This window comes from Microtus pennsylvanicus, chromosome 1, assembly GCF_037038515.1.
Source record: "Microtus pennsylvanicus isolate mMicPen1 chromosome 1, mMicPen1.hap1, whole genome shotgun sequence".
Lineage (NCBI taxonomy): Eukaryota > Metazoa > Chordata > Mammalia > Rodentia > Cricetidae > Microtus > Microtus pennsylvanicus.
The window spans coordinates 222,443,923-222,508,159 of NC_134579.1; the positions used below are offsets into that span (position 1 = coordinate 222,443,923).

The 64,237-nt window shown below is 34.8% G+C and overlaps 8 protein-coding genes across 8 annotated transcripts; 2 read left to right on the forward strand and 6 right to left on the reverse strand.

Moving 5' to 3' along the window:
• The first annotated feature begins 378 nt into the window (after positions 1 to 378).
• On the forward strand, positions 379 to 1,323 carry LOC142834810 (olfactory receptor 5W2-like). The gene has a single exon (XM_075947724.1). It carries the CDS (start codon positions 388 to 390, stop codon positions 1,321 to 1,323), a length of 936 nt encoding a protein of 311 aa, XP_075803839.1. The 5' UTR covers positions 379 to 387.
• Positions 1,324 to 8,915: 7,592 nt separating this feature from the next.
• On the reverse strand, positions 8,916 to 9,848 carry LOC142842705 (olfactory receptor 5AP2-like). Its single transcript, XM_075959401.1, has one exon. It carries the CDS (start codon positions 9,846 to 9,848, stop codon positions 8,916 to 8,918), a length of 933 nt encoding a protein of 310 aa, XP_075815516.1.
• A 4,819-nt stretch (positions 9,849 to 14,667) lies between these two features.
• On the reverse strand, positions 14,668 to 15,630 carry LOC142834880 (olfactory receptor 5L1-like). Its single transcript, XM_075947837.1, has one exon. It carries the CDS (start codon positions 15,628 to 15,630, stop codon positions 14,668 to 14,670), a length of 963 nt encoding a protein of 320 aa, XP_075803952.1.
• A 7,396-nt stretch (positions 15,631 to 23,026) lies between these two features.
• On the reverse strand, positions 23,027 to 23,962 carry LOC142842706 (olfactory receptor 5L1-like). The gene has a single exon (XM_075959402.1). It carries the CDS (start codon positions 23,960 to 23,962, stop codon positions 23,027 to 23,029), a length of 936 nt encoding a protein of 311 aa, XP_075815517.1.
• Positions 23,963 to 31,483: 7,521 nt separating this feature from the next.
• On the reverse strand, positions 31,484 to 32,440 carry LOC142842707 (olfactory receptor 5D18-like). The gene has a single exon (XM_075959403.1). It carries the CDS (start codon positions 32,438 to 32,440, stop codon positions 31,484 to 31,486), a length of 957 nt encoding a protein of 318 aa, XP_075815518.1.
• Positions 32,441 to 40,693: 8,253 nt separating this feature from the next.
• On the forward strand, positions 40,694 to 41,659 carry LOC142834932 (olfactory receptor 5D18-like). Its single transcript, XM_075947979.1, has one exon. It carries the CDS (start codon positions 40,694 to 40,696, stop codon positions 41,657 to 41,659), a length of 966 nt encoding a protein of 321 aa, XP_075804094.1.
• A 4,505-nt stretch (positions 41,660 to 46,164) lies between these two features.
• Positions 46,165 to 47,106, reverse strand: LOC142842708 (olfactory receptor 5D18). The gene has a single exon (XM_075959404.1). It carries the CDS (start codon positions 47,104 to 47,106, stop codon positions 46,165 to 46,167), a length of 942 nt encoding a protein of 313 aa, XP_075815519.1.
• A 10,634-nt stretch (positions 47,107 to 57,740) lies between these two features.
• On the reverse strand, positions 57,741 to 58,685 carry LOC142842710 (olfactory receptor 5D14-like). Its single transcript, XM_075959407.1, has one exon. The coding sequence runs from the start codon at positions 58,683 to 58,685 to the stop codon at positions 57,741 to 57,743; it is 945 nt and encodes a 314-aa protein (XP_075815522.1).
• Between the last annotated feature and the right edge of the window lie 5,552 nt (positions 58,686 to 64,237).

The window sequence follows — 64,237 nt, forward strand, 5'->3', positions numbered from 1 at the left end:
AATCACTTACATGAACTATTTATTGATGAACAACTTACATAGACTTTTATAATAATGTTTCTATAAAATAATATTTGCCTATGTTGTTTACTGAGAAAACATACACCAGTTTAAAGAAAAAAAATATTGAGCCAGGTCGTTGTGCACATCTTTAATCCCAAGATTAAAGAGCCAGGGACATAAGGATCTCTGTGAGTTTAAGGTCATCATGGTCTGCAGAGCAAGTTCCAGGACAGTCAAAGCTATACATAAAAACCCTGTATTGAAAAAAAATATGTATTATATATAATGTATAATAAGAGTATATAACATAATAACAATATTTTAGAAATAAAACAATCCCTAATTTATCTTTTTATTTGAAAACAGCTCATCAAACAAAGAAGAATGGAGGTTGGGAACTGCTCAGCCACAGAGTTTCTTCTCTTGGGAATTACCAATAACCCTGTAATCAAGGTGATTTTATTTACTACTTTTCTAATTATTTATCTCATTATTCTCATTGAGAATCTCGGAATGATCACATTGATCAGAATGGAGCCCCAGCTTCACACACCAATGTACTTCTTCCTCAGCCACCTCTCTTTCTCTGACATCTGTTATTCTACTGCAGTTGGACCAAAAATGCTGCTGGGCCTTGTGGCCAAAAGCAATTCAATTCCATTTGTTGGTTGTGCTCTACAGTTTTTCATCTTCTGTATTTTTACAGATGCTGAGTGTGTGCTTCTGGCAGTGATGGCTTTTGATAGGTACAAAGCTATTAGTAACCCCTTGCTGTATGCAGTAGACATGTCCAGAAAGGTGTGCTATCAGCTCCTGGCTGTAGTTTATCTGGTTGGAATGGTAGATGCTTTGACACACACAACACTGACATTTCGCTTGTGTTTCTGTGGGTCCAGTGAGATCAACCATTTCTTCTGTGATGTCCCTCCTCTCCTATTACTATCTTGCTCAGGTACAGAGGTCAATGAACTAGTCATATTCACCCTATTTGGGTTTATTGAACTGAGCACCATCTCAGGAGTCCTTGTCTCTTACTGCTACATCATTTTATCAGTCTTGAAGATTCGCTCTGCTGAGGGGAGATTCAAAGCTTTCTCCACGTGTACTTCCCATCTGACTGTTGTTGCAATTTTCCAGGGAACAATGCTCTTTATGTATTTCAGGCCAAGTTCTGCCTATTCCCTGGATCAAGACAAAATGACCTCATTGTTTTATACTCTTGTGATCCCCATGCTCAATCCATTGATTTACAGCCTGAGGAACAAGGATGTAAAATCAAGTGTAAAAAAATACCTGCGAGGTAGCGTTGCCTTTAATTAAATAGATATTTCTCAATATGCATACATATTTTAATATAAATTTATAAGCAGATGATCTTGTTACTTTAAATTAGATATAATGAAAGATAAGCCTCATGTAACTATTTATAATTATTTATTGTTTATTATAATATATATTTTATAACTGCTATGTACAAACCTCATGTAGTTTTAAAAAAATACTCTGTATTTCACTACATCATATTTGTTTGTGTGTTTTTCTGTAAGAGATCAGTTTTGACAAGTATACCCCCTACCAGTGTAGAGGCATGGGGATTAGAAAAATAAGTAAGAACAATGAAGACATGAAGAATAATAAACAGAAGCATAGGATAATATAGGGAGGAAGTTACAGTGAACGCTGAAATTCACCTGTGTTTAATTTTGCATACACTCTTAAACCTCAATATGTAAAGCAGGAAGGAGGCAAAGCACCACGTTAACATGATGCAAAGGACAACTAGAACAATTACATTCTTCAAGCTTGAGACATCAAGTCATTAATTCTTGAGAAAGGCATTCTGTGGTTTAGGCAGTGAACCCACCCTAGACCAGGAGTCTGGAAGGCAGCCACTCTCAAGGTCAAACCTCTTAATCCAAAAGAAGGAGAAGCAGCTAGAATTAACTGACCTTTAGTTAGAGTGGAGTGGATTTACCTGTTTCGGTCTTCCTAAAGCAAAACATCAAGCAACCACACTTTAGGTCAGGGTGTGTAGGCACACTTGTTGTTAACAACTTTGAGCAGGTTGAAACTCTCTAAACTTCACACAAGGTGGGAAGAGGCTTGTATTTTTGGGCCTCCGCACTTTTCATTATACTATTTTAATTCTATGAATTTGAAAGGCAGGGAAGGTAAAGAAAGTTCTTTATATCTATATGCCCAATAAGAAAGGACTCTGAAATATGCACCTTAACCTCTGGAGATATCTAGGTAGGATGATGGAATTCAGATGCATAAGCTGGAATCAGAGATGCTGAGCTGGCCAGATAAGTAAAGGTATACAAGGTAGAAGTCAGAAATGGGGCAAGTAAGCAGCAGAGTGCCTATAACTTTCACTTCCTGGGACATACTGATGTTTTTGACAATTTTATGTCCTCTGATGAAAACATCTACTTAAATATTTATGTACTCATTACTCATATTTTATGCTTAATTTTTTGAATGGAAAAGGTTGAATAAACTTGACTTTGTAGTACAAATTAGTCTGAGTAAAGTCAACTATCCTATATAACTCAAAATGAGAGATTATTTCTATCATTGAACCACACAGAAATCATAAATATTCTAGGTAATTAATATGACAACTGTGATAGTTTGATTGTTATATAATGTGCATGTACCTCTTGACATTACATTGCAGCCCATAAATTTGTATACTATTGGGTCAACTAAAAATAAGACATTAAATAATTTAAAAAATTAAAAGCAAGAAGCACTGGTATTGTCTAACCAGGGCAAAACTCTCTCTACTCTGCCACTCATTCAGTTTGTCAATATCTTCCTCTCCCAGCTCTGATTAAAAACATATTCCTATAATAATTTTTTATAAATGACATTCTTCCTTACTGGATATTTTTCCCTTCTGTTAAATAGTGACCCATGACAAATTACATTGTGGAACTTTCCAGCTGTCTTATTTATTCTCAGCATGTCAATGACTTCTACTGACCTGTAATCCCACACTAATCTTGAAAATGCTTTTAAAAAGCTGAGTCTATAATAATGCCAAGGAACTACTTCTTTGAACAAAAACTATGTTATTTTAATACTGATCTGGTCCACAATGAAACTGATAATGACCTCCATGGAAATCTGCTTCTGAAAAAGCCTCACCAGCTATCCTTCCGATGACACTTAGTCTTTGTAACACCTATCACAGAAACTAAATAATACACCTTTCAGGGCAACAAAGTTAACATATGACAGCACTTCTGTGACTCTTCTAAAGATGTAGAACACTCAGCTATTACTTCAGCAACAATCCTGTCTGCATTTCATAATGTTCCTGCCATTATGGACTGATACTGTGAACTGTGAGCAAGCTGCCACAATAAAATGTTTCATTTATAAGAGTTTCTTTGATCATTGTGTTTCTTCACAGCAGCAATAAACACCAAGACACATGCCTTACTAAATGACTTTACTACGTAAATTTATGTTCAGCAAATTTTTATTGGTGGATTATAAAAAAACCAACTTGAAATTGTAAGACACTTGTACATATGTTAGGTTACCAAATTGGGAAACTGGAGAAGGGGAATGGTGAGTGACCAAGATGCACTATACTTATATATGAGATTAAAAAGCATTTAAAATTTGTCAGCCAGTGGAAATCCTATACTATATTCATGTCACTGAAATACACTTGTTCTACTGTAGATCAATCAGAGTTGTTCCCAGATTTCAGACACAATTTTTCCTGTGTTCATGTCTAGACAGATTAATGACTCTGATTTTTCTTGGTACCAGGAACATCCTTTGACCTTACTTGACAGTAATCATTGACTCAGTGACACACAAATATTTTTGAGAAGTGAGAAGTTTAAAAGTAGACATAGTCTATGACTAATATACCTAGAAGTATATTTTATAATTTCATAAGTTTATCTTTAGTTGGCATCTTAGTTCATTGTTTCTGATATCCTAAAATTTTACCCTAAATGTTTTACCACAGGATGAAAAAAGCATATTCTCTATTAAAATTCAAGTATCTTTCAGAAATTCCTCGAACCAATCAGTTTTAATCATATGTTCTTCCCATGCTCTGTCTTGATATGGGCATGTAACTGGCATGACATGGGATGAAAGCTTCTTAGAAAATGAGTTTAGAAGCCGTCAGAGTAGACTGCAGCCTGTAGAAGGATGTATCCCTAGAGGAAGGGAAGCATGGAAGAGGAGTTCAATAAAAATCAGAAGTGTCCCAGGATGACTACAAACAACCTACACACACACCAAACAATTAACAAAGCTCTAGGGTAACATGCTTTATTTGATTAACATGATTAGAAAATATAGGTAGTTACATCACATTGAACATTGCTCAATATTTCCTACAGGAATGCATTGAATATTTTAGTGTAACAATCATCATACCGAAATACAGTAGATAACTTTAAAACTATCATATAAGTCAGTTACAAAACCACATAACCTTAGAATTTTCTATTGTAAGTATGCTAGCCCTTTAGAGAGCTAAAGAAAACCTCCAAATCAGCAAAAACATAATAGCCAGAGAGTCAGCAGGGTTTCAGAGGAAACGTGAAATTGCCTAGAATATTATGTTACCTGAATTCTTTTATACCTTGAACATCCTTTCTTTTGCATACATCCTTTACATATAGGATTTGTAGCAAATGACACAGTAAGACTGACCAGGTGGAGCTAACATACGTAATAACTGAATATTTTTTCAAACTGTAAATCAAAACAGACAACTAAAATTAGCTTCACCACACCTATTTTGTACCCATACAGTGTGGCAATTGTTCATTTTTGATCCCATTTCAAAAACCAGTTTTTGATGGCTGTATTTTAGGGAGAATATTTTTTCATGCTTTCCTTTATAAATGTGTGGATATATATCAGCTTGGGTTTTTTATATGATTAAAATGTTTGCCTTTTTCTGAAGAATTTACTCTTGTTAATTAAATATAACAATTGGCAACACAAAGCAAGATACAGATAGATTTTTTTCTGTTGGGAATTAGTCATGGCTTTGGTCATGTTAAGCTGGTACCCTAATATTGAGCTATAAACCTGAACTAAAAAAAAAAAGCAACTTTTCTAAAAAAAAAAGTTTTTGTTTTTCAATTTCTCTACAAGTATGAAATTCAAGATGCTGAAACATACAATTAAAAAGTTTTATCTGTGAAAAACTAATTTGTAAGAATCTGAGACCAGGAACAGGAACAAGGTTAATGTTATTCATGGTGTATCAGTACAAGTTCTGAACCCTTAGGCAAACAGAGATTCTTCCATGAAGACTTCAATCATGTTTACATATTAACAGGACTCTACCATTTTTATTGATAATTTTATTTGCATTTCAGCAAAATGTTACATAAAGGAAAGGAAATTGTTTTTTAAGACCGATATGGATTCAAATCTGTATTTGATTATTTACATAGTAAGTTTTGGGTCATAGTCAATTCACATAGATTTCAACTCTTAAACAAGGAGTTAATGCAAACATTATATAATATAATAAGGGATAGTATTCATGAGCGTGTCTACTACCATACTAAAACAAATATGAGGAACTACATCCTTAGTGCATACAGAAGAGATGGCATTACTTTTATCATCATATCATGAAATGCAGACTTGAGTCTCAAACACTGTCCTCTTTAGAATTCATTTCTCCAGTTGGCCATAACCAACCCATGACTTCTAGCCTCAGACCTATGTGCAAATCTGTACAACATCCAATTATGGTTTTCCTTTTGCCACCTTCAGTCCGGCGTAGAGCTGTATATAGGAGTTCATGCGTCCATACAAACCATCTTATATCCTTCCTTAGTTGCTTCAACTACATTGTCGTCTAAGTCCCAGATGTCATATTCCAAAGCACACTTGAGTAAAGAAGCCTAAAGCAATGCATTTTACACTATCTTATAAAATCTTTGTCTGGAGGAAGGTTGGAATGCCGAATGATCTATCAGATACTTAAAAGCATATTTCCTCTTTGCTATTCAAGTTGAATTATTTACTGCATTCAATATTAAGGTACAAATCTTTCTTCAGGTTTTTTTTTTTTTTTGGTTTTTTCGAGACAGGGTTTCTCTGTGGTTTTGGAGCCTGTCCTGGAACTAGCTCTTGTAGACCAGGCTGGTCTCGAACTCACAGAGATCCGCCTGCCTCTGCCTCCCGAGTGCTGGGATTAAAGGCATGCGCCACCACCGCCCGGCCTTCTTTCTTCAGTTTTTAAAGCCAGTGTTGTAGTAATAAGGGCAGCGGTGGGGCTGCGTCCCAACACCCCAGCCGCCTGCTTGGCTAGCTTTTGCCCCGAAATAATTACACACAAACTGTATTCATTTAAACACTGCTTTGGATCATTTCTACCCAGCCTCTTCCCTCTCGCACCTGGATAGCCCATTTCTTATCATCTGTATAGCACCGGTCTTACCGGGAAGATTCTAGCCTAAGTCCATCCTAGGTCGGAGCTTCATAGCGTGCATCTTCCTGGGAGCTGGGAGCATGGCCTCTCTCTGAGGAGTCTGCTCCCGAAAGGAGAGCTGTTGAGTCTGAGCTCACTTCCTCTTCCTCCCAGCGTTTTGTTCTGTTTACTCCTCCCACCTATCTTCTAACCAATGAAATGGGCCAAGGCAGTTCCTTTATTAGCTAATGACCTTCCTCCATCACAGTGTTGGACAGGTCTTATTTCATTTCAGATATATATTCTTTATAAAATATTACATGCTGCATTGAATAAGTGCTGGTTTAGAATCAAAACTTACTATACATTTTTAGTATCATGAGCCTTTCCTTTGAATTCATCCTCTATATTTAATCTTAAGTTTGTCTTGTTTGTTTTCTGTTATTTCTGCAAGAGTTTTCCTATTTGTTCTGGAGAACAGGCAAATAAGTCATCACCTACCACTCATAGGTTCCATTTCTTGTCTGTGCCCTCATTACCAAAATCCCCCTTGACAATTTTACGACCATAATTAGAGATCAAGACATTTAATGCTCACTCAATCATTAAAAATATACATTTCAATCACTGGAAGAAATACATATGTTTTTTTACATATTGTATGCTCCTTTCTGAGGAGCCAACAACTTGTTTGGTAATATCTTACAAAATATAAGAGTAGAAATGTCCACTCTTAGCAGTTAAGTCAAAACAAGAGGAAAATTCACCTTTTTAAATATCAGAGTTATACAAACAAACTAAATCAGTGAATAGTGAACTGATATTTATTCCATTTAAAATGAAACCCCTCAGTTTTTACAGTAAGGAAGGCACTGTAATTGACATAATGTTATTAATAAGTGATTAGGAATGACTGACTCTGGGAGAACTACAGAACACAATAAAACTACAAAGCAGGTAGAAAAGGTAAACCATATGAGTATTCAAAAGAAGAATAAAATCACATCCATCATTCAATTAAAATTTAAAATACAAATTATCATTTTTGAATTAAAAGTGTATTCAAAAAAGTACAGTTTAATATTTGAATAATTAAAGAATTAGTTCTATTTGAATAAGTAAGCTACAGTGGGTACATGTTATTTGTGAGTCAGAATGAAAGAAAAAATACAAATCAAATTTATTTTTTATACTAATATAAACTTTTTGACACATGAAACACAATGCTCCAGTGGAAGATCACAGATATTATGAGTGAAAAATAAGAAACACACAAAGCTGACTGTATAGTGAAGTGGGATGGAACACAGAATTAAAGGAGAGAGTAAATCTAGTGCAAACACATTAGACCGCATTTTCAAAGAACTAATAGACAATGCAGTGACTATTGAAAATTTTAGCTATGTCACCCTTTTCATTTATGATTTTGTTAATTTGGATATTCTCTCTCTTCCTTTTGGTTAATTTGGATAAGGAATTGGTTATCTTTTGATTTTCTCAAAGAACCAACTTTTTTGTTTCGTTGATTCTTTATATTGTTCTCTTTGTTCCTATTTTATTGATTTCAGTCCTCATTTTTTATTAATTTGTTTTTTTTTATTTTTGATCATTTTATTACTATTATTTCCTGGCATCTACTCCTCCTGGGCGAGTTTGCTTCTTTTTGTCCTAGAGGTTTCATGTGTACTATTATTTCCCTAATAGTGTGATTTCTCCAACTCCTTTGTATAGTCATTGAACTGGCCTTTTCCTGTAATCATATTGGTGAATATCCCAATTGTCATCATAGAGCCTTCATCCAGTCATTGGTGGAACCAGATGCAGAGATCCGCAACCAAGCCCCAGGCCAAGCTCCAGGAATCCATTGAAAAAGTGGGAGCAGGGAATATATGAACAAGGGAGGACAAGATCATGAAGGGGAAATCTACAAAGAGAGCTCAACCAACTTCGTACAAACTCATGAACTCTAGACCAACATTTGTGGAGCCTCCATGAGACCAAATTAGGCCCTCTGCCTGTGAGAGATGTTGGTCTGAGGGCTCCCTGGCAGTAGGACCAGAATCTATCCCTGATGCCCGAGCTAGCTTTTTGGAGACCATTCCCTATGACAGGACCATGCTCAGCCCTAATGCAGAGTGGGGAGGCCAGGAGTGAGAGGAAGAACTGGGGTTGGAATGTAATAAAATTAAAAAATAAATAAATACATAAAAAGAAAAGAAAATAGTAGAGAGAAGACAGCATTAGTGTCATTGAAGTTAAGGGAAAAGTCAAGCTTACATGAAACAAATACTAAACATGGAAACTTTAAAAAAGTAAAGTGATAGAGATAAGTGGGATAAGGAAGATCCTAGTTTCAGAATTAGGTTCAGGACTTTCTGGTTGGAACCTCATTTTTTCATACAATTGTGGAATTAAAATATTCAATGATTTTTTTCCAAATATTAAAAAGAAAAATATGAAAGTAATTGCTAAAGTCGTGAGGTTTATTTTCATTTACCTAAGACAATAATTTTTTGCCAATAATTTTTCTAAAAGCAATTTTGACATCTTTGTTTCTGAGACTATATATCAGAGGGTTAAGCATGGGTATAATCAATGTATAGAACACAGAGGTCATTTTGTCAATATCCATTGAGTGCTCTGTACTAGGGCGTAAATAAATGAAAATCAGGGTCCCATGATAAATAGTGACCACTATCAGGTGAGAAGCACAAGTAGAGAACCCTTTCCTTCTTCCCTCTGCAGAACTTGTTTTAAGGATGGCTGCTATAATACACACATATGAGAGGAGAACTGCAAGGAGACAGATAGCTTCCACCAAACTTGCAAAGACGACTAAAATGATGTCATGTGTGTAGGTATCAAAGCAGGACAGGGAGAAGAGTGGAGAGATATCACAAAAGAAGTGGTTAATTTCTCTGGAGCAGAATGACAACTGGAAAGTATTAGTGGTGTGGATTATGGAACTCATAGTTCCACCCATGAATGCTCCAACTGCAAGCTGACCACACACCCTCTTCGACATAATTACAGTATAAAGCAAGGGGTTACAGATTGCAATATACCTGTCATAGGCCATGGCAGCCAAGAGGAAAGATTCAGTATCAACCAGAGAGCAGAAAAAATACAACTGTGTAGCACAGCCATTGTAAGAAATTGTCTTCGTGTCAGAAATCAGATCCACAAGTAACTTGGGGGCAATAACCGAAGAGTAGCATGCATCTATGAAGGACAGCATACAGAGGAAAAAGTACATGGGGATGTGTAAGTTAGAACTGGCGGTAATCAGTAAGATCATCCCAAGATTCCCCATTAGAGTAACAGAGTAGATGAAGAAAAATACAGCAAACAGAAGACTCTGGAGCTCTGGATGATCACTGAATCCCAGGAGAAAGAATTCAGTCTTCACAGTACTGTTCCCCAAACTCATTATTTGTAGGAATTTTGGTTTCTGTAGCCAAGATAGAATAGAAACTGAGAAAATAAATAAATTTCAAAATCAATAGCAGAGTTATTTGTAATCTAATTCAAGCTCATAGAGTAAGAATAACAGCATATTTATTTGATAATTTTGCAATCTTGATGTTATATGTTGAATTTATAATTTGTGTTAAAGTTTTCGTGTCTCATATTTATCCATCATGCTGGTTGTGGCTCTTAAGATAGGTGACACATTACCTTTAATTTTGTCAGCACTCTCTATCATCAGTGGCAAAAGGTTACTCTAAAAAGTGTTTAGTTTTATGACTATGAATAAATTTTTCTGTTTTCTTCTATCTCTCTCATCAATTGCTATAGTAAGGAACAATGTCTCAGTTCCAGAAGAATCTTTGCCAACAGAGGGTAGAAAGACTGTTTTTCACTTCGAGGTGTGTTTCCCACATAAAGAACAAATAAAGTCCTCAGAGTTGTTCACCTGCCATGAATAACAAAAAAAACAAAGACTAGGACTCATTCTTCAGCGATTCTCAGTTCTGTAGATTGGCACCAAGGAAATGCCCAACAAGAAAAACATCCACCATGGTTGAAGCATATCATCCATAATCTGAGAATGATGGCTCATTTCTTAATTTACACAAATGAAAGCTTGTTTCCTTCCCCAGCCTCTTCAAATTCTCAGTGGCAAGTTAGTAATTCTGAATGATTTTACAATGTGTTTAAATATAGAATCCAAATTATATAAAAAAAATTGATCATATTTTAAATTAGTTGCATTCAGCTCAGTCCTGCTCATAAAATATATTCAAGAATGTTGTCTTGTTTTTATTAGGTATTTCAAAAACTGAGGCATGTATATTTGTCTATCCCTCTGATTCATTTTCTCTCAGTGACTTGGTAAGGCTGCAGATCTGTATAGACCATAATGATACATAGGAAACCCATTAATGCGGATAGACAAAGTATTACTTAGTACTACTACATAAAAGAAAAGTTTGCATTTGGGTTTAAATAAATAGGCATTTCTATTTCTGTGATTTTGAATATTTCATTTGCAGTTTTATTTTCTTATATTCAACTTAAACATTATAGTAGTATTTGTCCACAGTACTATGTGGACATATAAAGTGTTTTCAAACCCACATTTTATATTCCAAACATTTAGTAAGTATTCATTGTCAACATACTAAAAACCAAAATAAGTTGATCTCTTTAGATATCAATATTGTCTTATTTTAACCCATGATCTATATGATTATGCAAAAATTTCTTATACAGGTTAAAATTTCAAGCTAAATAATTTCACGTAAAATTAGTAGTTGAAGTCAATTGGAGAAAGAAAATTTCATTTGGCTAGTAGCCAACTATTTTTTATATGTGTGTGTGTGTTATATGTTATATGCATATTTCTATTCCTAAAATATAAGTGGATTACTCACAAGAAGTGCCAAATCTCATGAAATGACAAAATGACAGTCCCTTCATTTATAACTATACAAGATTTCGACCTAACTAAACCTGAAGCAAGGACATTGGCTGAGACAGCAAGGGAAAGGCAAATTTACATAAAGTAACAAGTAACTGTGCTTGAATACAATGACTTGCCTGTATTTAGTCACTGTTTTTTATATTTGTCATTTGAAGAACAACCTCAAAAAGGAGGCTCAAAATTACACGCAAAATTAAATGTCATAGTGGTCTGAATAGTTATGAAAAATTGTTTTATTTGCTAATGGAACAGTTTACCAGAGACTACCACTTCTAATCAATGAATTATAGGTGACAGAAATTCAATTTTATTGGAAAGAATAATTTTGATAGTCTTGCAAGGTTGTTTCATGTTTCAAGATTTAATAATAAAATAAAAAGTAAACTTAAACCTGGAACAAAATTGAATAAAGGGAAATAAAATATTAAATATAGCCAAAGTACAAATGAGTCATAAAAGAAGAAAATAAAACATGTTCTAGAAAAATTGTAGACAAGAATAGGGTATTTCTAACAGAGACCAAGAAATCTGCATGTAATTACCCAGAGTTCCACATACTAAATTCTAACGCTTCTTTCACAGATTTTCTTTGGATGCTATGATGACTCCAGTGGGCTTCTTACATGTTTGTCTATAAGGAATGATATCATTAAGCTAACATAAGAGGAAACCAATTTTGTTGTTGTTGTTGTTTTTTTTTAACAAATTAAATTCACTTCAACAGAAATCTAAATCTCTGATCCTTTGTTTTTTACTGTTTGGAGGTTGGGTCTCACTATGCAGGCTTGGTTGGCCAGGAGCTCACTGCTAGACCAGGCAAGTCTCACCTCTAACTCACAGAGATCTACCTATTTTAGTCACCCAAGTATTAGGATTAAAGGTGTGTTCCACCATTCACTGCTGTGTTTAATTTATTAACAAATCCCTCACAATGATAAATGTGTTCTTATTTAGATGTCACCTCGGGGTCTAATAATATGGACAGATGTCTTAAGAATATCATGTTTTAAGTGTACTTGGATGTATTGCTGGCTTTTTGGTTTGAATAACTTCAATGGCTGCAGTTTTGTTCAAAATCATCAGCTTTCTAGATAGTGATTATGAGAACTGAACCACTACAATCCTATGTAGTATCAGTATCTGAGTATTTTCATTAGAGCACTTACCAGACAAACACCACTTCTTTCATTCACCTCCTTCCTCACTGTTATGAACCACAGTTCAGTTTCAACTAGAAAACATGTGTAATACTTAAACAAAAAGTATAAATCCATTGTTGAATTTGTTCATTTTGGACACACTTTCAGTGTGTTTTGAAAAAAACACCTCCTTATGATTCTTTGAAAAAGCAGGTGTGTTTTTAGGCCTTTAATTCCTATTGAGGTTCTAAGAGTCCATAAAATAGTATCTAAATTCTCATGAGAAAATAAGTGAGCAATTAAATAGTTTCACCAAGGAATTGATTAATCACAAATGGAGTGATGAAACAAATGATTGTCTTGGCAATTCCTCAAAGGTACTTTGGTTTCCAAATTGTGGACTATGCAGAAAGCTTAATTGTATTTATTAAGCCCCTGATTTAAATAACTCTAACAGTTTTTCTAATAGCACTCAAAATATTATGTGAAAAAAGTAGTGGAATGAATTGAAATACCGTATCTATTTATAGAAAATACATTAGTAAATATAATTGCAAGAAATCATTATTAACTTTCACAGTTTCCTTACTACGCTACTGCTGTATTAAGACTTCAAAAGTTCAGAGTCTTAACATTAATCATTGGAATTCTGGTAAACTATCAATCAAGTTCTAGTAAACAATGACTATTCTTATCAGAGTCACAAGTTCAAGATTTTAATTTTTCTTTTGGATGTCTTCTAAGTATATAGGTAGAAGTGCTTCTCACTGTGATAAAAACTTTTGTTTAATCTATACAACACACCCAATCTTTTTTGGTTTCTTAAACAAAGTCTAACTCTTATTCTAACATTTTATAGATAATAGGATTAATGTGTTTATATTTTTAATTGTGAGCCTAGCTTTAAAAACTAAGCCATTTCTCCAGCAAAGAGGTTAAGACCATGATGGGGACACCCTTTGAAACAGTTTACCTGAGTTCACCAACTCTAGCTGGAGAGGGAAGAAACTAGCATCATACCAAACTAGACCTTCTGAGTGTGGGTGACAGTTGTATACCTAGAGAAGACTGCAGAGCTACTGACAGTAACACCAGGATTTGTCCCTACTACTCGTACTGGCTTTTGGGGAACCCATTCTCTTTGGATGGATACCTTGTTCGGCCTACATTTAGTAGGGAGGGCTTTGGACCTCCCCAAAAGCAATGTGTATTACCCTCTCTGAGGAATGGATGAGGATTTGGGAGGGGTATGTGGAGTGAATAAAAGGAGAGGAGGGAATGGGAACTGGGATTGGTATGTAAAATGAAAAAAGACAGTTTATTTTCTTTTTAAAAATAAAATAATTATTTAAGAAATGTTTTACTTGGACAAGTAAACATGATGTGGATATCAATATAAATCATCCTGGACTATAGAAGTGAAACATGAATCAAGTCTGCCTGAAAGAATATTGATTATGTAGTTGTAAGAGAGGCAAAGGAATATTTTATTAAGGTCAACTACATACGCAAAGAACTAACAGAGGCTGGAAATGCACTTACAAGTCAAGTATATGCTTTGCTCTCACTAGATTCAAGATAATAGTAGGAAAAAGTCTGTGATAGGTCATAAATGCAGACATTGATGAGACAGGTCAATGACTTTAAAGCCCAATACAGAGAAACACAAAGGCCAAAAAAAAAAAACCCACAAAGGACTATAAACAAAAATGGACCCAAAACTTTTTGAGTTATGATAGGCAAATAATATTTCTTGAATTCTTGTAAATAAATGTTAAAATGAATATCAAAGAGTATAGGAAACACCAAAAGGCCTAATGTATATATGATATATGCTAGTATATAAAGTCCAGATACTTGTGTATAAGTTTGTTATTCATTGTAAAATATCAGGAAGTCATTTTTAAATGGATCACATATTCCTTAAATTATGCTGTAATAAAGGTTTACAATATTTAAAAAATAGTGCTTGTATCTTGTTATAACTCATATTGGCTTAAATGCTACAAATTAAAGAACAATCATAAATACAACCATTATAAACCCTCATTCCTACAAAAAGAGATTCAAAAGATATGTGGATGCTAAGAGTTATTAATTAACATCCTTGTGTAATAGTTATTTTTCTATGCTCCATATTCAACTAATATATTTGTCACTACATGGAACTTCAATATAGATCCTTAAGCTTTGTGAAATAAAAATTCCAGGAGAGAATTCTTTTTAGAAACTAACACTTTTCTGAGAGCTTCTTTCACATCCTTATTCCTCAGACTGTAGATTAGGGGATTCAGCATGGGAATGACCACAGTATAGAAAACTGTAGTTACTTTATCAACATCTACACTATTGCCAGAGCTTGGCTGACAATAAATAAAGAGAATTGTTCCATGGAAGACAATGATGACCGTGAGGTGCGAGGCACAGGTAGAAAAGGCTTTGCGTCTCCCCTCTGCAGAACGCATCTTCAGGATGGTGACAAGAATTAACAAATAGGAGATGAAGATAATTACAATGGTGAGAATCTCATTGAAGTTCACAATGACGAACAGGAATAACTCATTCTTAGTAACATCAGAGCAAGCAAGACTTAAGAGAGGAGGCAGATCACAGAAGAAGTGGTTGATCACATTTGACCTAAACGATGGGATGTCAAGGGCTAAGCAGAGGTGAATCAGAGAACAAACTGACGCATAGAGGTAGCAGCCAGACACCAGTACAATGCGGAGCCTTGGGGACATGATGACCATGTACAGTAGTGGGTTACAAATGGCCACGAAGCGGTCATAGGCCATCACAGCCAATAGAAAGACCTCAGTGACAGCAAAAGCACAAAATAAATAAAATTGCACCATGCATTCCAGGTAAGAAATAACTTTTTCCCTGTTAATGATGTTAGTGAACACCTTTGGCACAATGATGGAGGAGTAGCAGAAATCCACAAAGGACAGGTGGCTGAGGAAGAAGTACATGGGCGTGTGAAGTTGAGCGCTGACTTGAATCAGAACAGTCATGCCCAAGTTGGCTATGACTGTCACTCCGTAAATGAGAAGAAACACCAGAAACAGGAAGAATGTCAGCTCGGGCACATCGGAAAAGCCAAGGAGAATGAACTCTGCAACCGAGGTGCAGTTTTCCTCATCCATGACCGCCATATGCCAGTTTAGAAAAACCCTGTGCTACTTATGGGAAGGGAGAGAGAGAGAGAGAGAGAGAGAGAGAGAGAGAGAGAGAGAGAGAGAGAGAGAGAGAGAGAGAGATTTATGTTAACTGCAGAAAAAAATAGAGCATTAATGTCAAGAATATATGTTTAGAGTACAATCAAAACAGAGTAATTAACATTTCAAAATATTGGCTAGTTCAGATTCATACGAAAACACTTTTTAGTAAACCTCTTTCATACCTGTCATTATAAGCAATGGATGGCCATCTAAAATAGAAATAAACTGATATCTGAGGATGGCCGTACAATTTTTGCCTAAAATGCATTTAGTGCCATAATATGACATGTCATGGGACTTATCTAATCACAAAAAAAAACTTTATTAAACATCTGACTTTACTGGTTGTGGCCTATTTTGGCTATGCTATATACACAGTTATACTACTGTCACTCATTCTAAGAGTATGAAATTGGAAGCAAAATTACCTAAAATTATACTTGGTGACACTATAAAATTTCATCTGAAAATAATCCCTTGGAAAAATCCTGAAATTTTAATAATGTTAAAAATTAATATTAAAAATTTAAAAAGTAAATAATGAATTAAAAATATTTTTATTTTCAATTTGAACTACTTGGTTTGCTACACTCAAACTCTATAATGACTTATATGAGACAAACTTTTTTGAGAAAATGATTAAGAAGAATTACTAAAAATATTATTATGAAATAACAAAATCTAAATTATTCTGAAGATTGTAATCTCAGTGTTCTATAATGTAAAATCATATTAAAATTTTCAAAAATCAATTTACTAAATTTTTAGATTATAAATACAAAAAGACTGTCAAAAGGAAAGATAGTTAAATTATGGTTCATCATTACATAAACATTGAAAAATTAGCATGTATTTTACAAATTATATCTTACACATGTATAACTGTAAAAAATTATAGCATGCAAGGACATAAATGTAGGTATATACATGTACATATATACAATGTCATATATACATATGTTATATAATTATGACACGTATATGTACTAAAATATAATTATGTAAATTAACAAAGAAGTCAATGACAACCTCTCCAGATATCTTAAGTAAGTTTTAGGGTAAAGAGTCTGATTTAAAAGAGTGTAAATCTATGATAGTCAAAACACAATACATAGTTGAGGTTATTTTATTCTCTGACTTTCTGAAATTAAAAAAAAAAAATGGGAACCATGCATACTTTTTCAGTAATACAAGGAAAACTGAGGAAAATTCAAACAAAAACAAAAAGACTTGCATTTTCTTCTGTCTTGAACTAAGTTTAGTGAAATAGAAACCAAATAAGGTCATGTTGCCTTGATTTTTTTGTCAATTGGGAGAGAGGGGAGAGAGTGAAGCCTGGCTTGGATACATACCTTTAACCCCAGCACTTGGGAGACAGGGACAGGTGAATCTTTATGAGTACAGACCAGTCTGATCTACAAATCAAGTTCCAGAACAGTTGGGGCTACACCAAAACCTTTGTCTTAAAAAAAAATTAAATAAAATAAAAAAGAAAGGAAGGAAGGAAGGAAGGAAGGAAGGAAGGAAGGAAGGAAGCAAAGAAGAAAGGAAGAAATGTTAAATTGAGCAACAAAAAGCCCATAAGGCCTCAATCCACACAATGAACTAACTCTAGACAGCTGACTAAAACTGAAGCCGGAAAGGTGGTATTATATTATTATTATTATTATTTTATTATTATTATTATTATTATTTGGCTTTTACAATACAGGGTTTCTCTGTAGCTTTGGAGCCTAACCTAAAACTAGCTCTTGTAGTAGCCTAACCTTAAACTAGCTGGCCTCGAACTCACAATCATCTGCCTGCCTCTGCCTCCTGAGTGCTGGGTTTAGAGATGGGTGCCACGCTGCTTGACCTGGAAAACTTTTCTTGATAAGATTGAAAAATCTTAGAAATCAGGTTTGTGATGTTTTCTGCTGATAACATAAAGTTATTTTATTATAAAGTCAAACTAAATTGATCACAAAATACTTATCTGTTTCCAAGCAAACAAAGTTCACAAGACCTAACTGCATGACTAGTGTAGAGAGACAGTTCAGCACCCTGATTTGCATTGCCTATGGAATAAAGAAGCTCATCCTTTGCCCGAAGTTATAGATTTCATGAAGTAAGTTGGTAAAAACAAAAAAAAAAAAAAGAGAGAGAAACACACACACACACACACAAACAGAGAGAGAGAGAAAGAGACAGAGACATAAAGAAAAACAGACACGCTGAACATAGCAGACAATGAGGACTACTGAGAACTCAAGAACAATGGCAATGGGTTTTTGATCCTACTGCACGTACTGGCTTTGTGGGAGCCTAGACAGTTTGGATGCTCACCTTACTAAACCTGGAGGGAGGTGGATGGTCCTTGGACTTCCCACAGGACAGGGAACCCTGATTGCTCTTTGGGCTGACGAGGGAGGGGGACTTGATTGGGGGAGGGGGAGGGAAATGAGAGGCGGTGGCGGGGAGGAGGCAGAAATCTTAATAAATAAATAAATAAATAAATAAATAAATAAATAAATAAATAAATAAATAAATAAATAAAACAGAGACAGGAAAACAGAGAGCAAAGGCAAAAGGCTTTCTTACATTCTGTAGTCTGAAACTTTTCGTGCTCAAAACGTTTGCTATCAGTAGAATCGATTCTCATTTGTCATCAACTGTCTCTCCATAAAAACCAAGTTTCTTTCCCCTGTCGATTGTAAAGTTGAAGCATTCTCATGTGCAACTTGCACTAGAACACAAGAAAGGAAGACACATCTTAAAATGAAAATAGAAATAAGATGTATCCATTTCCAAATTCAGGTAACTAGAGCCTTCTGCTTTTGAACAAACCTGAGACATTTCTCACTAGCACGGGAGATTTTAAACATTTCTCATAAGCAGAGCATTTATTCTGTAAATTAAACTCCAGGGAAAAGGATCCATTATGTAAAGCAAAGACTAACTTCTGTGCCAAAACAGAGGTAATAAAGCTGAACTAAAGATGTATGTCCTGGAAGACTAAAACTTATTCTCTGTAGAACCACTCAGGTTTAGGGAGCTGTAGCACAGCGAAGGCAATAAAGTTAAAATAAGATAAAGTGTATGTAAAAAGAAAACATCATTTGAACTGAATTTTACCATTATAAAGATTAAATAACATTCCTTAACTGGAGATATTTTCAAATAAAGTGTTAAAATATTAATGAGTTGTTCTTGTGTCTAAGTCTATTAATCCTACTAATAAGCCCCTTACTTGTTTCCTAGATAAAAATTTCCTGGAAATTTCTGCAAATCTCATGAACAAAACACTGAAGTTTTCCATAGAAAGAAAATATTTAATTTTAATAACAACCCAAGGGACCTAAAGATTTATCTTTAAACAGTAAGCCTATCCAATGGATATTATTACTGGCAGTATTATCAAATCTATGTTTCCATATAAAGGATTTGCAATGTAATTTCAGAAGCCACAGAAATTCTTATAAAGACACTTGACAGAGACACTCTCTTGAATGCACCCACAGTTAGGTGTGGTTTATTCATTGTCTGAACAATAAATAAATTCCAACTCTACTTCATACTGATCATTAGACAATTCTTTTCTGCAGGTAAGTAAAGACTCCCAGCATTATCTGAGAGAAGATCACTGCAAAGGTATCTTAGGCAGCTACAGAGAGCAGTGTGACTCTTTGATTTCTGCCTCACTGCTGTGGCTAAGAATCAAAGCTCAGTGTTCTCACTATAAAACAAACTTGAATTGTATGCAAAACAGCTGGATTGCTCTGACTTGATATAAATAATGTATGTGTGCAATCAAAACATCATAATTCCCCCAAATATGTGTAACTATTATGGGTATATCAAACCAAAAATAAAATGCCTGTCACATACAAGCTGCATTAAATTAAATGGGCTCAGGATGTAATGTGTGTGTGTGTGTGTGTGTGTGTGTGTGTGTGTGTGTGTGTGTGCGTGCGTGTGTGAACTATAATTCACATTGCATGAGTATTTCTCATAAAGTTCTCCTTTATCATATTGTTAGGAAATATTTTAACACACAGCTGGGACCACATGCTGTTGAATAGAAGTGGATAATAATAATACACACTCAGATTCTTCTAAAATTTGTATAAATACTATTTCATTTAAACTTCATCATAGTCAACCAAAATATAGTGTAGTCTTTGTACTAACTAGACTTACAAAGGAAAAACAGTGAGAAATCATTGAGAAAAGCAAAATAATTTGCTAGAAATGGCAAAATTTTGGCTTCTGGAATCTCCATCTGCTTGACTCTATGGACAAAGGTATAAACTCAAAAAAATGTCACACTGTGTTATGACTTGTGGATGGAAAGCTGTATGTCATCAGATGTGACCATGCACATCTTCTGCTCTACCTGGGTGTTCTGGCTTTAAAATGTCAATTTAAGCCTCGATGCTGTACTGTTACATGGATATAATGCCTTTCAAGATGTCCATGTGCAAAACGTCATGTCAAGCAAAGTAACTTTTAACGCAAATGCATTCCAAAAACACATCTTAATGAGATTTTGGGATATCTACCAAGATGTTATATGGTGAATTATGTCCAGGTATAAATGCTGATGGCGATAACAAGGGATTTTTTTTAAAGTATCAGCATTGTTGTCAGGAATGTTTTAAACTTTAAACTCAATAAATAATTATGTGGATGCTAGCATTTATATTGGAAATGTTCATTTGATGATTACCTCATAAATATCTAATTAAAGTTTATAAGAGAACAGGAAATAGTAGCAGTAATTTGAATTGTGAATACAAAAAGCCTGAGAATTTTAGATGAAACTTGAATGGAACAATAATTACTGGCATCTTTGTATTTCTTAAGTTTCAAAAATTCAGAAATATGTATATAATGCCTTTTAAAAGCATATATCATACATAATATTAAAGGGCTTTATCAAATTATGTCATTTTATTATCTTATTAATAGGGTGAATGAGTTTTAAATCATTAAAAACCATTAGCATCCCATGAAAGGAGTATCATAGTGTCTGCACAGGAGCCTCACTTAAAGTAGTCAAAAGTATCATTGAAAGTCAATAGGTTGAATTTCCTTCTTTTAAAATTTCTTTAATTCCCTAAATGTCTGGTTGATATAAGACTATCATCTCATATTAGTCAGGATAAGGTGATTTTATAACATGGAATTGTACTAAAAATTTCTTCATAGTTTTCTGGCCAATTATATGCTTTGAATACATTATTTTAAGCTAACCCACAAAAATAAATATAAACATATCTAATATGAAACATTGCAGTTGAGTCTTTTATGCCTCCCTTCTGTCTTCTCCCGGGTTCTAAATTATACTTTGCATTTTGTTACCTAAGCAGGATAATTTGCCTCATGAAGTCTCATTGAAAAGATGAGGTATATTAATTAATGGTATTCTAGAGAAAGGAGAAGCTTTATCATATAATTTTCCTGTGTAGACTTTCTTTCTCTGTATCATATATTACTTAAGCATCTCATCAACAAAGGATAAACTTAGAGCAATGTTAGAGAAATAACTTTATGCTGTATGCCCAGACATAAGGAGAACAATGCACTCTTGTTGGGGTGCAAACAGGTAAATGTCTTTCCTGCATTCTTCACTTGAAACCACTAAGACGTTGACTGAATTTCATTTTGCTTGCTGAGGATATTTTCAATTCATTGGGCTGAAGTAGTGGTTGGAAAGTTCTACCAAGAGCATTCCCCAGGGGTTTTCCACAACATCAAGAAAAAATAATTTAACAACAGTTTTAAAAACAGCATTTATTATAGCACTATTCACAATAGAATAAACGTGGAAGTAGCATAGGTGTCCAGGAACTGAGGAAGGGATAAAAATGACAATCTATATGCAGTGGAATTCATGTAATAGTCCATTTGTAGGAAATCCATGTAATCATATTAAGAATATTATATCAATTTCAAAAAGATAAACAGTGTATGTTTTCTGTCCTATGTGTTTAGAAGCATTTATTTAGGTGTTTGTACAAACCTTCAGAAGTAAATGAATGAAAATGAATTTAATGGTAAATAAAATCAAAATGAAGACACCAACCTGGTTTCCCTAAACTCCAGTCTATTGCTTTAATAACATCATAGATACAAAGAGAAAGTTTTCTATCCACAACTGAAGGTACTTTACAAATTGGAATAAATGCTAAGGCACAATACAAAACTGTTAATGGTATAGACAGAACTGAAAATGAATGTGGCTGAGAAACATGAAAATTTGGGAAATGAAAGACATTGCATCATTATGAGAGGTGTGAGTTGAACTATGGGCCGTATATTGACTATGCATGACTATAGATAGACAATATCTGGATAAAGATACTGTCTTCAAGTTCAAAGCCACCAATGAAGTATCATGCTCCAGTGGGTAGTCTCAAACCCATGATCACATTGATGGCCCTGAGTGAACTTTGAGAGTCACAAAGGACAAGATAAAAATCATGGACATGGGAAAGAGATATGTAGCAAGAAGGGAGTATAAGGGCCAAAGAGCTTGCAGCAAATGGGTTGACAGTAATGAGAAAGCAATGTGTGTGTGTGTGTGTGTGTGTGTGTGTGTGTGTGTGTGTGATGTTTCTGTATATGCAATCAACAAAGAACAACTTTAATGAAATGGAAGCTATATGTGTATATAAGAATAGAGTAAGAACTGAGGTGACTTCAGTTATTTCACCAGCAGCAGTGTTAGCATGAGCACAGAATTAGATATAAAACAAGTAGAGACATTCTACTAAATTTCTCTACAATGACAGTATTTAATAGACATAATGAAAATGAGATGGAAGCATTTATTTTCTAGGAATTCAAGGTTTCTTATGCATGTTTTATGCCCTGTAAACAGAAGGTTGAGCTGACTCAGCAGTTACAATGGCTTTCTTATCTTTTAGATGTCCTGAGAACCATAATGAGGACATACATCATGTGTCTCAGAAGACTAAGATTATTTTGTTCTCTGTGGACACTACGCTCATATGCACAGATCACATACAGAGTCACACACATCAATAAAATTGAAAAAAAATTACTTGAATTATTCAATATTACAAAACTTTTTTCTTTATAAAACTGCATATTTTCCATTAGCTGCAAATTTTCCAATAGTCTAAAAGCAATTGTGGTATTTTTAAATGTTTGCTTGTAATTTAAGAGTCACAAAATGGAAAAAGAAAACCACAAAACAAAAAGAGTCACTCTGAAATGCCTTGTATCTGCAGTTTGTAGCAAAACCTTGTTTCATCTATTAATCTCTCTGCCAATATCTACCAGAGAATTCTGCACACTGACAATACAGTGTTCATTAGGAATATATCTTAGAGTTTACAACTTTTCTGAGAGCACCTTTCACGTCCTTGTTTCGCAGGCTGTAGATCAAGGGATTCAGCATAGGGATCACCACAGTGTAGAACACTGTGGCCACTTTATTGGCATCCCCACTGTTTTCTGAAGTGGATGGACAATAGATGGAAAGAATTGTTCCATGGAAGATGGTGATGGCTGTGAGATGGGAGGCACAGGTAGAGAAGGCTTTGTGCCTCCCCTCTGCAGAGCGCATTCTTAGGATGGTGATGAGAATAAACAAGTAGGAGGTGAAGATAATCACAATACTAAAGCTCTCATTGAAGGTGGCTACAACAAACAGCAGCACCTTATTAACAGTGACATCAGAGCAAGCCAGACTTAAGAGAGGAGGCAGATCACAGAAGAAGTGGTCGATGACATTTGAACTAAATGCCGGGATCTCAAGTGCTAAGCACAAGTGAATCAGAGAACACACTGATGCACAGAGGTAGCAGCCAGACACCAGTACCATGCGGAGCTTTGGGGACATGATGACCATGTAGAGTAGTGGATTACAAATGGCCACAAAGCGGTCATAGGCCATCACAGCCAGCAAGAAGACTTCGGTGACTACACACGTGCAAAACAGATAGAACTGGACCATACATGCTTGGAACGATATGGCTTTGTCCTTATTGAAGATGTTAGCCAGCATTTTAGGCACAATGATGGAGGAGTAGCAGAAATCCACAAAGGACAGGTGGCTGAGGAAGAAGTACATGGGGGTGTGCAGTTGAGAGCTGACCTGAATCAAAGCAGTCATGCCCAGGTTGGCCAAGACAGTGACACCATAAATGAGAAGAAACACCAGAGAGAGGACAGCACTCAACTCAGGGACATCTGAAAATCCCTGGAGAATGAATTGTGCCACAGAGGTGCAGTTTCCCTCAACCATGTGTTACATTTAAAAGTGGTTGGAGAAAAGAACTATATAATTCTTTATATGTGCTTTAAAATGTAGTTTAACCTCTCTCCTAGAAACAGATTCTGGATGTGGGGTTGTAGTAAATATCTGTAAAGATGTAAGAAAATGTTTATCTGTATTTAGCCTTGACTAAGGCCTTGATAATAGATATCCTTAAAGTCAAGAGTTTAATTCAGCAACCAAAGCAAAATTAGAATCTGTGCATTATACTTAATTATCTTATTAACTTTTTTGAAATTGTAATTATGACCTTAAATTAAAAAGAAATATTAATTATTACTTGTTAGTTCACTCATTTTTCTCTAAAATTTAGTTTCCATTCACCCAGAATTCTCATCAGCCAATCTTTTGGACACAAGGACCCTGGAAAATGAGGTCTACATTTGGAGCTAGCCTCCACTATCTCCAGAAAAATTTAAATAACTAATGTCATGAGTTATTGGCTTTCCTAAGCTGTTTTAAAATAAAAGAACAGGCTTAGTTTCTAAGTTATCAGTTGTCTTTGTGAACTAATTACTCTGATTTGGTTAATTTTAGGATTTATTTCAAGCCGTAGTTCATGGAATAAATATTCTTGTGTGCCAACTTCCTTTTTATATTCATGACTCTTCAGCTTTTTAATTAAATACCTTTTAAAAACAAATGTGTTGCGTCAAATATTTTGAGAAAACTAATTAAAGGTGTAGAGCATGTCCGTAAGACAATTGGTAGCTGATAAATGTAAGTTATTTGAGCTATTATAATTTATAAATCAAGATGGAAATAGAGGGTCATTAGAAAAATTTGTTAGATATGAAAAAACATATCACTTAATTTGATAAACTAGTTTAATTAAATTGCACAGAGTAGGAGAGAATGGAAAAAAGTTAAAAACTTAATGGATATAGAACAAACACTGTACACATAAACTATATGTTTAGGTTTTGCCTTTGAACATAAATAATTTTATTCATATTATGATTCAGTAAAGGATTTATAACATGATCAGATTCTAAAGAAAAATTGCAGGCTATAGCTGTGTAGGAAGTTGGGATTATTTAAGAACTTGAAGTTCAAATATGTAGAAAGTCCCTTCATGTGCACTTGCCCTGATCCTGATAGAAACATCCTTGAGGTACCAATAAGACATTTGTGGAGGAAAGAATATTGAGAACACCAGAAACAAGCTTTTCTCAATTTATCATCTGATTTATAAAACATGAAGATATATTCATTAACATGTCTAATTTTGAACACATGCCATTGTTCTACTTTGACGGGGATTCATTCCTCAAGGAAACATAATTTTAAAAATGCTTTACCATTAAAAGGGCTAATGATGAAAGAATATCTTTCTGATTTCCTAAAAGCACTGCTTCTTTACTTGTAAGGAATGTGACATAAGAGGATATCTATTAGTGCCCAAGGACAGTTTCTGCTGTTACAGCAGGAAGGGAGTCTGGTAACACCTAATGGAAAAGGCTACTGATTTCCCCATTTACTTTAGATTTCACTAGATACATTACACAAAGTATGATCTAGACAAAACTGTCCCTCAGCCTAGAGCTGGAAAAAAATGCATAAGAGTGACATATCAAACATCTTTCCTAAAACTGAAATAAATCATCTCTTCTACTTCAGACATGGTTCTTATGTCTCCGCTCCTGCATGAACCCTGCTGAGGGTTATTTACTGCTACTCCCAGTGTTTGATTGACTGGGAGAAAAGCACTATACAGCATCTGCCATATGGAATGGGTGAGGTTCTCATGAGTGAGAAATAAATTAAATGACAAAGAAACAAGAAGCCACTTTCATCCATTTTTTACATTGTTTCCCTCTCAGACCAGCAGCTGTCCTACGTCTTTCAGCAGAGCAAACAGCATTCTCTGTGGTTTTATCTCTTACCAAGGACGGAGTATATCCTCCTACTTGCATTTTCATAGCATGGTATGTACTAATGAATGCTCTAGAATCAAGGTACAAAACTCGATGTATCAAAAAGTTTAGAGTTTTGTAGTCCTCCTTTAACTCCAGTACTTTGGAGGCAGAGACCACCAAAACTCTGCAAGTTTCAGACCAGCCTGGTACATAAAGGGAGTTCCTTGACAACCGGGACTGTTACACAAAGAATCTCTGTCTCAGACAAAACAACAACAACAAAACAAAAAAATCAAAACGTAAAGAGTAAAACAGAAAACCATTTTTGTATGTTATAGTGGTAAAATTATACAGTGAGGAAGATAATTAACCTTTTAAATCTCATACACTATTATTTTAGTGTATTCCACCACAGAATATTGTATTTATATAGATTCAGCCAACCAACCTGTCAAGCATACTTTACATGCCACCTTCTGCTCCTGGTGATATTCTGCTACTACAGAAAATGCTACACTTTTTATATGTGTGTATTTCCAAGGCCTATGATTTTAAGCTTCTGAAAACAAGCACCAATCTCTGTGGAATATCATTGTGACAGCAAGGAAATCAGTCCCTCTTGAGATTCAATTATTAGTGTAATAAGATATAAAATGGGGAAATTAATCAGTGTGGACCAGTATATCATGAGTTAGCATAATTTAATTCAAGTTTCTTTCTTTTTGGGGGAGAGGGGCAGTGGTTTAGAGACAGGGTTTCTCTGTAGCTTTTGAAGCCTGTCCTGTAGCCAAGTAGACCAGACTGGCTGCAAATGTGTAGAGATATGCCTGCCTTTTCCTCCTAAGTGCTGAGATTAAAGGTGTGCACCAAGTTTCTTGATAAACAATGAAGGCTACTCCTGAGCATTACCTCTGTGTAATTTGTGAATAGGTGACAGAAGACATGTTTGCCATGTTTGACCAGTCCACTACACATACAATAAAGGGTGACAAGTCACCACAGAGTTTCCCCAAAGAGCAGAGAGATGTGATGAATACTGCTGAGTCCTTCTTACATAATAAACTTATATAAACTATTGTCATAATCCAAGTTCATAAAACTGAATGAATTCAACATTTCAATGTCGCCTTTAGAGATAGGTGACTAAAAGGTAAGCAGATGAAGCCTACCCTTAGCTAAAAAATGTGATCTCTGTTAGAACTCTGTCTTTTTTTATTTATTATTTTATTTTTTTATTGAGCTATACTTGGTCATCTGTATTAGTCTTTTTGGTTTTTAGCACAGCTGCTGAAGTGATACTGGGAGAGCAGACTTCACGTGCTTTCACGGAGTCCACAACATTGATACCTCTCTCTACTTACATTTGGTCTTTTCCTAAATATACAATAGTGACTTCAAAAATGCCTGTTCAAAGTAGTCTGTGTGCATATAGATTCACCAAAATATCCCAAAATTTTATGAGTGTAATTAGAATAAAATCATTTTCAATTCTCCATAGTCTATATATAATTGCCTCAAACTAATATGAAAATTTCTTATGGAATAAATTTTCAGTGTTTTTTTATATTTTGTATATTTATGATTTATCTTTTCTCTTATTTTTTAGGCACACAAAATTTTCTTTGTCTATTGTCATCTGTTTAAACCACTTGAATGAAAAATCAAGAGTAAATGCTCAAAGCCTAAAACATGAGAATTACTTGAGGGTTTCCCATTAACCTTGGCTTTTTTTTTTTTTCATCAAGACAATTCAAACCTGCGTCTTTCTTCTTTCTCTTTGGTACATTTATTTTATACAGTATAATTTTACTTTATATATATTTTTGTTTGTGAAGTAATATATTGAAATATGATATAACATAGTTGATGGAAATATAGTTCCCTCCCATTTGTTTTTAGTTAACATTACAGATAATGTCACACTATAGTGTGCTTCTTGAAGGACAGAGTTCCACAGTAGCAAAATGGAAAGGGGATGTATGTAGGGTAGCCCTGGGAGTTATGATATACAGCATCCTAGCAGATGCCTCACATAAGAGGGTTTTGGAATCCTTATGACATTATATCTAAAGATATAAAGAATATTATAGGAGTTGATTTATTCTTTTTTATTGATTTTTAAGGTGCTCTACATTTTCCTCTACTCCACTCCCTGCCTCTCCCGTCCCCTCTTCAACCTTCCCCCAAGGTCCCCATGCACCCAATTTACTCAGAAAATATTGTCTTTTTCTACTTCCCATGTAGATTAGAACTATGTAAGTTTCTCTTAGTGCCCTCATTTTTGTCTAAGTTCTCTGGGATTGTGGATTGCTTATTCTTTTAAAAATACTTGGTATCTCTTTTTTTGGAGAAAAATACACAATCATATTTTAAACTAATTTTTACTGACTTTAGTCAAAATGCTTCAAGTGGTTTGTACATTTTTAACAATTTATTTCTTAAAAAAAACTTTTCTCTGGGATTGTGGTTTGTAGGCTGGATTTCTTTGCTTTATGTTTAAAAACTATGAGTGAGTACATGTGATAATTGTCTTTCTGTGTCTGAGTATTAGGCAACAATGCGGACACTAAGAGAAACTTAAATAAATCTAATCAACATGAGAAGTAGAAAGTAGAAAAAAACAAATTCTCCTGAGTAAATAGGGAGTAAGAAGACGTTGGGAAATGGTTGAAGTGGGGAGGGCAGAGGCAGGGAGGGGAGCAGAGAAAAATGTAGCACTCAATAAATATCAATAAAAATAAAATAAAACCACAACTTTTCTCATTTTCCATACCAATTCAATTCCCATTCCTTCCCCTCCTCCCATTTCCTCCACTTTTCCCCACCTCACCCCCATCCACTCTTCAGAGAGGGCAGCAATCAGTACTCAGTACTCAAGTGCATCTTATAAATCCACCTCTTTATTGTATTTTTGCTATGGGTTTTCTTTCTGATAGTTTTATTTTTTAGTGTAGCAATGGATTTATTTAATAACGGAGATTAAAAAGTTTAGACCTGTTCTTTCCACTTCTTTATGATTTCTCCATTACTAATCCCTTATGTTTGTTAATACATAAATTGGGCAAAAGTCTTAAAACCGTTTTGATACCTTCTTAACTATATTCTGTTGTGTATTCCTCTATTTATAGTTCTTGAAAATTTAGTTGATCCTTTTTCACTCTTGAATTTACTCTAATATTCTACACTAAATTTCTTCTCATGTCCTCACTGTGTCTTATCTATATCAATTTCATAGACTATTTTTATATTTTATTTGATGTCTATTGATGAGCATACAAAGTAGTTGGTTTTGTTATATTTTTATAAATATATTTTCTCTATTTATTTCTTTCCTTTAACCTTTTGTGTAATATTATATACACACACTTGTTCCTTTCTTCTTAGCAATGCCCGTCTTTCACTTTTATGTAATATGTATTCCATTATCTCATTTGAAGCTAACCCTACCTAATAATACTACTTTGTTTTATCTTATTGCTATTTTGTAGTTTCATGAAATTAAAGTCAATTTATATGTTCAAATGTAAGTACTGAAATTCTGAACTTGCATACAAAAGAGAAAAATCCAAAATTTTATTTATGACTGATTTATTTTATTAACATCAGTCAGTTTTATTCTTCTCACTACAAAGAACATAATTACACTCTTTATGAAGAATGATATTTCATCTTATTTTTGTGCCACATATCATGGATGTAGTCACCAGCTGGCTGACATCTACCCCTACTTCTGTTTTTGTTGAGGGTGGTGCAGCAATAAGCATGTGTGTTCAAATATGTCTAATGTAGGATCAAGTTGGGCATTTGCCTAGATGTGGTGGGGGAAGTGAGAGAAGTTGAGAGAGGGTAAACTGTTATTGTAATGTATTTTATGAGAGAAAAATCTATTTTCAAGTTTTAAATAAGTGAGTTGAATCTATGGCACTTAAGAATACTACTGAGTGGGGTTTTCTATTGCTTCTTTTCTTAAAAAATGTTTTCTATTCTGATTAGATTATTTCTCTTTATTTTTTCTACTACTGTTTTGACTTACTGGATTATTTATCTGGCTGTAGAGAGAGTGAAGACATTATTTGATAAGTATTCTATTCTTACTATAAACTTGTAATGTAGAGAAGGCTACCCTCAAACATGTTCTGATTGCCAAGATAGTCTCAAAGCAAATAAAAACATAGAAAGTTACATATATCAGTATGAAAATGACACTGTAAAGATTATGATAAAACAGAAAGACACCTTGATATATTGTTTTTGTATAAAGTATGATCATCTTTAACACAAGTATGCTAAAATAAGCCCACATTGTTTCATATTCTGGAAAAGGTGAGTATACATGTATTTATCTAAGAGAGAGCACTAAGGACTGACAAAATAAAACTATTCAACTAAAGTTTAGTGAGTTTATTGACATTACTAAGAGGACCATGGTTGAATAGGGGGATGGGGGTATTCATCATGGGGATCACCAGTGTGTAAACTACAGAACCCATTTTGATTGTAATCCTGGAGTTTTTAGGGTTTGGCACACAAACAAAAAAAGAATAAAATGGTACCATGGAAGATGGTATTCTAGGCATTTGATTTCTACATAAATTGAAGAAAATTTTGTCAGTCAGAGGATCCCTTCTCCAAAGCAATTAATTGTTGCTGCTTGTGCAATCCTGGAGATACATTTTTGGATTTCTGTTTTCTGCATCTTCTAACAATATCAACAGAAAATAAAAAGTGTTTAGTACTACAAAAGCCCTGATATGGGATGTCATATTTCTATAATCCAATAAATTACTTTAAATTTTGGTTTAGTCTCACTTGCTATCCTTTAAAATTTACTGAGAATCAGTTATTTAAATAGCAATTATTGCACATACATATTATTACATATCAATAAATCAACACTAGCTCTCAAAAACTTTATTGATTATTGATATGATAACAATATTCATATATGCTTGATTTTATACTTCTATTTTCTCCTTAGTAAAATCTATTCCTCAATGAAAGTAATATACATAATGTGTATATTCTGTTTTATAAGATAATTTTTTTAATTTTACATATTTTTGAAAGCATCCTCCTATAATTTTTAATCAATTATCACATTTTCCTCTTTAAAAATCTCTACGAGGTTATTATTTTCTGTATCATGTATCATAAATACTCACATTCATCCTTTCCATAGTATTAGATGTTTGCGTTGTTTAAATCAAGTACAATTTCTCATATTCACAATGAATTCAATTTTATGTGAGAATGAAAACATTCTGTTTTTTAAGATGTTCCTGTGTCCTAAATATCTGACAATAATAGAAGATAGAATATTATTTTCTGAATATACAAGTATCTTTAGAAGAAAACCATATCATCATGTAATCTGAATATTTGTATTTTGAACTATTTAAGATGATCCATTTTAGGATGAAGTGTAAAAATAAATCACTTTTTATTTTTCAGAAGCTATAATCATGTTTTATTTTTCCAAATTAACCCCATTAATTTAGCTATGCATAATATAACTCAACTAACTTTAAAAGTATGTTTAAGACCACAGAAGATGACAGTTTAAATACTAACCAAAGACCACAATCATGTGATGTCCAATGATAAATTATTTGACTGTAAATATCTGAAATTCTTAATTGTGTCTATCATTCTTAACACGTGGTAACATTGTCATTATTTTGGTGACTGTGTCTTGGACATCTTTATTTCTAAGACTGTAGATCAAGGGGTTCAGCATGGGGATCACCACTGTATAAAACACAGAGCCAACTTTGACTGTGAGCCTTGAGTTCTTAGAGTTAGGCACACAAAAAAGGAATAAAATAGTACCATGGAAGATGGTGATGGCTGTCAGGTGAGATGCACAGGTGGAGAAAGCTTTACGACGCCCACTGGAGGAAGGCATCTTGAGGACAGTAACAACAATAAAGAGGTAAGACAAAAGGATGATGAGAAGTGTGCTGACAGCATTGAAAGTGGCAAAAATGAACAGCAGTAATTGACTGATGTGAATATCAAAGGAAGAAAGGGCTAGCAGTGAAGAGAATTCACAGAAGAAGTGATCAATTCTATTGACACCATAAAAAGATAACTGAACAATGGAACACGTCAGTGTCAAGGAACATGTAAAGCCCCATGCATATGATCCCATCACCAATGTAATACAGAGTTTCTGAGACATAACTACTGTGTAGAGCAGAGGGTTGCAGATAGCCACAAACCGGTCATAAGCCATAACCACCAATAAGAAGGCTTCCGTTACCACAAAGACACAAAATAAAAAGTATTGCACTATACACTCTATAAATGAAATGATTTTGTCTTTTGCAACAAGGTTCACCAGCATCTTGGGAGCAATGATGGAGGAGTAGCAGAAATCCACAAAGGAGAGGTGGCTGAGGAAGAAGTACATGGGGGTGTGCAGTTTGGGGTTAATTCTGATGATGAGGATCATGCCGATATTGCCTACCACCGTGATGCTGTAGATGCTGAGAAATACCAAGAACAGTAAGAGTTTCAGTTCCGGGTAATCTGAGAAGCCCAAGAGGATGAATATGGCCCCGCTATCGTTTCTTTCTGACAGCCACATCATTGGTTTGTAAGAGTATGAAGATTATTCCTGAGAATGAGAAAAATTATTAGAAGATAAATAAAAATTATGTGGGAGCAGTGAGCCCCCAGATCCTGAATTTCTTGTAAACAACTTGTTTTCCCCTGATCTGAATGCCTACAGCTGCTCTGAGCGCTAGACCCTCAGGAGTTCCTCATGGCAGGAGAGTGGTTTCTGGTGCGTTTGGCTGGGGCGTGGCTATCCCTATATAAGCTGCCCCTGGACACAATAAAGGGGGCATTCCTGAGGCATTCTGGCTTCAAGGATGACTCATCTCTGACTCTATGTCTCTGTGAGTCTTTGTGTGTTTCAATCTCCAGCCCCTTGCCTGGTTCACAAACTGTGTGGCGGCAAATAGAGCACAGACAGGCATGGTGTGCCGCAATCAGTGAAACACTTATTCACCTATGAAACCTGGAGAGCAAAGCAAAGTATGCCTTTCATCATCTATTGTCTTAGATGGACTTATTGCCTTAGATGGACTGAAGGAAATTTTAAATAAGGACCAGGGCTCAAACTAACGAAAATACCATTTTTAAAATTTCTTCTTAGAAACACATTGAGTTAAAATGCAAATTCTTGACATTTTTATATTTCTTATAGAATGAGATTGTACTATACTTATTATAAATTAGTTAATTTTCATCATTAAATGATATAAGTTCCTAAATGAAAGGGATGATGTAAATATGAGACATACATTTCTCATATTTTCTATTCTCTCCTATTCTCACATCCCATCTGTCCTTTACCTGTACTGAAGATTTTAGATGAGCCCCTCATCACATCTCCGCAGAAGGAAGGCACTCCACTTCTTTGTTATTTACCCAAGCACCAAAAACCAAGGGCATAGCCAGGTCTGGGTCTTCCTTCCAAAACTGTCATTCTGATTGAAAAGTAAGAAGAAGGAAAACAATCTTCTGTATGACTATCCCTATATAAGCTGCCCCTGGACACAACAACCTGATTGTAAAGAATTTTAGAACATCTTTTGTCTGAGAGACTTACCTTATATTAATAGTTTCAGCCTTAGAAGCACAAACCTTTGGGGGCAATCTTGCCCCATTCTCTTGAGATCTTAAAGTTTTCTGTGGAAATTAATGACTTCATATGATGCAACTTTAATAAATCACAGGCTGTCATATTTGATGCCATAATTACATTTAACTTTTGGTTCAAACATCTGTTAAATTGTTAGCTTTTTCTTTAAAATTTTAAATCACAACTTGTAGTCTGATTTTATAATTTATCTATTCTAATAATATTGGATTATGCATTTTTCTTTATTATTGATTGATTTATATTTATGTTTACAGTTGTTTTTCGTGCATGTATATATGTGCTTCACATGTCTACAGTACTCAAAGAGCAAGAAAAATGTGTCATATTCTCCAGTAAGTGAAACGGATGCTTGTTAGCTACCATGTGAGTGCTGGGAAGTGCTCCTAACCACAAAGTCATCTCTCCATCTCCAAGTGTGTTTCGTGTTTCATGTCTGATTCCTGAATCTGCAGATAACTAACTACTCATGTGATATATTTGTGCCTCTAATATCAGCCTTCTTGTGACAATGCCCATCTTGTACTTTCACAGCATCCCAATGTCAGTGCTTGCTGTCTTTACTTTTCAGATGTTTCAAGGCTACCTTTCACTTCCTTGATTTATTGATTCATTCTGTGATTTTTCATGACTAAGTTATTCAGTTAACCTGTGTTTGATTATTTTCACCTATCCAAAGCAATCCTCAGATTCAATTTAATATCTAGTAAAATTCCAAAATAATTTTTTACAAGTCTTGGAAGAATAATTCTCAGCCTCATTTGGAAGCACAAAAGAACCAGGTCTCACCATTACTGATATGAAGTTGTACTACCAAGCTATACCAGAAAAAAAGCATGATATTAGCATGAAATAGACATGTTGCTTAATGAAATCAATCTGAAGTCCCAGATATAAACCTACATACCCTGTGTTAAAGAAACCAGAAATATACACTGGAAACAAAGATAGCATATTTAACAAATGGTTCTGGTCAAACTAGATGGCTGCATATAAGAGAATCCAAATAGATCCATACTTACCACCTTGCAAAAAACTCAACTTCAAATATACCAACACCCTGAACATAAAACCAGATACACAGAACTTGATAGAAGAGAAAGTGGGGAAAACCCTTGAACTAATTGGTACAAGAGAAAACATTATGAACAGAACACTGTTAATAGAGGCCCTTAAGATCAATAACAAATGGGACTTTATGACACTGAAACACTTCTATAATGCAAAGGACATAATAATTAGGACAAAGTAGCAATTTACTGAATGATAAAAGATTTTATGAAGTCCACATGTAATATAAAACTAATATCCAAAATATAATGAATTCATGAAACTGGATATCACAAAACCAATAACTAATTAAAAATGTCGTAGAAATATAAACAGAAATATCAGTAGAGAAAACTCAAATTGTTGAGAAACACTTAAAGAAATGCTCAACATCCACAGTCATTAGAGAAATGCAAGCAAAAACTACTTTGAAATTCCATCTTAAACCTGTCAGAATGGCTCAGATCAATAACAGAATTTACAGTTCATGCTGTTGAAAAAGAGGAGCAATGAAAACACTCTTCCATTGCTGCTGGAAGTGAAAACTTGTATAACCACTATGGAAATCAGTATTGTGATGGAGGTGGGTCATTTGTCTATCTGTTGCTTTCATTGGTTAACTAATAAAACTGCTTGGCCTGATAGGACAGAAAATTAGGTAGGCAGAGTAGACAGACAGAATGCTGGGAGAAAGAAGCCAAGTCAGGCAGTTGCCATGATTTTCCCACTCTAAACAGACGCAGGTTAAGATCTTCCCTGGTAAGACACCTCGTGGGCTACTCGGATTATTAGAAATGGGTTAGATCAATATGTAAGAGCTACCCAATAAGAGGCTGGAACTAATGGGCCAAGCAGTGTTTAAAAGAATACAGTTTCTGTGTAATTATTTTGGGTATAAAGCTAGCCGTGCGGACAGCCAGGTGCCAGGAATATAGCCTGCTGCTCCGAACTACAACAATGTTGTCGTTCTTCAAAAAGATGGGAATCAACCAATGTCAAGATCCAGCTATACCATTCTTTAACATATACCCAAAGGATGCTTTCTCCTACCACAAGGACACTTGGACAACAATGTTTATTGCTTCTCTATTTATAATAGCCAGAAATTGGAAATGATGTAGGTGTCCATCAACAGAAGAATGGATAAATAAGTTGTGTAATTAAGTGTAGAGATAAGTTTCGCCCTTTAGGGGGCATGCTCGCCTCGGGCTAATGTTTCCCTATAAATCTGGTGAGCATGCTCACAGCGCTTGTTTCTGCTTTCCTGGTCTCCGCAAGAATGGTGGTTCTGTAAGTCTATTTCTCCATTAAAGCTGTATATATTTTTACAATCTGTCTGCATTCATTTACGCTGTTACATTTTGGCATCCAACATCGGGCTATTTTGCATCCACCCTGGCTTGCGGGGGAGGGGGGCGCAAGCTCGTTCTTTCCCAACCTTTGCGAGCAAGATTAGCTACGGGAGCTCAGGAATTGCTATTGGACTCAAGCGCGTAGCCCGCTAGCTAACACAGCACGCTCCTGGGTGCCTTTTTTTTTAGTTCGTGACTCGGGCCCCAGTGCCAAGCCTGAGACACACTCAGCCTTCAGGCCCATAATATCCAGAGAGGCAAGTGGATCTCTGGGAGTTCGAGGCCAGCCAAACGGTGGTAGCGCACGCCTTTAATCCCAGCACTCGGGAGGCAGAAACAGGCGGATCTCTGTGAGTTTGAGGCCAGCCTGGTCTACAAGAGCTAGTTCCAGGACAAGCTTCAAAACCACAGAGACCACCACTGACAGGAACCGGTCATTGCAGGTAAAAATTTTTTTCTTTTATAAATAAAATGTCTGAACACGTTACCATTCAAGAATTTAACAGTTTCTTTCATTGTACCATGTGGGAGATTTTACAAGAGGTGTCTATCACCCCACATCTATGGATCCTTCTGGGATTCATAGTTTTCCTTGGCACTATATGATTTGATAATAGAAATATGATAAAGTCTTTACGAGACAAATCCAGGATTCTTAAGGCAGAGGTTGAATGCTTAAAAACAATTGAGAATGACAACAATCTTCTCAGGAATCAGTTTGAAGTTCTCCAGGAAGAGAACAGATCTTTGTTTAACATGATTCGATCAACTGAGCAAAATTTAAAAAAGGTACAGGCTGATGCTAAGGAGAAATTCATTACTATGGAAGAGGGAACAGCTGATTTGGATTGTAAGCTTCAGTCCCTTTCTGTAGGAACTGAAACATTAACTGAGAGAATCAAAACTGCTGAATGTGACAATCGGATTTTGTCTAAAGCTTATGACAGATTGGGAAAAGATTGTCAATACAAGAAGGCATGGTTTAGGCCATAAAAATTATGTCCAAAGATGAGATGTTATCTCTAATGGACAAACTTCATACTTTAGAATCCTCAATGAAGGCTTTGGAACATAATTCTGGACAGGAGATTCAGACGTTGCAGAAGGCAATGGTGAATAGAATTGAAAAGATTGAGGAATTTCTAAATTCTGATGAAGAAGAGCAAAGGGTAGAAAGGCAAATTTTAACTACATCTGTGGGTAAATCTCTCCGGGACAATTTCCACAAAGCCCTACCTACAGCTCTACCTGCCTTTCCAGTAATAACAACAGAGAAAGTGATTGGTTCCAGAAACCCTAGGTTCATCAAGGAAGATACATGGGAGCCTGTCCATATGAATGATGTCAAAGAAATTAACCAGGCTGTCATGACTTTTGGGATGCATTCCTCTTTTGTTAAAGAGATGCTAAAATCTTGGGCCACGACAAGCAGAGCAACCCCCTCGGACTGGCTCCAGCTGAGCTCTGTGGTACTTGAGAGTGGACCGCAATTGAAATGGAAGTGCTTATTCAGGCAAGAGGCTAGACTTTTAGAACAGCAGGAAAAAGCGAAGGGAATTGACATTTCCCTAGATAAAATTCTAGGTGAAGGGCTCTTTTCTGACCCTCAGGAACAAGCTAATTTGGATGAAAACACACTCTCCATGTGTACTACAGCAGCCTTAAGGGCTTGGGACAGGGTACAAGACCCAGGACAGAGAATGGAATCATTTGTCAGAGTTAAACAGGGTCAGAGAGAACCCTTTAGTGACTTATTACAAAGACTAACTAAGGCTGTACAAATAGGGATATCTGACCCAGAAGCAAGACATATAATGGTTGAGTCTTTGCCTTATGAAAATGCAAATGTGGAATGCAAAAGGATTTGGGGCCCTTTAAAGCTCAGATCAGCGCCCTAGGAAGAATTGGTCTTGCATACACTGAATGTTGATAGATTTGATTATGGCAAGGAAGCATGGGTAGAAGAAGCAATTTCCAATGGTAAAAGGAGACACCAGAATACCAAATGTTTTAATTGTGGCAAAATGGGTCATATGAAAAGGAATTGTAGACAACGGATTTTCAGAAATAATAATAATGCATCTTCTAGAAATAACAGAAATAGGAGGACTCAGCCTTCAGGTTTATGTAGAAGATGTGGAAAAGGCAGACATTGGACGAATGAATGGAGGTCTACAAGAGATAAACAAGGCAACCTGATACGGACAGGATATGTGAGAGGGGGGCCTCATAGGCCCCCATGGCAAACATGGTTCAGTCATTTCCAGTTTCTGCAGAGAACGTGCCTCGTCAGGACAATTAGGAAGCCCCATGCCTAGATGCCCTTCAATAGAAAAATGGATGAAGAAAGTGTGGAATACATACATATTAGAGTACTACTCAGCAGTAAAAAAACAATGACATCTTAAATTTTGCATGCAAATGGATAGAAATAGAAAACACTATCCTGAGTGAGGTAACCCAGACAGTACAGCAGCTATTAGCTCATAATCATTTACAGCTGTTTTAACTTCAGTTATTGGAATAAACCTCAGGTCCTTGGGTTCCCTAGTAAAGTACTCCACAGACTTCTCTGTCTCCCTCTTCTCTATAATGTGTGTACATAGCTTTTATAGAGACAAAGAGACTGAAAGTGGTATTTGAAAACACAAATCTGAATTCAGCTATGTATTATATAAATGCATGATTTGCAAAAACATGGAGCACATGACAGATAAATAGATTTTAAAAATATGCATATTTATATAATTGATTATCATTTATTTGTAAAATGTCTATTGTTTTAAAAATTGTGATTAGAATGGAAGACTTTACTGTGAAATAACATGGGCACTTAAGGGAAAGGCTACATGTAAATAAAGCTTGTGTAGGCTGAGGGAAGAAAGTTTGGAGAAAGGATGCTTGATGAACACAGGCTATATTTGGAATTACATTAGATATTTAACTATTAACCATGAGTAGCAGAGTAGGGTAAGTATGAGCAACATCAGCTGATAACTATAGTCAGTAACTCCTGCAGAGCCTCTAGTATGTTCTCAGTGTTAAAAAGATAATGTGCACATTTTTATAATTACAAGTTATTCTGCCTTTCATTATATGCTATGTATGAATACTGCATACCATACAATGCTTCATAAAACATGTAATTTATGACTCAATTAAAATATCTGTCATCTTAAAACTATTACATCAAGTAAAAGTAATTAATTTTAATTGCCATAAAAGATCAGCAAGGTTTAGTCTCCAGGGTTTGTGTCTCTAAGGCTGAAACAATAAATACAAGAATGTGTTTGTCATTCTTACTCACAGAGATCCACCTTGACCTGCAAAAGATTTGCTTTAAGGCTGAAAAAAAAGGTAGATATTAATTTTCATCAGAAAAGTAACTTGATATGATGACAAGTCATTTTTATGTATGGCATCATCAACCAAGATGAAATATTCTTATATTTAAATACAATATATATCTACAGGTGAGAGATTCACTTATATCTTCACTCAGTGTCTTATCTTAATATTGTATTCCAGTATATCCTAGTTTTAACTATGCTATTCTCATTATGTCTGATAGTTTAAAGTCTTCTTTATCCACAAGGAAAGTATGATTGTTTTAAAACAAGTTAATATTTTGACAAGAAATACAAATAGGGATATAATGCTTGCTAAATGAATGAACATCTTTGAATCTACACATGAGTACAGTAGATAGAGGTATATAGATTTGTCTGTATTTTCACATCAATGGAGTACATCTTGAACAGAAATATGTGTGTGAATGTGTAAATATGTGTGTGTATGTCTCTGTGTGTTTGTGTTTCTACCTTTCTGTCTTCTTTGTCATTTCTCTCTCTCAAGCTCTCACACACATACATATATGTGCACATATGTGTAGAGTCACAGGATGACCTCAGAAATGTTCTGCAGACACCATCTACCTTGGTTTGCAAAATCAAAAATCTAAAATGACTAGCAAGCTAGTCACACATATGTACACAGGTCCATCTCCCCAGTACAGGGGCTACAAACTCTTATTACTATGTACAGCTGTTTTAACTTCATTTTTTGAAATAAACTAAAAGGCCACGTGTTGACTAGTAAAGTACTCTGCAGACTGCTCTCTGTCTCTCCCATTCCATAAAGCTTGATATCCTTATATTCTATTCTATGTTTCTATTCTTTATGCGATAGAGAAAGAGAATAATAAATATATATTCCCTGTAAAAATTAATAAGGCTGATTTTAGAAAATAGTTTCCCAGGGTAAGATACACAATCATTTTCAGATCCAATACAGAATAACAGAAATGTACATAGTATTTCATATATATGCATATTAAATATATTATTATATGATATAAATTATGTTTAAACATTTGTATTATTATCATTTGTATTATACAGGCTAATAGTTTATGAATATATATAATGAAAATGAGAGGCTACTGTATTAGGTATATATTAACTAGAGGTAAAGGTAAAACAATTCTCTGTTATTGCAACAATAAGTACTAAAACTTACATTCTGGCATACAATTTAACTTAGTAATTGTATTGCCTTTAAGAAGCTGAACAAATAACTTGGGATTTCTAAAATGTGTGACCTTTCATTTTCTGAGCAACTCAAAATTGAGCTGTTCAAAGAGTAATCTGCTTTTTAATCCAAGAACTATAACATATTGCAGCTGTATAGACATAAAAAAACCCACCCTGCTCCCTCATTCTCTATTTTATTTTTATTTTGGGTAAATTCTATATTCCACAGAAGAGAAACCATGCCATTGACATATGGAAATAACAGTGGGGCCATATTCATCCTCTTGGGCTTCTCAGATTACCCGGAACTGAAACTCTTACTGTTCTTGGTATTTCTCAGCATCTACAGCATCACGGTGGTAGGCAACATCGGCATGATCCTCATCATCAGAATTAACCCCAAACTGCACACCCCCATGTACTTCTTCCTCAGCCACCTCTCCTTTGTGGATTTCTGCTATTCCTCTGTCATTGCTCCCAAAATGCTGGTGAACCTTGTTGCAAAAGAGAGAATCATTTCATTTTTAGAATGCATAGTGCAATACTTTTTCTTTGCTATCTTTGTTGTAACTGAATCCATCTTATTAGTGGTTATGGCCTATGATCGCTTTGTAGCCATCTGTAGTCCACTGCTCTACACAGTAACCATGACCCAGAAACTCTGCATCAGTCTGGTAGGGGCATCATATGCATGGGGACTGACATGCTCCTTGACGATGACATGCTCTGCTGTCCAATTATCCTTTGTTGGTGTCAACACAATCGATCATTTCTTCTGTGAGTTCTCCTCACTTATAGCCCTCTCATGCTCAGACATTCACATTAACCAAATCCTCCTGTTCTCACTCTCCACTGTGAATGCTGTCAGCAGTTTCCTCGTCATCCTCCTGTCCTATGTCTTCATCCTTGTCACCATACTCAAGATGCACTCGTCCAGTGGACGCCGCAGAGCCTTCTCTACCTGTGCTTCCCACCTGACAACCATCACCATCTTCTATGGCACTATTCTCTTTCTGTACTCTGTGCCCAAATCAGAGAACTCAAAGCTCACATTCAAAGTGGCCTCTTTGTTTTATACACTGGTGATCCCCATGCTCAACCCCCTGATTTACAGCCTGAGGAATAAAGATGTGAAGGATACAATTAGAAAAGTAATGATGGTTAAATTGATAATTTTCCTCAATTCATCTTCTCAAGAACTTTGATGCTGGAATTAGTAAAGCAGTTTTAGAAAGTTTAAGTGTAATATCACACTGAAATTAATAACTTAAACTAAAAAGAAATGGGAGTTTTAAAAGTAGAATTCCCTTTTCTCTGCATTTACTTTTCGGAAATAAAGCAGAGAATCTACTACTCATTAATATTCCACCCCCAAACTGAAATAGCACTATAATTTATAATCACATTTTAAAGATTAAAGACATATATCATGAAAGCAACTTATGTAATAGACTTTCCATATCCCGTTCTATGACACCGTATATTTGGGATTTTCAAAGAACATGTGTGATGAAAAAGTAGATATATCCACTATGATAAGGCATAATCTAATATTTTGTAATATTATGTAATAATAATAATAATAATATTAGTTTTTGAAGTAGATGGCCAGTATATAAGAATGAAAACAGAATGTACCCAAGCAATTTTGAAAAAAAGGAAATAGAAAATGCATATGGGAATTTTAATGTTTTATTTTATTATAATTTTACAAAGAAAAAAAAAACAAAATGCTGCTGAGATGGTTCAGTGGGTTAAATGTTTGCAATGTAATCCTGATTATCTGAGTTTGAGCTCCTAACCCAAAGGAAATATGAAGGCAGAAAATTAGCTTTATTGAACTGTCCTCTGACTTCCACGTGGAACCATGGCAAGTAGAAAGCACCCCCTGAAAATAGCATATGCACCTAAGAACAAAAAATAAAGCATTTTAAAGAAGCTTGGTCTTTTTTATTGCTGTTGGGTTTTTTGTTTGTTTGTTTTAATTTGGCCACCATGAAAAGAAAGAGTGGCATTTTGTAAATCTATCATACTAAGATTATAATTTATTCTAGAAATCTGATGAATATAACTAAGAACTACAAACACAATGCTGTGCCAAGGCATTCAATAAACATATTATTGTGCTGAAGTATTACTTTCTGTGTGTTTTGTATATATGTGATATGATCTATATATGAATTTGCATGAGAACAATGTGTAAAAACCGATTTGCTTTGTAATACACTTATGTCAACCAGAAATGGGTTTGAAACTGTCAATTAGAACATGGTGGATCAGCATTAGCAACACATTTTAAGCCATTACTGTCCCCTCCCAAAAACTCATATCACCAATAATTCAGGAGAGTGCTTTTCAGAAATTTTTATCTCCAAAAATTTTTATCTTTGGATTTTGTCTTGTGATCCACTGAGTTCAACCAAGTACCTATGTATGACCACATGTTTCTGAATATCACAAGGGATTGGTGGGCTCACATCAGAACACTCAAATAAAGACAACGATTATCTCTTCTCCACAATCCACCAATAACCAACAGTTCAGCAAGGTATGGTATGGTCCTATCAATCCCTCCTCACCAATGACCTGCTAACAGGCACGTTTTTTTTTTTTTTTTTTGTTGCAGATTTAAAGTAAGCAACATTGGTTGCTGTAATATCTTGCTTGTAACCTCCTCCCAAAAGAAAATAACAAATTAAAATAAAATAATGTTACTGACTCCTCTGGGCAATGACATGTTCCTCTATTAATTATAACCTGTCTAATAATAGCCACAGTTGTCACATATCCAATTCTTCCATACTCCTACCACACTTCTCCTCTGTCTTTCCCACCTCTCCATCTTTATTCTTTAATTGTAATGACATTGGAAGCTGCCGTGTGTCACACAGGATACCCTTTGTCCCAGTTTGTTTGCAAATGTTCATTGCAATGAGTCCTTAGTTTTTTTCAAGGTCCCTAGCTTCTGCTACCTCATCAGTACTGAACTTACACTGAAGCTCCTCTTTGATATCCTGCTATTGCCCCAAGTCATGGAGATCCTGTGCCTGTGGATCTGCAGGACCATATCCTTCATGTCCTTCAGTAGGTCACAAATGGGGTAGGTGTTGGCGTGGGCCTAGGTGTCAGTGTAATTGGTCAGCCTGGGTCTCTGCCAAGCCTCTCCTCTTCTCAGTCTACCCAGAGCCAGCTCTCCTCCATGACACCATTTTCACAGCTCTGCAGTGGCTAGACAGTAGCCGCCCTGGCAAGGTGTAGGTCCAACTAACTCAAACTCAGTTCACTGCCTGTACTGCTGCACAGCTATTGGTGACGGGAGAAACCAGCTCAGTGGAGACCTTGAACATCCACATGATTTCAAACAGCAGCCCAGGTCATGGACATCTGCATGGCTTTCGGTGGTAACACGGGCGTATGTTGTCTACACAGACCACAGCTGTAGTAGGACCAGAGACTCAGACATAGCTTTCATCAGTAGTGGGAGCCAGGACCTCATCATTGCCTCATCTGGGTGCACCAGCTCCTCATATGGGCCTTTTCCTCGCCACCTTTGTGTCTCCAGTTCCACCTTTTTGCACAGAGTAGGAACGGCTCTGCTTCCCTTTATCTCCCATCTGTCCAGGACATATGCCATCTTTCTCATCACTCCATCTCACATTTCTTAAACAAAGTGCGCCCGATTTCCTGGGGTCTCAGGGCCAGGGTGATGGCTTAGGTGTATATATGAAGGCATTATTCGATCTAGCCCCCCCCCCCCCTTCATTTGGTGTCAATTGATTTGTTTTTGTTTAGTTTCTGGGATTTTGAAGTTCACTATACTTAGTAGATGTAAACCTTTTGTTCTAAGCTTAGTTTACAAATGGTCTCTGGAGTAGTTTGAATGTTATTGGTCCCCATACACTCTTAGGAGTGGTACAATTAGGAAGTATGGCTTGATGGAGTAGGTGTGGCCTTGTTGGAATAGGTGAGTCACTGTGGTGGTAGGATGTGAGTTCTCCTATGCTCAAGCTACTTCCAGTGTCACAATTGATGTCGTTCCTTTTGAAAGATGGAGAACTCTTTCTGTTTATTCCCCAGCACCATCTGGGCCTTTATACTGCCATGTTTCACTATTATGATAATGGACTTAACCTCTGTACTATAAGCAAGACATTCCAATTAAATGCTTTTCTTTGTAAATACTGCTGTGGCCATGGTGTCTTTTAACAGCAATAGAAACCCTGCTTAAGATAGTCTCCTTGGTGTGACAGACTTTTTCTAGGGACACAGTACATACCCAGGTAATTCAGTCCAGAAAGGAAACCCACTATAGAACTAAAGCAGCCAATACACCCAAGTCAAACTAGAAGCATCAATAAATTTATACTGAGTAGGCAAGCAAAGTTGAAGAATTACTTACAGGAAAGAGATGACTCATAAGTAGCTTCATAACTGAAAAGCTCAAGCCAGTGCAGGTGAGGACTCATGAAATCTGCTACCCTAGCACTCTCTATAACTAGCAGGTAACTGACTGTACAGTTTCAACAATTTACTGACATTGTTTTTCAGAGTTTTATGTCCCAGCAACTGTTTACTTTCCTCTATAAAGCTTGAAGAAGTCTCCTAGAACCTTCCAAGTCTCTGCTTCAGAGATACATGACATTTCATTACTATTTGAGTCTTATGAATCTCCTCCTCCATTCTGGAAGGGATATTTAAAAGCAGAATAAACGTCTAGACAATATTATCCCATTCTAGGAGTTGTTCTTTGGAATATTTTCTTTAATATACAAGCAGTGTTATATGAATTATTCCCAATATGACAGGGACTTTGTGCTTTTGCACTCACATTAACTGTAATCATTATCATAAATCTCACACAAGATCAAAATAATTAACATTTAGAAATGGATGTGGTAGGAACACAGGAAATTTCTTAGTTGACAAGCTATTGGAGGTTAAGGACTCCTGAGAGAAGCAGAGACATTAATGATTCCTAGTACATTGCTCTTGCTCCAGTTAGATGTCCTTCATTCATGATAATATAAGAGAACTAACAGGGATCGGTGGTCTTCACAAAAGGAAGAGGGAACATGAAGATGTGAGGGTAATATTTTGGTGTACCTTAGGAGGAGAAAGAGGTAGGGTCTTGGGGAGTGGATATGATAAAAATACACCACATACTTCTATGAAATTCTCAGTGAAGAAATGACAGATATTTTTAAAGAGTGATTGATATTTTTACATCATGTATGAAATAAATAGATAAAGTCTTTTAAAATTACTTTTAATTTTTGATCCATACTTTTGTACAGATTATAAGGTATCTCCTATAAGTTCATATAAATGTTGGACAAATAATATATAATTAACTGAAACTTCTACTGTTACTTCAGTGTGAGTGTATTAGGTATCATTCTTCTAGCTCTTTTGAGATCTGTAATATTTTATAATTATTTGTCTTCATATACTGAATGAGCTAACAACAATCAAGAAATAAAAAATTCTTAACCAAGTATGTTATTAAATAACATATTTGACCTATTATAATAAAAGGATATAGACTGCTTTTATTTTTCATAAAATAAAGCACAAAAGTTAAATTTATTCTTCCGGAATAAAACTCAATTTGCTAAAAATCTACAATATTAACTATATTACTTTTAATACAAAGTGTTTAGTCAACCTTTATAGACACACTTTACATAAAGGATGCACTTGTGTAATGTGTTCAAGAAGAAAAGACTTTAGTGTCTATTATTTTTCTTACTGTGTCCTTGACATCCTTATTTCTCAGACTGTAGATTAAAGGATTCAGCATAGGGATCACCACTGTGTAAAATACAGAGGCCACTTTGACGGTGTGCCTAGAGTTCTTGGAGTTGGGCACACAATATAGGAATAGGATTGTGCCATGAAAGATGGTTATGGCTGTCAGATGGGAAGCACAAGTGGAGAAGGCTTTGCGCCGTCCGCTGGCTGAATTCATCTTCAGAATGGTAACAACAATGAGCACATAGGACAAGAGAATGATAAGGAGTGTGCTGATCTCATTAAAAGTGGCAAAAATGAAAAGCAACAATTGACTGATAGATGTGTCAGAACATGAAAGTGAAAGGAGAGAGGAGAATTCACAGAAGAAGTGGTTGATCATGTTGAAACCACGAAAAGATAAATTCAGAGCAGAACAGGTAAGTATCAAAGAACATACTATACCCCAAGCATAGGATCCTAACACCAGCAAGGCACAGAGCCTCTGAGACATGGCTACTGTATAGAGTAGAGGGTTACAGATGGCCACAAACCTGTCATAAGCCATCACTCCTAATAAGAAAGATTCAGTTACCACAAAAGTACAGAAAAAAAAGAATTGCACCAAACATCCTATAAATGTTATGGTTCTGTCTATTATAACTAGATTTACCAGCATCTTTGGAGCAACAATGGAGGAATAGCAGAAATCCACAAAGGAGAGGTGGCTGAGGAAGAAGTACATGGGGGTGTGCAGTTTGGGGTTAATTCTGATGATGAGGATCATGCCGATGTTGCCTACCACCGTGATGCTGTAGATAGTAAGAAATATCAAGAAGAGAGGGACTTTCAATTCTGGGTAATCTGAGAAGCCCAAGAGGGTGAAAATGGCCCCGCTGTTATTTCCATCTGACAGAGACATAGCTTCCTTTTGTAAGAATCTAGAATACCTAGAAGTAAAAACAGAGTGTGAAGACATAGCCAGCTTGTTTCACACTCTTCACAAAACTTAGAGAATAGCACATAGTATCTTACAAAGTTATTGTACATATAATAAAGCTGGTGCATATTATTAAAATATCATAACTGTTGTAAACAAAGTTAATATTAAAATAAGTTATTGAATAAAATCATAGCCTCTCAAATAAAAAAAAATTATTGAGAGATGGCTCAGTGGTTAAGAGCATTGCCTGCTCTTCCAAAGGTCCTGAGTTCAATTCCCAGCAACCATATGGTGGCTCACAACCATCTGCAATAAGGTCTGGTGCCCTCTTCTGGCCTTCAGCATACACACAGATAGACTATTGTATACATAATAAATAATAAATAAATATTTTAAAAGAATTCTTGAGATGTAAATTGGAAGATGTGTGTGGATGCACTTGACGCTATTTCAAATAAAATATTTACATACAACTTTCAGTGGTATTGGATTGTTTAGGTTCACAGAATATAAGCCAAAAATAACATCATGACTACTTTATCGGTAAGAAATAGCCAGGAATATGTAAAGGAATTAAGTTATGCATTCTGTGCTACAATATTTGAAGTATAAACAGTTCTGATTTCTCACCATGAACTATTGCCTGTTTATTTCTCAGTAATTTAGCACAGTTTCTCTCACTCAAAGGGAATCGAATTTTTTTATTTGTATATAGAAGAGCTACTGATTTTTTGTGAATTAATTTTGTATATATTGAATTTGCTGAAAGTTTGTATCAGCTAGAGTTTCCCTGTGAAAACTTTTGGATCACTTATACATGTTATCATAGCATTTGCAAATGAAGATATTTTGACTTCTTCCTTTCCTATCTGAATCCTCTTGATCTGCCTCAGTTGTTGTTGTTGTTTTTTTTTTTTTTTTTTAATTTCTCTAGCTAACACAGTTAGCTATACTGAGTAGGCATGGAGAGAGTAGACAATCTTCTTTTGTTCCTGATATTAGTGGAGTTGCTTATAGTTACTCTCCATTTAAGTTGATGTTAGCTATGGACTTAATGTAAACTGCATTTTTTTTATGTTGATGTATGTTCTTTGTATTCCCAAACTCTCTAGAACTTTTATAATGAATATTATATTTTTCAAAATCCTTTTTATGTATTTAATTTAATTAAGAGACAGAAAGGAAGCATATATAGATTGGGGGAGAAGAGAGTAAAGAATCTGGGACTTGTAGAGGGAGGAAAAACCAAAACCAAGACATACTATATGAGAAAAAAAGGAATCTATTTTTAATTAAATATAAAAAAAAAATCAAGATAAAATTTAGGTAACACTTGGCTTGATGTATAATACTCAAATTAAAAGTAGGAATTGAAATTTAAAAAGTATTTTTATAAGATGAAGCAAAAGTCCTGCTCATATTGCAAATAAATTCAGAGTATTTATGGAAAATGATAGAATTTTATTTTTTTTAATTTATTTTTATTGAGCTCTAAATTTTTCTCTGCTTTTGTCCCTGCCTCTCCCCTCCTCCTTTCAACCCTCCCCCAAGGTCCTCATGCTCCCATTTTACTCAGGAGATCTTGTCTTTTTCTACTTTCCATGTAGATTAGATCTATGTAAATGTCTCCTAGTGTCCTTATTGTTGTGTAAATTCTCTGGGATTGTGGTTTAGATATGTGGTATAAGAGGGAAAAGATATGGAATTAAGGATTAATTATTTATTAGATGTTTGTAATGTCTTGCTAGAGTTTTTCAAAGGAACTCACATTTTCTGTTTATTTATGTGATGGCTGTTATATCTTTATTATTATTTATTTTATTAAATATTTGGTAAGGATTTTTATATTTTGAAAAAAGATAATAAACTCTTCCTTGTTATATTAATTTTATTCTTTATAATCTTAATCTCCTTTTTATTGTTTTGATTAGCTGACAATGTTTATTTTACGTCACATAAATATCTGAGTACTCATCCTCGATTTATATTCAAGATTTTATAAAAATGAGAATTTCAGGTTCATACACCTGATCTTTCTCCTACCCAATGCACCAAATTTAACAAGATTCTTAAGGTACTTACCTAGACCAGGGCACCTAAAGCCAAGTTTCACAGAAAGAGTGTACCCTGTGACTCTGGCTCACTCATAAGGCTTTAAAGAATATTCTACTCATGAATTCTGAGTTCACTTTAATATTAATATCTAGAATTTAGAAGCTAACTTGCTAAGAACAAAAAAACACTCTCCTTTTTGAGAGTGGCAGTTGGATTCTTGTATTTATTGTTACAACCTTGGAGACAGGAACCTTTAGAGACTATTGCTACATCCTCTTAAGATCATAAAACAAGCAATTAAAATTAATCACTTCAGTCTGACATAATTGTTGAAGCAATTTAGATCATAACTAATGACAGCTCATGAGTATAATGTAATATGATTAGTATATGTACATATATTATATATGTGTATATTACAAACATGTAAGTAGCTCATGTTATTCCATAGCCAAAGAATGACCTCCTCAGTGTTCTAGTATTGTGAGATATAATATACTGTAGAAATCAATATTATTGCATAGTAATTTAATCTTTTTGCCAGGCATGATGTTCTCTCTCCATAGGATGCTGACTATATCTGAGATATATGAATATTCTGCTCTCACGTCATTATGGTTCATGAAAGATGAAAAAATACTTTATTAAATATAATACCAAATAAAGAAAAAACATTCCTTGTTTTCTTCATAGTAGATGCTTCTTTCCTCAGTCGATGACTCTACTGGGCCATCTAGTTAATCTTAAGCCATTTTGTTTCTTACAGAATGAGCATTTTGGGGATATGGTCTTTCATGATTCACTACTAAGAATCCAGCTCATTTTTGAGAAATCTCTCAAGCTCAAGGGTTTGCTCTACATATTGTAGACATTACTGAATATACTTGAAACATTTAGTTTTAAATTTATTTGCCTTGTACTTATCGTAGAGTTTGCTTCTTCTTGAAAGAATAAAATGTACACAATAGCATGAATTTTATTATTTCATTTATCAATACCATAAAATTTCCTCCATAAAAATTTATTGAATTTGAAAACAACTTTACATGTTACTTGAATAAAATAAAATTTAACAATTATTCAGAGAGAGGAAAATCTACCAAAACCAATTTTAAATGTTTCTTCATGAAATGGCAATATCAATCCTTCACATGCCTATTAAAAGAAAAATGAAAAGTATTCATTCCAAAGTAAACAAAATTACTCTACACTACAAATTTTCTTTCTGTAGTCAAGTCACGGGGTTTTAAAGAATGAAGTATACCATGTTGAAACTATTTACAAATGTATACCAACATTCAATCACTCCTCTTTAGAAAAGTGTAAAGAAGGTTTCATCTAAGTTTATCATGCTTTTTGGTTGGCAGAGGTTGCTTGTTTGTTTCCTGACTACATCTACTCTCTTTTCCTCTAGCTGCTTGTAAATCCCACCTTCCTCTATTCTGTGCTGCAATAGGTCCAAAGAACATTCTTTCTTAACCAATGGAATTCACAGCATACAGAGAGGAATCCCACATCACTTTTCAATTAAGCAAACATATATAACTGCTATTATATGTATCTCTAAATATATGTATATGTTTGCACATATACATATATATGTAATATGTATACACATATATAATATACTATTGAAAATGAATTATTACAGAAACATTCAAGTATCTGGTTTTTCTACTCATATGAGGATCATCATTAATTATAGCATACTATAAGTATATGAATCAATACTTAGAATTATAGAAGTTACAAAACATTTTCTCCTGATGGAGAAATTTAGGAAAAGGAGTTAAATATAACAGGAAGATACATAAGTCCTCATGTATTCACTCATTTATTACACGATCATTCATGGTAGGTTATCATGGCCCCTATACTATATTTAATAAGACACAGGGAGGAAAAAAATCTGTTGATTCATTCTGCATATAAAAGATGATTTTTAAAAGTAAATGTGGAATTGTATTCTGAGAATGCTGCAAAGACTGTTACTAGAGATGTTATTTTAAGAAGGGAAGTCAGACAAGGCCATAGTATAATACATTTATGCAGTAAGAAATGATTTATTCAAATAGCTATAAAAGTGTTACAGAAATTTTGTCTTGTTTTATTTTTGCAATGTACAAGCACATTTCTTCTCAAACAATTTCATAATGCTGGAAGGTGCTCCAGGGCTACCAAGGAAGAAAAGATGCCAGTGGTCCTATACAGCACCATACACTGATCTGCCAGGAACGTGTGCTCACTCGTGCAATAGCGGTAGGATGGCTATGGGACTAACCACTTATTTCACAGTGAATGTTAACCCAGGTCTGTCTGCATGATCAGTACTATAAAACTTCCCAAAAGTTTTGGTTAGATCATTGGACCTTGTGGGAGTCTATGATTACAGTAAATAGTCAATGATGTCAAACTATCTTCATAATATTTATAGACATAATTTGTTTTGCTCTTATACTTGCTCAGATAACATGCAGTAATAACAGTAAAATCGAAGAAAATCACTTTTAGGTTGGGAATTTGCCACTGGTATATATTTTATTGCTTGGTCAATGAGCCCCATGCCTTTTATCCTATGTTAATACTAATTTAACTCAGTGAGCTTTAATAATATTTTCAAAGATATGAAAATATGATGGAGATATTTTGGTAAGTACTATAGGAATTAAAAGTAGTAGAGAACAGATAATATTCAAACATATTTTCTACATCCACAAATTTACAGAGATCAAATATTATATTATTACAAAGCTTACCGGCTACAAAGGCTAGAAACTTTGAACTATGTGAGTACATTATGTACGTTCTAGTGGTCTTTGCAAGGCTAATACAAGAATATTATAAATGACATTATGATTAAAGTAAATGATGAAAATATACCTGAATGCATTTATATAGATTTTAAATCAGTTTTTATGGTAGTCATAAATTGGTATTATTTAATATAATAAAATTATGAAACAATATTTTTAAAGTTATCGTCAATTTGTTTTAACTCTTTATTCCTTGACAATTTCATACTTTTACATATTGAGTTTTGGTCATATCTTCCCCATTTTACCCTGTCACATTTCTCTTTTTCTGCTAAAAGCTTTCTTCTTACCACACTTTCTTTAGTAACTAAAGATAAAAGTTAGATGGTTTAGCATTAAGAGTGCTTAGTGCTCTTCCAACAAACTTGTGTTCTCTTTACAGCACCTATATGGCAGCTCACTACTGTCTGTTACCCCAGTACCAGAGGATCCAGTGTCTTCTCCTGACTGCTCAATACACCAGGAACACACATGATGAAGATACTAGCATACAGGCAAACACATACTTATCCTATAAAATCAATAAATCATAAAAAAGAATTTACATGTCAATACACTCAGATTTACAGAAAATAAATCTGTCATGACAAAAATCAGAAAAAATCTTAATGTTATTAAATATCTGAATTTCTTTAAGTGTTACATTAAAGCATCTTTGATAATACATTCAAGGCAGTCAGCTTTAAAACAAATGAGCATATTACTTATTCTCAGACACTAGTGTTTTCACTTTTCAGTGTATTTTTCAACCAAACATGAATATCAAGATTTCACTTTGTTTGGAAATTTCAGAGCACTCATAAGTACTAGTTCCTGATTTCTGTTCCCATTAATTTGAGTCATCAAAACACTATTGTGTTTTTATATTTCCTTTTTTTGTCAATCCTTTTGTTAATTTTCTAGAATTATTAGTTCATAAAAAGTATAAGCTTTTTTTTTTAATTCAAGATAGGGTTTCTCAGTGTAGTCCTAGCTGTCCTGAAACTCACTTGGTAGACAAGACTGGCCTTGAACTCTGAGATCTGCCTTCCTCTGCCCCTGGAGTGCTGAGACTAGATGTATGCACCACTACCACTTGCCTAAAAATGTAAACACTTTTAAAATAAAAATTACATGAACACTTTTGACATAAATTGCCGGGCGGTGGTGGCGCACGCCTTTAATCCTAGCACTCGGGAGGTAGCACAGGCGGATCTCTGTGAGTTCGAGGCCAGCCTGGTCTACAGAGCTAGTTCCAGGACAGGCTCCAAAGCCACAGAGAAACCCTATCTCGAAAAAGCAAAAAAAAAAAGTATCTTATAAAAGCATCATTCTTAGTTTTTTAAATATCTAATTTATGTTTAAATTTTTTAATTTATCTCCCAGATTCCTATTTTTTATTTTGAGTTAATTTCTAAATTTGTGTTTGTCAAGAGTTCTTTACAACTTTCTATATCAGTCATCACCTTCTGAAGATACATGGAAGTTAATATTTCATGATCCAGTCTTATCTGCTGATTTAGGTATTGTCAGGATAGATTATTTTATTTTCAATTGATCCATCAATCTATTATCAAATGATTTAAACATACATAGAAATATTATTTGAAATTCAAATTTAATCTTTCTAATTTGGTTCTACTATTTGTATTCACTGCTTCTGAACTTCCTCTTTTCATTCACTATTATGAGATCTTGAGATCAATTAAAAAGGAAAAATATAAGCTAGGAGGTGGTGGCACACATCTTAAATGACAGCACTTGGGAGACACAGGCAGTCAGATATCTTTATTTCAAGATTTCAAGGACAGTCTGGTCTACAAGAGCTAGTTCTAGGACAAGTTCCAATATGCAGAGAAACCGTGTCTCAAAAAACCAAAAGAAGGAGGAAATATAAATATTCACATTCTTTATTTTCATAACAATGATCAGCATGCAGAAACATTTAGTAGTAACCAAAGATTTATGTGTTTATGCCTTTATTTACCATTTTTATTTAAAATAGGATTGAACTTATTGTGCCTTTAAATCATCTACAGTGAATATTCATTTTTTGTATGAATTTCTATCTATAAACTAAGTAAAATCATTTAAAATGACACTTTTATCTCTCTGTTATTATGACACTAGCTGTTTGTTGTTAAATTACTCAAGATTATTTTTTATCTTTAATCGTCTAGACTTGAATAGCAGTCATTATCCCAAGGACTTTGATTCTGTTTCAGAGGAAATCATTGGTCTGTTGTGGAATAATCTTATTGTTCATGTGAAGAATTGTGGCTCTGATTGGTTTAATAAAAAAAATACTAAGCAGCCAATAGCTAGGCAGAATATTCAGATCAGCGAGACTACTGGGAAGAAGAAGGAGTCTTGCAGAGATATCAGGACACAGAGGAAGTACAGAATAAAGGTAATAGAGTCCAGTGCACAATGCCTGTCTGTGCTCTATGCGCTACCATCCAGTTCGTGAGCTTCAAGCAAGCAGCTGGAGGTTGAAACACACAGAGACAGACAGACAGAGAGACAGAGACACGGACCTCTAGTCACTGGTAAGAAGCTCCCTATTGAATAGCACCATGGAGGCTTGTATATTCAACAGTCAAGTGGGCCCACAGGTGAAAACCTTATCCTCTCATCCTCAAGGCAAGGCACAGCTTTTAGTAACTCTAATCAGAAGGTTCTAGCAGGGAAGAGCAGCTGAAGGTCAGGATTCCAAATAGTCCCAACAATAGAGCAATGAGGAAGACAGCAAATTAATAAAAATGAGTTAATTTAAGTTATAAGAGCTAGTTAGAAATAGGCCTAAACTATCAGTCTAACTCTCATAATAATAAGCATCCATGCCGTTTATTTGGGAGCTGGCTGGGGTGCGAGAAAAAGACTTCCAACCTTAGTCTTTTATAGATATTTGAGGTTAACGACATTTATTTCTACTTTTTCATTGATACTTATTATTGGAACCATTTTTTTTCAAGGAAATTTCTAAATCAAGTTTGAGATTAAATTATTTGTGCTTAAATTCTCCAAATTTTTAGATCTAACTCTTCTCTCTTATTCTTGAAACTCTGGCCTATAATTATACATTTATTAATATATTTTATGAAATGCTATTCTATTTCCTTTCTTGCTTTTTGAATTATAATTTCTAGTATGTAACTTATTTGTTAATTCTGAAAACTCTATTTCAAATCTTGTCTTTACTTATTTAAGAATACAACTTACATCTCCTTGAGAAATTATCAATGGTGAAGAGCAGTTGTTTTCCCTAGGACCTGGAATAAGGTCCCACAACTCTCATGGGTGTTTACAATTATATGTAATCTCTATCAACTTCCTTGAGCACCAAGAATAAAGATGGCACACAGAAAAGAAAAACATTCATACACACAAAGTAAAATAATAAAACGAATATGTTTTAAATGCATCTAGGAATACAAAACCAGTATTTAAATATTTTCACATTTCATTACTCCTTGTGAACAAATTTTACTCATTTATTTTTTGGATTCCATCTACTTGGTTGCTGTTATACATTGTGTTAATATATATGTGCCTATAACTTTGTTACTTTGGCTCTGGGATTAATTCCTAGGAATAAGTCTTTTCAATGTAAGAAGTGCAAAATGAATTCAAATAGTCTAATGGAAATAATGAATCTTGTTATCTCACTGCTAGAATGAACAAAAATATTGGTTTCTTTACCACTTCACCTAAGACTATTGTCTTATTTCAATGATAAAGACTATGACCACAGTAATTTACAAAAGAAAATGTTTATTGGGGTTTCAAACTTCTAGATGTTCAGACTTCATGACCATCATAGTGGGAAACATGAGAGCAGAAAGACGGGTCTAATACAGCGAAGAAGCTGACAGCTCACATCTGATCCATAAGCAGGAGGAAGGGGAGCGGGGATTAGTGTAGACTTTTGAAACCTCAAAGCCCAAACCCAGTGGCATATGTCCCCCAGCAAAGCTACACCTCCGAATACTTCTCAAACTGTTCTACTAACTAGGGAGCAAATAGTCAACCACATGGGCCTGTGACTAGAATTACCCCAGCACCACAACTATGTTATTAAAGATTTTGCTTCCTACCTTTCTTAAAGAAAAGAAATGGTAATAGAGATCAGTTTTTACTCCATTCTTAAAAATGGTTGTAGTTTTTGTATAAACTAAGTATATTTTATATGAATTTATCTATGAATGTGACATTTTCTCACTGTTTATTATCAGTCTATTAATGTTCAAGGATATTTGTTGTGTTTATGAAATTTAAAGATTAAATTTTAGAACTCATTCTTTGGAAAATAAATAAAAACATTATATAAAAATATTTTCCTCCTATGACTGTTTTTTCTAAAATAATGATATTTCTATAAATGAAAATGTTATAATTTCTGTAGCATTGTCTTATCATACAAATTTTATGTTAATTCATAGAAATTTTACCTTCAGGTTTTGGGTTTTTCACTCATTTATATAAACTATGAAATATAAATTGCTATAAATGATGCTCCTAGATAATGTTACTACTAATTATTCTGTGAATGAAACTTTTTTCCCAATAACATCCAAGTGCTAACTAGTGAAAGACCCTACAGACCCCCTCCTCAAAACCCGCAGCTAGCATGCTCCCGGGGGAACGTCCTGTTTGCTTTAAAAAAATTCTCTGGATCAGCAGCCAGCCTGCTCTCGTAAGAACATCCCATGTGCTTGAGAGAGCAGGATGTCTATGAGATAGGAAGACTGCAGGGCAGGATGTCAATAAGATAGGACATCAACAAAGCAGGTTGACTGCAAAACAGGATATCTATGAGCTAGGAACAGTCATGCCCCCCCCCCCCCGCCTCATTCCGATAACCACGCTTTTGCTTCTGTAAACTTGCTTTTTGCTCTTCCCTATAAAAAGCTCGCTCTCCAGTTGGCAGGCACGCAAGTCCTCCGAAAGACTTTGCTGCCCGCAGGTACCTGTGTTTACTCAATAAACCTCTTGCTAATTGCATCCTGTGGTCTGGACTCGGAGTGTCCTGGTTCTGGGGACTTCATTGGAAGAAAAGGTCCTCTCTGAGGGTCTTTAACTAGAAATAATAAAATGATTCAAACATGTTCCTTTATGAAACACAGAATTAATTTCCATGTCCTCTAACACTAAGGGTCTAATAATCATTTTATATAAAAGGAAGTGGATATCAATTGTAGAGTTAAGATTAAGTCTTTACATGCAATTCTTAATTTCTTTAGATGTTTGTATCATTTTCTACCAAAAATATATAATTATCATCATTATGCCTTTTAACAAAAGGTGACTATTGAATTCAGTCTACTCTTTATGTACACAAAGAATGAATATAAGATGTAAAGTTACTTCCTTGTGGTTTAATAATGTAATATAATAACAAGTCTCTCTTAACAATGACAGCATTTCTGAGAAATTTAGAGCTAGAAACTTATTGTGGCCCATGAGACGAAACCAAACATGTATTCTCTGTCAGTTACAAACACTCTGTTAGTTACAAATACATTCTCCATGCAATGAACCTGTGATGCTCTCTAGTGCTTTATGTTTTTTTTTAATTGTATGCTTCAAATCAACATTGTTCACCAATGTTTTCTCCAAAGAGTAAACACCTTTGGCTTCTACTTAGTTGAATTTATCAATCTACATTTCATCACAATCTATAGAATGCATACAAATATGGACCATAGCTTAGCAACAGCCATTTTTTCTGATTTTATACTAGTATTGAATACACTTTTTGATGATTTAGTGAAGTGCGACCTTTGTCCCCACTAATTTCTGGACAGCCTCTTTCACATCCTTGTTTCTCAGGCTGTAGATCAGAGGATTCAGCATGGGGTTGACAACTGTGTAGAAGACAGAGGCCACTTTAACTGCCTGCCTAGAGTTTTTGGAGTTGGGTACACAGTATAGGGAAAGTATGGTTCCATGAAATATGGTGATAGCAGTCAGGTGAGAGGCACACGTAGAAAAAGCTTTGCGACGTCCACTAGTCGATTTGATTTTTAACACTGTCACAAAAATGAATACATAAGATGTGAGAATCATTAGTAGTGTACTCACTTCATTGAAGGTTGCAAAACAAAAGAGTAGTAGGCTGGGGATGTGTATATCAGAACTAGAGACAGCAATGAGGGCAGTATATTCACAGAAAAAATGGTTGATAATATTAAAGCCAGAAAAATTTAGCTGGAGAGCATAGCAGAGGAGAATCAAGGGGGAAAATGTACCCAAGAAATATGATCCAGCTACGAGCAGGATGCACAGCCTCTGTGACATGGCCACAGTATACAGCAAAGGGTTACGGATAGCCACAAAGCGATCGTAGGCCATCACCGCCAGTAAGTAGGACTCAGTCACCACAGCCACACAGGACAGGAAGTACTGCAGCAAACAGCTGAAGTAGAGGATGGTTTTATCAGCCAGGATCAAGTTCTCAAGCAGCTTGGGCGTGATGATGGTTGAGTAACAGAAGTCAACAAAGGAGAGGTGGCTGAGAAAGAAGTACATGGGAGAGTGGAACTTGGTATTGGTATTGATAAGCACTATCATCCCAAGGTTTCCCACCACGGTGATGATGTACATGAAGAGAAAGATCAGGAAAAGGGGGATCTGAAGCTCAGGATAGTCTGTGAATCCCAGAAGGGCAAAAATAATCTGCACACTCACATTTCTCTCAGTTGGCACCATAGTTCCAATCAGTGAGCAACTGAAGCATAAGAGTCTCCTGTTTAATTCAAAATTATGTGATAAATGTCAAACAATTCTCAAATAACAATAAAAATGACATTGTATTTTGATTATTTGCACAAATCTGACATTGAGACTTTTTTAATTCCTAGACTAGAATATTAGAGAAATATAACAGAAAAGATATAGCAATATCATTTGGTCATCTTTTGTATTACTGTGTCACTGAAGCCCAGGCAGATTCAAAAGAAGTTTAATGTTTTCTTTGTTAGAAGATTGCCAAATATTGAGACAAAATATCTCTATATGTATACACTACTCTCATGAATATTGCTGTATCTGCATTAATGACTTTACATAGAAAGAAAGATCAAAGAGCATCTTAGTAAAGTAACACTTTCACAGCAATGAAAAAATCTGGATAAACTTACTTGCTACAGAGAAAGAGTCACCATACTCCTGGTGCTTTGTGAATCAAGTACAGTAGAAACAGAAGGCCGTTTATGTTCATGTGATATCACTGGGGACAAAAACTCTAGAGAAAATCCAAGAAAATATATTCCACACAGGCCTCAGAGCAGATAATTAGGATGAACACCAAATCTCAACTTAATGAAGCTTTAATAGTGAGACTTTCCTTGAAACGACACAGAAAACATTGGACTCCCAAACTCTGTTAGTATATAATTAAGACATCCTCAGCACTGACATTAAAATAACACCCAAACACTGCCTCATCTCCTGTTTCTCTCAGTGGATCTCTTTGGATTGGATAAGAGTATATAGCACAGGCAAACTCAATCCCTTTTGTGAGGCAGTTCAAAAGGCTATGTAGGTCATGTAAGAAACAAAACATAAGAAATCTTTCTGGCTTGCCCAATGTATTATGCAAGCTGCCATTCCATTTGGGCTCTATAACCCAGAATTCATTTCCTAAGGTCCATTTGGCAGATAGAACTTGTTCAGAACATTGGGTAGAAACACAACAATTTATCGAGTATATCTTCAGGATCAGATAATTTTTGAAATTATTTTTTAAATATAAACTTTTAAAAGATAATTTTTCATTTTAATTCTTTTCAGTCCAGCATTTTTCATTTTATTGAAAATAGCCTTTTTCCTCAAAATAATTATGAGTATGTTTCCCCCTCCATTTATTGCTCCAAGTTACTTCCTCCTATCCAGATCAACCACCTTTCTTTCTCTAACCAGAAAACAAAATGCTTCTAAGGTATAAAAATCAAACATAAGATAAAACAAAAACTACTGTATTGCAATAGTATAAAACAAATAAACAAGGGAAAAGAGCCCCCAAAAGCAAAAGAACAGATATAGATACAGAGGTCCACTCATTCAAACATTCAGAAATCCCATAATGACACTGAACTAGAAGCCATAATATATATGTATGGTACTGGTATAACTGGATATCAAAATGTAAAGGAATGTAAATAGATACATATCTATTGCCCTGTAAAATACTCAAGTCCAAGTGCATCAAAGACTTCAACACAAATCCAATTACAGTGAACCTGATAGACGAGAAAGTGAGACGTAGACTTGAACACCTTGTCACAGGAGATTACTTCCTGAATATAACACCAGTAGCATAAACACTGAGATCAAAATTTAATGAATGGGATCTCCTAAAACTAAAAAGCTTCTGTGGGCAAAGGGACATTGTCAATAAGGCAAAACATCAGTCTACAGTGTGGAAAAAGATCCCTACCAGCCCCACATCTGACAGAGGATTGATCTCCAAACTATATAAAGAACACAAGAAGAGCCGAGCGGTGGTGGCGCAGGCCTTTAATCCCAGCACTTGGGAGGCAGAGGAAGGCGGATCTCTGTGAATTTGAGACCAGCCTGGTCTACAAGAGCTAGTTCCAAAACCACAGAGAAACCCTGTCTCAAAAAAAAGAACACAAGAAGCTTAAGTAATGTCGTTCAAGTGAAAAAATGAACTAGTAAGGAATTCACAGATTAGGGACGAATCAAACTGATCTTAGGTACTTTATCATCAAAAAATTAGAATAAATATGTTCAAATTGCAATTATAAAAATATGTTTATAAGAACATTATGGGCATAATTAAAGTCAGGCCCCATACTTCCAGCTGAGTTTGTGGCTGCACTATATTTGTTGTGGGGGGCAGGTGCATATTTGTTTGTATTTAGACACGTAGAGCCAAAGTGTAAGTCATCATGAAAAAAAGATACACAAACCACTTCTTGTAATTACCGATTTGCAGGAATCTAAGCTATAGTTTTTTTTCAAACTTGAGATGCACAAGCATCTTCTCACGTTAATTATGCATGTTAGCCTAAAGTACAAATATGAGATTTTTTTCAGTTCTGTTAAGTGTAGAATTATGCTTAATATATTTTATTATATTAATGACTTGAAGGTCTGGTGACAGGAATTATGAATAAAATGCATTCAATCCTAAACATATATTATATGTTCCTACCTATTTAAATAGCATTTTAGTATATAAAATCATTGGTAACTATTGCTGACATCAACAATTAACAGGACATGAGTTTAACTTTTTTTTTATGTCATGGTATTGTTGCATCATTGTGGGACCTATTGTTGTTGGAGTTTCTTCTAATCTAGCCCCACATTGGAATACAAAAATGTTGAATTTCTTTTATTGTAGCCCCATGCTGGAATGTCAAAATGTTGTTGGTTATTTTTTCTTTTTATTATTTTGGGGGACCTACCACCCAGCTCTCAGATTAATCAAACATGGAGGCTTATTATTACTTATAAATACCCAGCATTAACTTGGCTTGTATCTAGACAGCTTTTCTTAATTTAAATTATCCCATCTACATTTTGCCTCTGGGCTTTTCCCTGTTCTTACTTCTGTCATCTTACTTTCACTCTTACTCCATTGCTGGCTGGGTGGCTGGCCCCTTCTTTTCTCACTCCTTAATATCCTTTGCTCCTTCTTTCCCTCCTCCCAGATTTCTCCTTCTGTTCATTCTCTCTGCCTGCCAGCCCCGCCTATCCTTTCTCCTGCCCCACAATTGTCCATTCAGCTTTTTATATAGCCCATCAGGTATTTTAGATAGGCAAAGTAGCAAAGCTTCACAGTTAAACAAATGCAACATAAAAGAATGCATCACATCTTTGCATTTGTTTATGCTATGGAACATTAAATAAATGTAATACATCTTAAAATAATATTATAACAATCTACATAATTAGTCTCTCAGAGAAACAATCAGAAACTCAGAATGGCATTGTATGAGCATCATCACTAACACATTTGTACATGGGGCCAACATTATCCTCAGAGCCTCTATAAGCTAACAGACTTTTGAGTCAACTCATATATTAGTTAGAGATTTAATAGAGTCCCAGTCAAAAATCCCAAGCCATTCTTTATAGAAATAGAAAAAAAAACAGAACTCCTATGGAAACATATACATGATGGGAGCCCATTCTTTATTAGGCAAGCTACATTCCTGCTCTGAATCTCAATAAGATGATTAGAATAATTACATGGACGTTCAATTACATGTCTTCAGTCCAACTCAAAAGGCACAGTAACACAGCTTTTATGAGGATGTTTTCAAAGTACATTCCCTGTGAATGCTGATCTACACCACAGGATATGTATGTATTGTGCAATATATAATATATAATATTAAATATTGTATAAGTGTAAACTTACTGCTCGTACGTCACAAAGCACAATTATAAACAGAATAAATATGATATAATCATATCACATATTATGCATAATATTTTCATTAATAAAAATTACAAAATCATTTGTTTCCCTCCACTGTTTCTGAGTTCTTTCTTGATAGGTTTAGAGAGAAACTGTTTGCACAACAAACATTTTAACAATCAATCAATCTCCCTACATTTCATTTACATTTATTTCATGGCAAGCTTTTTCAAATAATAAAACATTACCTCAAATTTTAATATAAATTGATCTTTTCATTATTTAATAGTCTGTTATTTTGCATTTTATAAAAAATATGCACCCACATTTTTAAAACACTCTATTACTTATGCTAATATTTTATGCATTTTGTGTATACACTCATATATTCAAGTGTATATTTGAGTATGATATGAAATATAACTCATATCTTTTTTTACCTAGTTGCAAGTTTTCTATTATTGTCATTAAAACAAATTGTATTTTCTCAATGAAATTATAATAAATGTTTGAAACTTAGAAGACAGGAAATATGTGAGTTTATTTCACAGTTCTGTTACTTAAACATTCCAGTGCCTTTATTATTCAAGTATTTTTTTAATAAAATTGAGCATCAATTTAGGCAACACAGAAAAACATTCTTTTATCTCTTTTTAATTAATTAATTTATTTATTAAAATTTTCCTCCTCTTTTCCTTCTCCCATTTCCCTCCCCCTTCCCTCTCCCTCTCCAATTCTAAGAGAAGTCAGGGTGCTCTGCCCTGTGGGAAGTCCAAGGCCCTCTCCCTTCCATCCAGGTCTAGGAAGGTGTGCATCCAAACAGACTAGGCTCCCAAAAAGCCAGTACATGCAGTAGAATTAAAACCAAGTGCCATGATCATTTGCTTCTCAGTCAGCCCTCATTGTCAGCCACATTCAGAGAATCCGGTTTGATCACATGCTCATTCAGTCCCAGTACAGCTGGCCTTAGTGAGCTCCCATTAGATCAGTCACAGTGTCTCCAAGTCAGCATCATTTCTGATAGAAGAACCATGGCTTGTTCTAAGAATGTAATCCATCCCCCAGTCAACTCCTAACTCCCCTACAATACACATCTTCAGAAACCTATATATTTCATTATTGTAAGTGTTCTGATTTTTATTTACATTTTTCATGCAGAAGACTTTTGATTTTGCAAAACTGTTAGGATAAAATTTAACTAAGACTGCCTACATGATCTTTCTTCAAGTCTCAATATAACTATTAATATAGTTGGCAAGTTTTAAAATCATAGAATTATTGATTTTTTGTATGTGCTGTTGCCTTTATTAGCAATGTTACTTCTATACACTTGAAAATTAAAATCCTATACTCACATCTAAAGTCCCCCTTCAAACAGTATAATACTATCACAGGTAATTCCATATTTAAGAATCTCTGTATTCACAATTTTTGTCAGTTTTATATTCTGATATATTTATTGTTAAGAGTTTGTTTAATGAGTTTCAAAGAACCTACATACTGTATTTTAGTTTATGCTTTTAAATGTTTGAAGACATTTAAGATGTTTTGTTTTTTCTTTACATAAACATCATTATACCAGTCAGAATTTAAAAATATCATATAACATTTACCTTCCTAAACAAGAGTCATCACTAAGAGCTAGATTCTCTATTCTCGGTAATTTCATGTAGGTCCCGATTCAATGAAGTCAAAATGAAGACTACTTTTTCTATAAGTGATAATATGCAGTTAACGAATTGGCCATAATAACTTCAAATCACTACCACCCTAGAATCATTCTGAATCTGTCTGAAGTTTACTAGAGAACCAGAAACTCAATGCTTATCCACTAAGAGTTTTTGTTTGAGTGATTGATTAATGAAGC

Excerpts from the sequence above, each read along its gene's own strand:
- LOC142842707 (XM_075959403.1), bottom strand. The coding sequence starts at position 32,440 with ATGTGGCTGTCAGAAAGAAACGATAGCGGGGCCATATTCATCCTCTTG.
- LOC142834932 (XM_075947979.1), top strand. The coding sequence starts at position 40,694 with ATGCCATTGACATATGGAAATAACAGTGGGGCCATATTCATCCTCTTG.
- LOC142842708 (XM_075959404.1), bottom strand. The coding sequence starts at position 47,106 with ATGTCTCTGTCAGATGGAAATAACAGCGGGGCCATTTTCACCCTCTTG.
- LOC142842710 (XM_075959407.1), bottom strand. The coding sequence starts at position 58,685 with ATGGTGCCAACTGAGAGAAATGTGAGTGTGCAGATTATTTTTGCCCTT.
- LOC142834880 (XM_075947837.1), bottom strand. The coding sequence starts at position 15,630 with ATGGATGAGGAAAACTGCACCTCGGTTGCAGAGTTCATTCTCCTTGGC.
- LOC142842706 (XM_075959402.1), bottom strand. The coding sequence starts at position 23,962 with ATGGTTGAGGGAAACTGCACCTCTGTGGCACAATTCATTCTCCAGGGA.
- LOC142842705 (XM_075959401.1), bottom strand. The coding sequence starts at position 9,848 with ATGAGTTTGGGGAACAGTACTGTGAAGACTGAATTCTTTCTCCTGGGA.
- LOC142834810 (XM_075947724.1), top strand. The coding sequence starts at position 388 with ATGGAGGTTGGGAACTGCTCAGCCACAGAGTTTCTTCTCTTGGGAATT.